Below are 64,905 nucleotides of genomic sequence, written 5' to 3' on the forward strand. Positions count from 1 at the left end.
GATACATAGGTTTTGTTTCTATTTTCACCTTGAGTTGCTGAGTACATTGACTGTTACTTGAACCAGCACAGATGAGAAATTTCTAGGATCATCATCTGAAAAGATAAAAGCTATAAGATTATTTCAATAAATCGTTCACAATTACTTGATATAAGCAGAGGTATTCAATTAAGTATGACTATTTTATCAAGTTATTTACAATTGAAGCCCCAGTGAATGTGTAATGCAAAACAACCTGCAACCTGTAAATGAAATGCATATAGGCTATTGCCACAAGTAGCTCTGTTCATTCCCAGTGAATGAACTAAGGTGTACCCACATGGTGTGATATGAAGTGGTATTCATCATGCAGTACAATACGATTGTTAATAACAAAAGCATGTAGATACAGCGGTAGTAGAGTGAAAAGAAAAAGGCAATAGATGACAAGTGCCAGAAAACCCCTCACGATTGAGAGCAGTTAGATTCAAAAATAAGTGTTTGAGGCACATATTAGTACTGGCTTTTTCCATGTTCAAATTTATGTCAATAAAGAATAGGTATAATGAATTGAGAGACAAATCACAACAGCAAATTGCAATTAAAAATCTACATGATTGAATTTATGTAAAAAGGTGACATTTAAATTGCACAGAAATCCAATTGTGAATACTGATAAAGGGCTGTATCAATCCCAGTTAATTGCAAATAGCAATAAAGTCCTCACAGAGGGCTTAGACTGTTTGCAGAGTGAATGATCAAACACGTTTCTGGCCTCACACCATGTAGAAAATTATTACGAGATTAAATATTTTGTCTTTACCTCTGGACTCCACTGAGGTTAGGAAAAGGGGGAAAGACATGGGTTCATGGCAGCCAAACAGTCTCTGAGAGTGCAGAAATTAAACAGAGGGTGTCAGAGAAGCAGTGATAGAGTGGTGGAGGGTTGGCAGGCACACTGTCGCAGAGTGGCAGAGAACCAGCTCAGGGGTGGCAGTTTGGACGCCGCTTTCATTTTGAAAAAAAGGTGCTCTACAAAACATGCCTCCCAGTTGACTGTGTTTTTCTGTATTGTGCTGTGACGTCTGGCTTTGTAGTATTTTATTTATTTATTTAAATACATTTATCTAATAAGGAGACACATGCAACATTACAAATAGGTTTTCCATGTTTGTTTTTATTAGGCAGTGTTTCATTATATTACATTGTGAAAGAAAGAAAAAGTTGGCAGTGTATGAAAAGGTTGCTTTAATCCTTAGTAATTTTTTCTATTTTTTCAAGAAACTTTTTGAGGTAATAGTTTTATGGGGATATTCTCATTGTATCTGCTTTGGCAAGCAAAAAGTAATGCAAAAAGGTAATTACTACTCCTTTTATAAAAGACAAAAGGGACATGCTAAGAAATTAAGAAATGCGCAAGTGCAGTGAAGTCAATGAAGTTCATAACCATCTGAGGTCTTCCGGTTCTGGTCTGCTCTGCATCCCCAGAACCAGAACCAAACGAGGAGAAGCGGCATTCAGCATCTTTGCACCACAAATTTGGAACAAACTTCCAGAAAATCGTAAAACAGCTGAAACACTGACTTCCTTTAAATCTCGACTAAAACCCCACCTGTTTAGGATTGTATTTGAAATGTAGTCAATTACAAATTTAATGATGGAAATTGACTTACTGTCATGTTTTGGTTGTTGATTCTATGTTGTAATTGCACAAAAAATCCGTAAGGGACGGTGGAGTCCCAGAGCAAAATTCGGTGAAAGAGGCGTTCTGAGCCTCTTGTCGGAAGCGAATGACTGATGGTCATTGCGCGTAACACAAACCCTGTACATTCTAGACACTAACAGGTACAATAGAATTAAACAAAAATCTGTGAGGGACGGCAGAGTCCCTGCTTGAAATTCCGTGACAGAGGTGTACGGCGCCTCGTGCCGGAAGAAAAACAATGAGTGACGGAGGGTCATTGCACATGACGGAAACCCTGTAAATTCTAGACACTAAGAGGTATCATAGAACTGCACAAAAATCCGTGAGGGGCGGCGGAGTCCGTGCTCGAAATTCTGTGAAAGAGGTGTACGAAGCCTCGTGCCGGAAGCACGTTGAAAAGCTGTTTACATTGTTTTAATTGTGTGATTGTGAGCGTGAGTGGGAACAAAAATAGCAATACACACTTACTGTACCAAATTTCATTCCAAAAAAATTAAGCATAGACATTTTTGAAAGGTATTGGTTGATAAAATTCCAGGCTAATATTCCAAATGCGCCATTTTTGGACATTTGGCACCATGTATGCAATTACAAATTTCTCACTCTTTTTAGTTTATTTTTGTTTCCCCCAACTTATATCTTGCTACAAATATTCTTTGTAATTAATAACAATGGTTTTTGAAACAATATAAGCGTAAAGTACTACTAAGAAGTACTGCCCTGGGCGCTCTGGTTATAGAAGCATTGAGCATTTGAGTCATAAAACCAAACCTTCTGGGTAGATTATCTGCAACCCATTGGTTGAGTTGGGTGATTGACAGATCCAATAGGCAATAGTATCAGGGGGTATTACAAAATACTAAAGAAATATCATTCACCAATCACAAGTGAAAATGCATTTCCGTAAACGAGGGAAAGCTGCAGCTGCGCGCAAGAGCAGGAAGGACCCTTTGAGTTTATTGGCGGTATCCAAGGAGATAGAAAAGTTGAAAATAGTGAGGAATCACATCTGTGTTACAAAAGGACAATGGATTACAGGATTTACAGTTGAAATATTTGCTCTAACACATGGATTATGACCGTGACACAACAAAGGTAGGACTAAATTTATGTTTTTAGCTTTGTGAAATTGGCTATATATTTTTTGTCTTCTGTGGCTGCTGGTTCAGTGAGTTTTTACACATAGCATGGTAATTCTGGTATTATTAGGTTTTAATCTGATCGGTAGTTTGTGTGGGTAGGACCGTGTTGCGCCGTCGCTGCTGCATGTTTACCAGGTGTGAGTAGTTAGTATCTAATTAGCGTCTAATGGTTTTTTTGTTTGTTTGTTTGTTTTTTCCATAAAGCTGCTAAGTGTTTGAGCTGGGTTTTGTTGAGGTAGAAAATACTGTTGTTATCATTTAGATGAGCTATTGCCCATTACATAAGTATGCAATATGCCTATATTGGTTACTGTATAGCATGTGCTAAGATTGATCTTGTTGGCAGAAGTTCTGCGGGACCCAAACTTGGGGCTGCTTCAGCCGACCTTTTGCAATAAAGAGAAAGCAAATTTTGTAGGTAAGATAACAACTCACACAGTGGTTCTTAGGTAAAAATTAGGTTTATGTTGTACTCTTGCAATTTTATTTTGTTACAATTCATGTACATTTTTAGCATAATGTGGACCATTGTACAAATGCATATGAGTATTTTCTGAATTAGCAAGATGTGTATACTCACAAACTGGTTATAACGGTGCTAAAAGTTTTTTTTGTTTTTTTCTTTTTTTTTTCTTTTTACTTGTCATTAGCTCATAACCTTTTGTTAGTCATCACAATTGACAGTGCCTGCTGCGGTAGCTTTACCAGACTGACATAAAAAGGCTGTTTGACAGCACTGGGTGCTCTGACAACCAAAAAGAGTCCAAAGAGCTCAAAGGGGATCTGCGAAAAATAATCCACACAGGTTGAAAAGGTTTGCCTTGGTGCTTTTATCAAAAACTCTGTCAAAAACATACAAAGTTAGGCTCAAGTGTCATTTTTCAACTGGCCTTTTGAACATTTTTTTTTCTGAACCAATATTTGACAACATTTTAAAGATTTGTCTCAATGCATGTATTTGATATTCATGTAACAAGAAAATATTTAAGTGAATCATTAAAATAGTCAGTGATTGACAAATTGGAATAAAAAAAGAGCAAACTTTCAGAAGTGCTGTTTAGCATTTAGTGTCCAGAACCTGTGACTTTCCATTCACTTTTTCTCCAGGCTCCTAATTAGACCTTGGTCTCTTATTAATAAATAAACACAGTAAAATATCATTTGTTTCCTTGGTGTTGGTGTCTAATTTTCCTTTGGCCAAACATTAGGATTCTAAGTACTCCAATGTGAATATCATGCTATAAGCTTTCAACAGTGCTACTTGAATATTGAGTATATGTCATACAACTGATGCATTAGCTGTACTTCAAAATATATGCTGCAATATCCAAGCCCTTTAAATAGATTCTTTTAATATTACCTTATTTTATTTTGTTAATTGATATACTGTATTTATGTAAACTTATTGGACAGTTTTTGATTTCAAATAAAGTAAACCCATGCTAGCGATTTTGTTCCCTGCAAAATGCCAGTTAGTTTTTCAGTTTGTTTTGCGGTCAAGGGAGGCAAGTGAGGGAGAGCCTCACCTGTCATCTTGGAAAAATAATATATATTGAGGTAATTTATATTGCTATTTTCACCTTTTGGTTTGTACTAAAAAGTATTTATTTTTCATTTAGATTTACCAGTTTTGATTTTTTTTTTTCTTCAAAATCGCTAATTTTCACAATTTCCATTCAAATATTCGAAAGCGAAGCTGGTGAGGCAGCAGCAAGCTGAGACTCACCTGGGATTGCGCAACATTTCGCTAACTACGCTGGCTGCCATTTGATGGCAGCACGTTCCTCCTGTCTGTACCTCACCAATAAAATGGTTAAACATTTAATATAGGAAATGATTTTCCATAATTTTGCTCATGTACATAATGTGATGCCCACGGGTGTGTGCCCACAATAGAAAAAAAGGAGTATGCATTTCTTTAAATGTTCATGGGGTTAATGACGATTGGTGTAGTAACAGTGTTTCACCAGTGGGTGGCGCAGGGAGACTCAGAGCTGCCTGTTGCTCTGCCGTTTCTCATAAGCTGAGATAAATTGGAGTAACACAGACTGCGTCTCCGTGTGCTCATTTATATGCTGTTTTTCAGGTGAGGGAAACCTTCAAGTTTATTTTAACAAAGTATTTTTTTTATTATTTGGTACTGTTCGAGAAACGTTTAAGGAAATGCGTCAATGTGTGAAAGATATTGAAAGAGTTTTGTTGTGTTTCGGAGTCAGCAACGGTTAGAGGAAGTAGCTAACATGCCGTGGTGCCAGTTGGTTAGCACACTGTAACGTTGGATAATGGCGGGATATATCGGTGCAACCACTAACAGTAACCGCTCATAAAGGTAGTTGGGCTATATATATTCCATGGTATGAGTGTAAAATACTGTTATCAGGCTCTATGGTTTATCCGTGTTCTAAAACACAGTGGTGGAAAGTTAAACTGTGATTTAATGTATTCACTTAGTTAAAATACTTTGAATTCTAAGATAGTTATGCCAGTTACAATAACTCTAAGATACATGCTCATGAAATATGTCTCTGTGTGTGATTAAATGTGCAGTTAATTGAAGGTACAGGTTACCTGAGGGAATTGTGACAAAATATGATGTTCTGGGATTATTTCTGGTTTAAGGAAAGCTAATGCTGACGTCTATGTCTACTTAGATGGAATATACAGCAAGTTACTGAACTATAAAGTGGGCTGTATTGACAGTTAAATGAGCTGGTTTGTTCAATAAATAAGCTGAGAGAAATTGGAGTAACACAGACTGTGTCTCCGTGTGCTCATTTATATGCTGTTTTTCAGTTTCATCTGCTGACGGGTCCGGAACCCCGGTACCCGTTACAATAATGTACAGTGTTTTTGGTCACCAAAGTGCGTGTGTAATGCAATTCGTGCGCTGAGGAGCAGTCATAAATGGCTGAGAACAGATTTGAGGTGAGGTAGATGGGTTTTCTTACCTCATGGCAGGGGGTGCTTATGATCCCAGATATTGGTTTTGTAATTCCACAACTACATTTTTTAAATGAAATGTGCACGTTGTCAGTTGGAGTTTATATGTAAAGAATTCAGAAAAGAAAACTGCTGTTAGATTAGCAGCGGTAGCTAATCTACAACTGCAACAGACTGAATGTTCTGTACTTTGTCCAAAATATTTGTGTTTTTTTTGGTTTGAATCCTAAAACATTGTTGTCAGTTGCTATGGCAAAGAATCTGTGTGTAGCTTGGCTGATACAGAAAGCAAGAAACAAGTGGTTTTGAGTTACACTTCAGTTTTTCCAATTGCTGTGGAGCATAGCATGGGATTAATACCTACATTTCCCAGTTTTATTGAGTTAAGGGAATTGTAAAAATATAGTCTTTCTGTCCTCCAGTGTTGTGCACATGCGCAAAATTTCTGTACGTAAACAAACATGTTTATATTTATTGTTTTATATTTATGAATCTGATTAAGTGAATCCCTCACCAGCTGTGAACCTCATTGCACGTAACTGAACTCCATATATCATATCATATATCAAATCAACATCTGCAGTATGTACGTAACTGAGATTTGTTGTAGAAGGTGAATTTGCAGGACAGAGTATATGTTTTTATGTTTTTTCTAAAAGTTGTCATTCACATGTGTTCTTTATTGCTTTTGTACTTTGTTAAACTGCTAAAGTTTTAAATGACTCATTTATAACGCCATCTATGACATGGATGGTGACAAGGATGTTCTCAGTATCCAGAAATCGCCCTGGATAGATCATTTTTATTTTCAAAATTATTTGTATTTTGTTACTTTTTTCTACTGATCTCTTGCAGATTTACTTTTTTTTCTGAAGATAAAACAATATCAAAACTGTCAAGAAAATTACTCTGTATGAAGCTATCAAAGTTGTGTTTTTATTTTACATTTATCGATCCTATTTCTGAGTCTGTATGCCTGCATGTAATTGTTTGGAGCAGGTTTTGCTTCAATGTAGTTTCACACAAAAAACAGCAGCAGCACAATTTGCACCAAAAGATAAAGAAATGAATGAGTAGAAATGGGCAACTCACTATATCTGTGCAGTCCTATTTGTAAAATTTTGTGTAAAAAAGAAAAAAATGTTCTTCTGTCAATTCCAAACAACTTCCTGGTGTTAGATAAGTTTGGTAGGTGACAATGCAAATTAGTGGATAATTAGTTCGAACTAATTATCAGAATTTGCTTAATAGAAGATTTTTTAACTCCTATATTTAGGATCTTTTTTACTTTCTATATTTAGAAATATAGAAAGTTATTCTATACATACATGCACATTCAATACATATTATTATATTGTACATTTCATCGAACATATGTATGCACAGGATGATGGGTGATTCCACAAGGACCTACAATCTCATGGACTTTGTGGACTTCCAGAAAGTAAAGTTCCTCAAAGCATAGCTCAGTGCATGTGCTAGGTTCGACAGATGACATTTGCATCATTTTTGAAGAACTGAAAAATTTTAGTACTCTGCAGCATTTTTAGATGGTATTGGACCTGTTGAGGCACAAACGATGTGGTAAGACCAGTCGGCAAGATGAATTCTTGGTACAAGTGTCTTTTGATGGAGATATTAATGATTAAGTAAATACCAACACAAGATTAATCTTTGTAGGAGTCGGTCTACATATTTTAAGAAGTGCATGTAAAACAACGTCATTCACTAGTGAACGTTGCCAGCTTCATGACACGTGTCTTTGTTTACTTGTGAAATATTTCCACTTCAGTTTTTGTCTGTCTGATCTACTTTTCTGATGTGTTCTCTGTTCAATTTTTCAGTTGACTCTTCCTCACAATAATTGTTTCCTGTCCCTCACTGCTTTATTTCTCGTATCCTTTATTTTTTGTGAGCTTTCTTTTTTATCTTAGATCATTTACAGGGTGTCATCCTTGAACACAGACTCTTCCTTTTTTGCTTTTCTGTTTCTGGGCTAGTCTCAGAGTTTCCTCTTCTTGTGTTTAGCCCAAAGCTATCTAACCTAAGCTGTTCCTGCCCTCTGGTCTTTTCCATTTTTAACAACTTGAATTTTTTGACCCCCTCAGAACAAGAACTTCCATATTTTTAACCACATGGTGCAGGTGTTTGTGTGTGTTTATTTTCTTATGTCTCTTGACTCTAAATGAAAATTTCCCAAACCTGGGAGCAAGTGTAACCTGTGGATCTGGTTTTGTCCAGTGCCTCTCTTTGTCTCTTTAAGTCACTCAACAGTTCATTTTGGTTAAGGTAAAAGGGCAGGACATAATTTTGGTGCTTGTAACTTTTCACTTCTCCAAAAAAATGTAAGCAGCAAGTAAATCAGGCTTCCAGAGGATCCCAAAGTGCTTTACGTTATGCATTATCAAACGCATTTCTAACATTGATGATAAAAATAGATCTCGGGGTAAAGAAAATGTACAGTACAAAGAGTGAATTCCTGAGGTTATCCTATAATGATTGAAAGTGAATAATATTAAGAACACCAAATTTTGTAAACATTTCAGCATTGAGAATAAAACTTCTATAAATCTTAATCCAAAGCAGGAATGAAGGTATAATTTAGATTTACCCTTAGAGAATCATATAAGATGTATGTAAAAATATATATTTAAGAGGCTTTACTGTGACTTTGAAAGGGTTTTCTTTCTTTTTTTTTTTAAGGCTTCTTGATATACAGAAGAATATAAATGGAGCAGTGATTATCAACATGAGTGTTGGGTTACTTATTAAAATAGGCTTTACTTTTACACATTTTAAGTAACACGGGGATATGAATAAAATTGTAAGTGACATAATTATGTAAAGCTCAATGATTTTAGAGAGCTTAACACTGCAGGATAGAAGTTGGATCCAAGATGACATTAAAATGCACCTGATATTAGGTAGTCACCTCTTATGCAAAGGTTAAATCTGTAGAAGGAAATCCATCCAGCCATCCATTTTCTGTTCACCCTTGTCCCTAATGGGGTCGGGAGGGTTGCTGGTGTCTATCTCCAGCTATGTTCCGGGCGAGAGGCGGGGTCACCCTGGACAGGTCGCCAGTCTGTTGCAGGGCAACAGACATACAGGACACACAATCATTCACACTCACACCTAGGGAGAATTTAGAGAAACCAATTAACCTGACAGTCGTGTTTTTGGACTGTGGGAGGAAGCCGGAGAACCCGGAGAGAACCCACGCATGCACAGGGAGAACATGCAAACTCCATGCAGAAAGACCCCGGGCCGGGAATCGAACCCAGGACCTTCTTGCTGCAAGGCAACAGCTCTACCAACTGCATCACTGTGCAGCTCTGTAGAAGGAAACCTTCGTCAAAAATTTGAAATGCAGATTAGAATTTGCTAACCAAAAAAATCAATTAAACAAAATAATAGAGAGATGGCTTTATTGAAAAGGCTGAGCGCTTCTCAAATTTTCTTTCCTGTCTAAAACTGGCAAATTGAAATATTGGATGGAACAACACAGATACTGATGCACCACTGCTGAAAATATTGATAGTACCACAAATAAAGAACATTTCTGAGCACTGAATTGTGATGGGTGACGGGCTATGACTATGCATAAGTTAGAATTATGTCATGTTCAAAACATCTGTGCTGTATAAACTCATACTGTTTAAAGCCATGTTGATTAATTGGATTGTTTAATCTTTTGAGAGTAAGCCAGAATTTTCAGCTACTTCTGACATTTTAATCATACACTTAGTTTTGAATCATTGGTGGTGTTCCATTTAGTTCTTCATTTTTAACTTTATATTTTCTGTTTTAACTCTAGGCATAGTGTTGGGAATTTTTAAGGTACAAAAACAAACTGTATTTTGACTGCTTGTTTTCTAATCTCAGATTTTTGCCAAGTTTTGACCTGTCAAATCTAATAAATATAGAAAACTGCATTGTAAAACTGATGTGAGCAATCGGGGGGGGGGGGTGCATGCGCGTTGTGAGGATCGTCGAACGGGGAGGGGGGTGCATGCGCGTTGTGAGGATCGTCGAACGGGGGTGCGCGCGTCAACCCTCGGCATCCGGTGTACGATTTTCAAAATAAAAGGTCCTCCAGACTCAATACATAGAACGGACATATTTTATTAGTTCTTGCGCGGCCCGGTACCAATTGGTCCACGGACCGGTCCGCGGCCCGGTGGTTGGGGACCACTGGTCTAGACCAGTGTTTCTCGATTATGACTCTCAGGCACTCCTGCCCTGCATGTTCTAGGCATTTCCCTTCTGCCACACACCTTGATCAAATCTATGTTATTAGCAGGCTTCTGCAGTACTTGATGGCTTCAGAAGAGGTCATGCAATCATTTGGATCTGCTGGAATAGAGGCTCATCTAAAACGGGCAGAGCAGGGGGGCCTCAGGACTGGAATTGAGAAGCACTGGTCTAGACCAATCTAGAGAATGATTGTCTGATTCCGACTGCCAGCTGATTTAGGGATGCATGTTAGTTCACTGGAAATCAAACAACATTTTCTTAGTGTATCATTGTGATGCTCAGTCTAAATTAAGGTCTTATAACTTGATATTAAAAATCTGCTCTGTTGCTCTTGCGTGAAATAAAGCAGGACATAGACGAAGACAACTCTTTTATAGGTAGTAATGACGACCCCACAGAAAATTTAATTCAAGGGCTTTAGATATTTTGATCCATACTTCTCATGCATTTAAATGTCAAGTTACATAAATATATTTTTCAGCAGTATTTCACTGTTGATAAAATCAAAATAGAATCTGAAGAACACAAACTTTGTTGAAGGACATGTTTGCAAAGCATCAGTCACAGCACAAGGTGAGAATAACAGAAGTTCCTGATATGGTTCGTTTCATTTATTTGTTGTGAGAAAATGTGACTAGTGGATTGTTGGAGTGGGGCTGCCCAGAAAGCAGTGTTCAGGATGAAGATAAAAGACTTCAGTTTGGAGATAAACATATGAAAGACTCATCAGTGTTAAATATTACACTGTAGTGTAATATTAAGCTACACTAGTAATATTAAACTACATTGATGATGCTGATTTTTGCCTTTGTTATTAATAGATGCTTACTCTATAAGAACTATATGATTACTGTCTGTTTTCAGCTAAATAAATGATCAAAGTTTACCAAACAATTATTTTGTGTAGAATAAAGGCAATTAAGACATGAGAATAAAACTAAAGTATTGCAGCTGCCACCAAATGACAAAATGTTTAATGAAAATAAGTGTTGGTACCATAGGTGGTATTTTGTTGACATTTTATGCAGATATTGCATAAAACAGTAAGGAGAACTGATATAGACAGAATTTCTTACTAACTTTCTAAATAAAAATATTGCTCATTTGTAAGTGATTTTGGCCAAAGTTTTAAAGGAACAATGTGATTAGTTCAGACATCAACATGCAGCTCTAGAGCCACAAGTTGCTGACACCTGACCTTTGGGAGGCCATGACTTCACTGCAACAATTTTGCAGATCATTTTGAACAGGATCAACAGTTTTTACAAGAGATAGTTTCTCATGGGTCCCACTTAATTTGAGATTTAATGAAACTGCTAATAAAGCCCTGTGTTGTTTGCTGTAAACATCAAAACCACCAGGCATTTTGTTTTGTGGCTTTAATGTCTTAGGATTTTATGGTTGCATAAAACCTGTGTATGAATGGCTTTTATTAGGAATTTTGAGGTACAAATGTTATCTGAATTTAGATTTTGCACTTTAAATGATAAAACAAGGACATGTTTTGGCATCTAGTATGTGTCTAAATACTAAAGGGAGCAGCGATTTACTGCTTTAATCACCTTTCTATTGGTTTTTCATTCATTTTTACAGCCGCCATCAACCACCAAAGGCATGGTGTATGTTCAAATAGTCTTTTTCTGTGTACGTTTTAGAACAAATGGCTGGCTCACATCCTCAGAGGATCAGTCAATGACTTAAAGAGCTGTCCATAGTTTTGCTCCATCCAAGAAACAGTCAACAAGATTATATAGACAATTTTTTTTCCATCTAATCATTCTAGGTAGTTCAGTCCAGGGTATCACATTTCAACTATTGGCCTAAATAATGGCCTAGCTGCTCAAAGTGTTTTCTCTGAGAAATTAAGTTAGCAGTCATCAGTTATCAATTCTTTGTAGCGTCTCATTATTTAGCTGTAAGCTGATTTGTCCAGACACTTTGTGTAAGCGTCAGCGGAAAGCCTAGTGAATGCTCCTGCAAAAAACGCCTACGTTGAAAACACTTGGAACTGTGACAAACAACGCTGGTCAAGGACCAAGTTTATTTTGGCAGCATCACAGTGATCCGGGTTGTATTGGAAGTTACAGAAGAAAAAATATGGGAGTACTGGCATCAGTATTCCCATATAGGTCTTAATAGCCATAAATTAAATAATGTGTATTTAATAACTCTTCCCAAAGAACCTGTTTGGAACTCATGCTAGGAAAAAGCCTTTTCTGTTCACCAGACACTATTAGGACATGAACTGGACCTGTGGTCAGAGAATATTAACATTCTGGCAATGAATACTACCGTATTTTCCGGACTAAAAGCCGCTACTTTTTTCCTACACTTTGAACCATGCGGCTTTTCTGTGGGGTTTTCTTCAACCGCCAGGGGGCTCTTTAGCAGGAAGGGAATCATTGGAAGTCAAAATTGGAATTCAAAGAAGAAAGTGTTAATGTTCAATTAGAACAAGCACATGCTAGCACTAGGTAAGACGGAGAAATTTCTTCAAATTCATATGATGCAGCTTTTAAGTTGAGGGCTATTGATCCGACAGTACAGGAATGGAAATGGAGCCGCTGCATGTAAGCGCAACACGACCAAAACCCTGGTTCGGCATTGCGGGCTGCACCTTAATAAATCTAGCAGATTTCTTAGAACGCTGCCCTCTGCTGCAGAAAACTGAAAGCGGCGGAGGTACCAGCGGCTTATAGCCCAGTGCGGTTTGTTTATTTATATATATATATATATATATATATACTTTTCCAGTTTTTATTTTAAAAAAAAGTTGTAGGTGCAGCTTGTAGTATGGTGTGCTCTATAGTCCGGAAAATATGGTACATGTGGGTAAAACTATTTAAAACATCTCATTCTCACAGTTGGGTATGGAGGAGAATCTGTAATGCTGTGGGCCTCTTTCAAATGCTCTGCCAGGAATATTGTTAGTGTATAGCATTATAGAATATGTGATACCAGTACATTGCATTTAAAAGTTGCTTTCCTTGACCAAATCCACTGAAAATGGGTTAACACAGACATGGTTCTGCAAAGACAAAACAGTTTGTCTTCAAAGGCCTTGAGAATCTATAAACGTAATACGCTCAACACACAGGGAATGACGTCATAACCTCTCCAATTTATTTCCCAGTGAACTTGTGCAAAGAGGTGACAGTTGCTTTCCCTCCAGCTGAGCGGCTGGCATAATTCATTCATGTTAACAAATTACGCCAGCCGTAATCTTTAACACTTAGACATGCACAAGCAAGCTGGCGGCGTAAAAGAACTAAGTTGAAAAGTGTTGAAATTTTTTTGCTGTCGCATGGCACTAAAACCAATTAGTGAGGCTTTTATTAACCCACCAATGAGTGGAGACTGCAACCACTTTCAATATGGAGGAAACCATCATTTTAGCTGTTTTTGACTTTCCTATATCACATGACGCATCACACAGTGAATATCAAGATACACATGAAAAGGCAGCTGTATGAGAACTTGTTGGTGCCAGGTTGAATTTGTCCAGTAAATTTTCTCTAGTTTAAGATTAGTGAAGTCTTATCTTAGCATGTGTATTTTAAATAACCTACTTTATCTAATATTATTTGCTATCACTGCTACAGAAGACTTACCAGAAAGATTTCTGTAAGATCCATACTTCTTAGTCTGTGACTGCTTCAAGAACCCCAGTGAGACTGGGTTAATAAGTTCACACAACATTTGTGACTATTTGAAATGTCTAATTAAAATAATGTGGAGTTTGCAGGTTTAGGAAACCTCACAGGATTGAAGACATTAATCTCAGTTAATAATTACCATCTGATAAATTTATTCTGCAGTAGGCACTCAGTGGTAAACCTGCTTGACCTTAGCCAGGCTTCAAATATTATTTATCATGTTAATATAATTGTTAGACTTGGGAATAAGGTTGATATTTCCAGAGCACCAACTGGCTGCATCGGCTCTCCCCTCCAGCATGAAAATGTTCAGTTTCCATTGGTGATTATGCATCGTCCTCCTCTACTCCATTTTAGTTAACCTTTGGCATCTGCTATTTGTCAGTGTTTGTAGTATTTTAACAATAAATCAATTTAAGCCACAAAAATCACCATAAGGAGTCAAGTAAAAATTATCACTGCATTCTTAAAAATATAAACAGCATGCATTTTTGACCAGTATCGTATATCATCATTCCCAAAGCTAGCAGGTCAGTTTTGCACATTATTTCAAAAATCTTTTGTAAAAGCTTTAAACCAGGCAGAGGTTTAATGCAGTGATAAGGTTAATCACATCTTTCAGCAGTAGCAGAAAGCTCATGCACCTACTTCGTCAGACAAGTCAAGAGTGACCTCTCATGTCTACATGGAGTCAAAGAGGTTGCTGCACACACACCGGCAGAACAGTGATAAAAAGGAAATGTCGCCTGTCCTTCATCAAGAGCTTATCAGTAGTCTGTCTGAACAGCTTGGAACATCACCGAACTCATTTAACAACAGGGGCAAGAGACATGGCACCCATTATATCCACGATCTCTGAAGCAGAAGATGAAGATAATGAACTACTCTTTGGAGGTAACATGCATCATGGATGTCTACTAAAAATACACTGTTGGGTCTGAAGGATGCAGCATCTATCTTTTCCAAAAGAAGTTATATTTTGATTTGACAGACCACAGGGTCATTTTTAGTTTTATTTTTTTTTTTTTTTTTTTTTTATGGATCTTCTCCAAATTTTACTTGTATTGGTGGGTGCAGTGGCAGACTGTGTTCCAAGGTTTCCCATCTTATTGCCATTGTTGATATAAAATGTATCTCTTCCTTCATTACCAGCCACTTCAAAGCACAAGGTTTACCACCATCAGGAGTGGGCTCGAGTGGAAAATCAGCCTGGGAGGTTGGCTTGAAGAGGCCTTTTATTGGATGGCACAATGGAACCATAATTTTAAAACAGTAGGGCACTATTTGCAGTATAAAAACAAATGTTTTTTTCAACAATTAAAACTACTGTGTATGCATTTAATGACAAAATAAAAATCTGTCAACAAGTTTATTAAATAAGCACCTAATAAAAATCTAAGCAAATATTAGGGAACAAAAAACAACCTTCAAAGTTATCTTTACTTATTACATCTTGCAGTGAAATGTTTTTTTTTTTCTTTTCAAATGACAAAAGGCTGAGGGTTGTTTCACAATCCTTAGATCTTAAATGGTTATTAAAAATAAAAAATGTTGAGTATTTATGAGAAAACAGATGAGAATAACTAGATATATAGCCTTTATCCAGAGTTTTTTTTCTTGGAACACTTACTAAAATGTTTTGTTTTACAATACATAAATGTTTTTTTTTTTTTTTTTTACTGGTCTGTCAGTATGAATCTTGTTTAACGGATTAAGCAGATTAATCATTTACACACCAATATTGTTGATCAGCCCCCTTTAATTTTCTGAACACATTCAAAAACACAGTGGCTACACAGTGGGGCGGTTGGTAGCACTGTTGCCCTGGACCAAGAAGGTCATGGGTTTGTTTCTGCACGGAGTTTGCATGTTCTCCCTGTGCATTTGTGGGTTTTCTCCAAGTTCTTTGCATATATCACATGCATGCAAAGCTAAAGGAAATTACTTCTTAGGAGTTGGTGCATTGTCATGTTAGGAGACCCCCAAGAGCTAAGATTAAAGGAAATGAGACTAGGGTGTGTCTTTTATAGGGCTAACAAAGGGAATTACAAACTGTTCCTTGATGTCATTTTGTCCTGCTAGCTCCTAAAGGTAGCATGAGAAATGGACCAGCTGTATTTTGGTATTAATAAATGGAATTTGTGAATTCAACTCACTGATTCTTCTTCAACTTCATATATCAAGAAATTATTATGGAGAAAGGATTTTTCTCCACATTGGGTAATTTAATATGTTCTTCTTTCTACCAGTCTTTTTCAAATTATGAGGGACTGCTTGTACCTCTCATTAGGATACAAAGTATCAGACTGACCCAGTCTGATGTTTGATTCCCTGTGAAGCAGCTGTCATGATGTGCTTTATGGGCTGAAAATAAAAATAAAAGCCAAAAACAAACACATTCCAACAGGTTTAACCTGGTACTAAACCTCCTGGTATCCAATCCATCCCATTTGACAACCATTCATCTTATTTTATTTTTTGCACAGATAAAATAAGATGGAAATCCTTAAAAAGCATTTATGTTTTTAGTACTTACAATAATGTGATAAATCCACAGTCTCTTTTTCCCTGACCAAATTTATTGAATTGTTTGTAGGCAGTCTTTTTCTTACAAAGGATGGTGAACCTCTACCCCTTTTCTGTTTACAACAGTCAATTTGTTTATTTATGAGAAAATTCAAATAAAAATTCTATAGCACTGAGTTTATCTTTTCATTTACATTTAAATGAGTAGCTGAAATTTAATATCTTAATGTCTGGTCTGTCGTGGAAAAAACATTTTAACGTAAGTGTGGATCAGAGAAGGTAACAAATTTAGCAAAACCTTGCAAAAATACAGAAGGATAGGAATCTGTCAAGTCTACTCTATTTAGCAGTTCATTCTGGCTGTCTTTTATAGGCTCTGGTCAGTAGATCTTGTTACAGCAGATTATCACTGTGTTTGTGGTTCTTTTCTAACAAAGGGAGGAGTTGACTAACCTATAGGTGTGAAGTTCTGGATTGTTATGCACCAAGGATATTGTGGAGATCTCACAGATGCTCTTGCCATTATCCTTAATGAATACAGAGGAGTTGTGTTTGAAGTTAAAGAGAATAGCTTTGATCCTGATTATGTTCTACACCGTGTGCCAAATTATTATGCAAGTGATATTTTCTCATTTTCTTAAATGGTCAATGCAAATGATGGTCAGTATAATTTTCCAAGTCATGAACTATCACAGAATAAATCAAATTTTACTGAACAAAGCTCCCCATGAGAACATTATTTATTTATTTATTTATTTTTTCAAAAATAAGAAATTCAAAATGCACTGTTCCAAATTATTATGCACAGCAGATTGTCTAAACATGTCATGGATTATAAAGAACTGCAAATGGTCATTCTTTGAATGTGCAGCATTAAGTGGTCACATGTACTAAAATCAAAAGCCATTTAAATCAAAAACGTTTCAGCAGACCGAGTTACATGTTAACATAGGACCCCTGCTTTGATATTACCTGTACAATTCTTGCATCCTTTGAACTTGAGTTTGTGGAAAGTTTTTGCTTAAATTTCTTTGCAGGATGTCAGAATAACTTCCCAGAGCTGCTGTTTTTCATATGAACTGCATTCCACCCTCAGATCTTCTGTTTGAGGAAACTCCAAAGATTCTCAATAGGGTTGAGGTCGGAGGTCAGAGGAGGATGGTGACCACACCATGAGTTTCTCCCCTTTTATGCCCATAGCTGCCAATGACACAGTTGTATTCCTTGCAGCATGAGTTGGTCTGTTGTCATGCATGAAGATAATTTTCCTACGGAAGGTACGGCTCTTCTTTTTGAACCATGAAAGAAAGTGATCAGTCAAAAAGTCCATATATTTTGCTGAGGTCATTTTCACACCTTCAGGGACTGTGAAGGGGCCGACCAGTGATTCTCTCCCCATGATTTCGGCTCAAAAAATGACTCCACCACCTCCTTGCTGACGTCTCAGCAGTGTTGGGATGTAGTGGCCATCCACCAGCAATCCACTACTGTGTCCATCTGGACCATCCAGGGTTGCACAGCAGTCTTCAGTGAACATGTCTGTTTGAATATTAATCTTCATGTACGGCCGGGCCCACTGGTTAGGGGTGGCCGAATAGTGGGTTCATACACCGCAAGCCTCTGGAGGATCCTCCACCTTGAGCTTCCAGAGGCACCAGCAGCTTCAAATAACTGTTTGCTGCTTTGAAAGGGCATTTTAGTAGCTGCTCTCTTAATCCGATGAATTTGTCTAACAAAAACCTTCCTCATTATGCCTTTGTCTGTACAAAACCATCTTTGTTCTGAATCAGCCACAAATCTTTTCACAATACGATAATGCTTTAGTTTTTGTTAAATATAAAATGTTTTCATACCTTGTCATATGGCACTACACTATCTGATGATTTTCGTCAGCAGAGAGATCCTTTCTCTTTCCCATATTGCTTGAAACCTGTGGCCTGCTTAATAATGTGGAACATCCTTCTTAAGTAGATTTCCTTTAATTGAACTCACCAGACAAACTAATCAACCCAGCTCTCTGAAATTAATTATAGTGATTCAAAGAGCCCTAACACACAATTCCAATTTTTAAATTTAAAATTGATCTTTATGACACTTAAATCCAATTTGCATAATAATTTGGAACACTGTGTAGTTTGGGTTAGTAACATAAATATTTGTCTTGAGAATCAAGGTCCAATCGCCTGCTTTTCTATAACAATAAGGTGCCATTTAAGCCAAACCAAGCATTCGACATGCTGAAGTGAATAAATCTTCATCAGTGTAAACAGAGTTTCAGTATAGAGTAACATAAAATCGAGTAATAGGGCTGAAACGATTCCTCCAGTGATTCGAGTACCTTGATTATTAAAATTCCTCAGGGAAAATTTATCTGCTTCGTTAATTTATGTTTGATTATTTAATCCACCGTGTTCTGGCCGGGTTATCACTTGCGTTGTGCAGCGCTCTCACTTCCGCCTGAGTTGTTGACGAAAGTGTAAGTGGCATCACGTCCAACTTTCAACTTCGGCCTGGGAGGATTTTATTGATTCATGATAATGTCCGGGTTTTTGTGGTTTTTCGGGGGACCAATAAGCGTCCTTTATAATGACGGGAAAGAGGCCTGGAGTACAGCAGCCTTTCTCCTCCGGGAGCTGCTGGTTCAGAGCGAACGGCGGGATTATTTATACAGATGAGCGGATAGACTGAACACTGCTGGCGGCTGTGCTTTAGATGCGTAACTTTACAAACGAGCCGGAAAATAAATTTCATATCATTCCAGTCGCCACTAATGGGTGGCGTTGCATACCTGGTAGATGTGTTTCTGTGTGTGACGAACGAAGGTGCCAAATCCCGTCGCTATTCTTGCTGAACACAAAGCTGTAAAGGTGAGAGTTCATCTATTAAACTCACTGAAGACGAATACATTACTGGTAAATTGCTGTCATGTCTTCCCTGACTTTACTTAGTTAGAAGTTGGAAGATCTCCTGGAAACCTGTTTCCACTCTTCACTGTGACATCCTTTTATCTCGGAAGAGCTTAGGCCATGCTCATTGATGCCAAATTCCTCACTCAGTCCATCCATATCAATGTGTTCCAGACAGTAAGCCTATGCTGCTTCACTGTTTTCTTCATAGGATGCCACAAATGTGAGGGTAAGTTTTAATTCAGTGATTCAGCTGGTTAAGGAAAACTTTTCCATCTGCCACACATTTCTTACCATGTTTACATATTTATTGCTCATTTTGTATTATATTGGAAAGACTGACAAAAATACAGTGATGAATTTAAAATGATTAGGTTTACAAGGCTTTCGACTGGTATGAAAACATCTTCAGTGAATACAGATGCTCTTGTGCCATTCTTTCCAAAGCATTTTCACAAAATATTTTTTCTCCCCAAGACTGAACATACTCCAGACTACTTTTAATTAATGTCAGGAGAGACAGTCACATTGTGACTTTCTGCCACAGTGGAGTGTGTCCTTCAGATCCAAAACTTCCAGAATTCCTTTAAGTGTTCTTCTGGAAGAGGTGCTAAAATAAAGAAGCAACCTTAAAAGAGTGGGGCTCTCAGGCAATTCACACATTTCTCATCCTTTCACACCTCATCTCCATCTTTTTCATGCATTTACAAAAAATTCACAGCAGATGACAGCATGCACTGCAGTGCCACAAAAGTGTTTTCAGGTTAATACTGAAGAATTTCTGATATAAATGACTTATAGTTCATTCGTGTACTGGGTCACATAAAAGTTATCTCAAAACTTGAAAGCTCGGATGAGGGCACCTGCAATGTCGAATACCTGCCACAGTTTTCACATTATAATATTTATGTATCTGAAAACAGGATTCTTGTTTCTTTCACGGGGCTTCAAACAAGAAGGTGTCCTAAACCTACCTAGTTCATTTTAGAGTATAAATTGCAACTAAATATTATGTGTAAGGGGCAGATATTCACAGGATGGATTTTAATAAGAATAATAATAATACAATTTTAAAAAACCATTTGATTCTCATTGTGTTTGAGGCATCTTATTTTAAACCTCTTTAATTGATGTTGGTCCACAAAGCCTAATGGACCTTACCACAGGTGCCGCTTTTCATTGGCTGATGCCCATTCTACGTGGTAGTGCAGCTACCATGTGCGCCGTCTCACAGACACGCTTCCCGTTAGCTAAGTACAGCATAAGGACAGTACTGATACAACTTCTACACTTTGAAGCATGTCTGCTACACAGTCTTACATTAGCTAAACAGATCAGTATGCAATGTGTACTGCATTTGACATACACTAAAGATTTTATTTTAGCAGAAAAGGCTTTGGACTAAACTATTACTTGTGTTAGCCACTCTAGCACCAAGTACAGTGTATCAGGCCTAGGCACACTCAAACATTTGCTAACAAACCACAGGAATCACCCATTGATTTCAAATGTAACCTACAAAACGATGAATGCCCGACTTACCCAGCCTTGCAGGAAAATAGGCATCAGTGATCTTGTCCACAGCTATATTGATGTAGAGGGTGTGTGGATCTGCCGTTTTCCTCATCGAGCAAAAGCATTTTGTTGTGATGTGCACAATGTTGGAGGCATCACGTGGCTCAAACACCTCATCCAAAAAAGATGACATGAGCATCATAGTTCCTCTGTCCATTGTGGTAACTGACATATTGTGAAAATCCAGTAGAAATGATGCACTAATCGAATCAGAAATACACTGCAGAGAATCGGTCGAAGTGGAAAACACCATGTTTACATAGAAACAACGCGCCACCAGGCTTTGTTTGTTAGACTTGCGGCCAAGTGGGATTTTCTAGGTCCATTGTGGGTGGAGCTTGGTAAGGTCCATGGGTAGACCAGTGCTGCCACTACCTTTGCACCTTAATTATTGCCTGTTTGCTCATTTGTGTTTGACTGCTTGCTGATTGTATCTTTTCTTCTTGAAGCCAATGTTTGCAATGCTACAGGACATATGGCAAAAATTCATTGTTGAATTTGTGTTCTTTTAACTTTTTGGCATTTTTTAATTCATATTTTTTCCTGCTACGGCCAGTTTGGTCAGACTCTTAGTCAATTCTAGCTTAACCTATAAATACTATTACTTGAAATTCCCCATGAAGGAAAGTGCATAATTACACACTTTTTGTTTTATTTACATTCTTTCCTTTCTTTCTTTCTTTCTTTCTTTTTTATTTGTATAGCACATTTCAGCAGCAAGGCATTTCAAAGTGCTTTACATCAAATCAAACGCACAAATACAATGCAACATTCACAATGCATACATTCATAATATTACTGAACTTTTCAATAAATACCAAAGTTTGATATATTTAGTTCAGCTCAGAAAGATGGCCACCATGATTGAAAAACCTGCAGCTCATGAAAGGTCTTTAGAATAATCATGATGTGGAAGATACATGTTTATTGAAGTGAACCTAATGTATGGCAACTAAAAATATTTCCCTGGCTGTCTTTATTACATATCAAGTGCTTTATGTTTTACTTATCCTGATGAATTGATGGACTGAAATGAAGCTGTCTCCACAATGACTAATCATTATGTCAAGGAATGCTCCTTGACTTGTCAGTCATCCAGACTTTGACACTTATTCTGTCAAGTGGATTGAAAAAATGATCAAGACTCTGTTTTTAAAAATTATGTAGGCTGGTAAGATATGATAGAACCCCCTGCCTAAAATCAGGAAATTTGATTTTTTAAAAATTTATTTTATATCACTTAAAGGTCTGGTTCCTTTTTTCACTCTCACTCCAGCATAGTTATCAAATATCTTTTAAGTATGCACAGCAGCATTATGTTGCATCATGACATTCTGATTTTGGTCAGCGTCTTATCCACAAAGCTAAAAGCCACCGTTTTCTGCAGAATGCATGCATTCCAATTCATTGGTGCACTGAAGGGTTAAACTGATACTAGCAGTTACATCCCTGGTCAGCTTTGCACAGCCTTGCTGCAGACCTACCCCGCCGTGCTCTATCAGCTGAACACACAAACATCGTCTGTTTCATGGATTTAGCTGCTCCTGTCAACAACATTAAACTAAACAGTTTTTATTGTAACATGGCATTTTAGGTAACCCTTTTTGCATGATTATTTGCTTAAAGATACACCCCAGTATTCCTGATTGCATTTTTACATAATAGCATGTGACTTCTCAAAACTTAACGAATTGCCGAAACTACCAAAGAAGACCTCATGGTGATTTAGTTATTTATTTATTTTATTTTATTTATTTATTTTTTTGATGTGCCATTTCTATGTGGCTGTTTAAACACCAGCATCCAGTTTGCTGTCTCTGTCACCTTTTAATGTTTGTCACTTCTTTTAACATCAAAAGAACAACTGCATTCCCTCCTGTAATAGATCAAAACCCAAAAATGATGTGGATTTTGGTCCCTTTCCTGTGTGACTCAATGTTTACAGATAAAGCAAGTTTTGTGACTGTCTAAAGAAAATATCACTGAAAAGTAAATAAAATACGATTGGAACACTGACAAGGAATGCTCCTTGACTTGACAAGGGGACAGTGAAAACGTTGTTTTAATCACACAACAGAAAAGAGATGTTACAAAATTTACTAATCTACTTTTATAACTTTGAGTAACTTTCCACTGACTGTCTAGCACACAATCGTGTTGTGAAGACAGCACAACACATAACTACTGTATGTTATCTGTGAGATTTGAATCAAACTCTTAAAATCTCACTGATAAAGAATCTCAATTTCTTCTATTTCATTTTATTCCTATAAAGATTGTTATTTTCTACTGAGGTCACTTTCAAATTATGATGAGTGAACATTTTTAGAAATTATTGTTCCATTATCATGAATTTAGTAGATTAGATTTAAGGCCTGCCGCTTTATGGAGGTCGCCACAAAAGGCTTGCTGTTCTTAATTGGATATATTTTATAAATGTATTCTTTGTAAAAAGACGGAATCTAAAGAACAAAGAAGATCAAATACATCCAGATTTTATATGACATGTTTATTTTCTCCAAACTGCCTTAATTCTTAACAAGGTTACCAGAGAAAAGTATGTCAAAGATAACTAAGAGCGCTAACTTGGACATGTTTCTGAACATACAATATGTCAAATATTGTTTGCAACACAGTTATGACGCTCTCATCAAATTTTAGATACAAATATTTTTAACCATTCTTGGCATGAATTTAGTCATGCAACGAGTTTAACTGTCAGCTTACTGTTGCTACTTATTTCCACTATCAACTAACGTACGGTATTTTACCAAATGACATCACAATAACTAACATCTTACACTTACATCTTTAAACAACTGAAAAACAGCAGTTTTGTATGTATTATATGTGAAAAATTATTCTGAATATTTTTATTCCTAATAATATTAGGAAAACGTATTCCTAATATTTTTAGTATTCCTAAAAATAAAGGGAAACTGAATATTCCTTTTTGATATATCAGTTTGTAGTACAGTCAAGTAACCCTGTCATAAATGTAATCATGTGCATGACAGACAGAATGATAGAATTTTGCTTTTGTTTTACACCTTATGTAAAAGAGTTGCCAAGACAACAGCTTGATGGTGAAAACTGCTGTATTCTAAGACTAAAAAGTCTGCATGTTTTTTGCTTCTAACGTTGCCACTGAGTAGGGAAAACATTCAAAGTCCTTTGTAAGCCTCAGATAATTAGTCCAATGTTATTTGAGATTCCAGAGGTTACATCAGGACTTCTGGGGATTTTCATATTAGCTGCCTCACTAAAATAATCAATTTTTGCAAAGATTTACACTCTGAGTTTGTGCTTTCTGGTATGTCTGCATGCTTGGCAGTGTGCCCAGATGACTGCTTTTAAAACATTTGGGCACTTTTATCAAATACCACTGCTTTGTGTTGCTCCATCATGTCTCATTTTACAGTAACATCAGCATAACATTTAATCAGTGTAATATCACTTCTTTTTGTTATTTTATTGCAGTTGAACATGTGGTAAAGCATGAGCTATAACTTTATTGCTTCATACTGGCAGACCATAATGATGTGCTCTAAGTTAAATGGACTGGTACCTTTGGGATATGTTCTTTATCTGCAACTAAACCAAATGGTTCTGCATTGCAATGCATCTTACAAATTAAGGATTTTAGGCTAAATTATATTAATAATTTGGATTCACAGTTCTGTCTGTTGCATACAAAAAATATCCATGATATTTTTGTTAAGCCTGCATTCAAACAATTAAAATCCTTAATCTCAACCATGATTGTCAAAAGGACAGTTTTATTTTATTCAGAGTGTAGCAACATCAGACATACATTTTTGTTATGAAAAGGAAAAAGTGTTCCCAGTTTTTTTCTTTTCTGTTTTTTTAATAACCACATGATGCAAGAATCTTATACTGTGACATAACCAAACAGTAATAACACATTCTTCTTGTCCTGCACAACATGTTAACCCAAAAACATGAGAGCAATATATAAGATGAATCTGGTCAATTCTTAAGAAATAAAAATAAATTCACTGTGGTTTTCTCCACAGCTCAGCCCTTTGGGAATTTTTTTTTTCTTAATTTAGTGCAATTTTCTTCTCTTTACCAGAAACACAATATTTTAATTTCTTTGATGCTGATGACACCTAGTTATATCTATTTGTCTGTCTGTCCAGATAAATAATTTATTTTCTTAAAATCTCTCTAAGCTCACAGTAAAAAAAAAGAACGTATTATTGTTAGCTCCAAATCCAGTCTTACCAAATGTCCTTGTTTCTCACTGATATTTCTAGAGTACATCCTGTCTCGCATATAAAGAGCGTTGTTATTCATACTTCATAGCAATTTTCTTTTGAGACACATTGAAATTGTTTTTTATTTACACACAGTCTTCTTTAGAACTAATTCTGGTCAACACCACAGCTATTTCATTCCACAATCTTGTTGCTTGTCATATTTATTAGAAATTTCCCTTCTTTTATCTACCACACAGAGAATTTTGCTGCTCGTGTTTTCATCAGAACTCCATCTAATGAACACATCTCTATGATCCTCAAACAACTCCCCTGGCTCCCTGGTAAATAGCAATTCTTCTCCTAGCTTTGACAGCTTTCCACTCTTACTCTTCCATAACTTCTTGAAATGTTCTGGCCTCACCCCCCACCTCGAAAACGTAGGCCCTCTTCTATTTTCCAGGTTTCTGTTTCATTTGACAACATAGTGGACCTAAGAACCATCACCAATTTGAGCCCCATCTCTGGAACTCTACCTAAGAATACCATATGAAGTCTTTTACCACATTTAAAACATAACTCAACATGCATTTGTTCCATGTGACTTTTTGTACCGAAGTGTTTACTTCTGCTTGACTTATTTACATATTTTTTCTTGTTTGCTTGTTCTATTTGCTTGTATTGACTGCACATCAATTACATTCATTTGATTATTTTTTGAAGGTGCTCATAAACAAATATTATTCTTATCGATAAGAATATCATCATTACTAAATAAACCTTATGATAAAGGGTTATTGATCGTCTGTCAAATGAGGCACAAGGCTTACATTTGATCATGTAAAGGTCAGGAGCCAAGTTCATAATAGTATAAAATGACATTGAAAATATGTCAAAAAGCTGGTGTAAAAGGTTGTTGGAAATGGATGAAGACTGATTCAAGAAAATATATATATGTATATATATGTATATATATATATATATATATATATATATATATATATATATATATATATGTATATATATATATGAATGAAACAAGGGAAGATGATGCAATTTAGCAGTGATGCTGAATAATAAACTTTAACAAAGAAGCTCTTCTGCTGATCTTTAAACACTAATGTGTAAGGAGAAAAATCAAGGAGATAAACTTGCTAGTGCCTCTAACACAAAAACCACCATAAAATAAGTTTAGCTAAAAACTAATTTTTGTTGTATTCCACTTTCACTTACATATGATTTATGGTAATGACCATAAAACGTGTTACAGTTGAGTGACAGTTTCCTGATTAAAAAGCAACAATTACCTGAGATTTTTTTCAAAAATGAATCCTGAATAAAGATCATCCAGTGTGCTACCCAGAGAAGCTAGCTAATAACAACTAGATATGCATCATTAATTCATGAGGGGTGGGAGAGGCAGTTGAGATGTGCTGATGCCTCAGAGGAGGGTAATTAAACAGATAGAGCTGTTTCTCTGTAGAGCAGTTCGCTGGCACAGCAGTGCCTTGGGAAGCTAGCTGTGTCTGTTGATGCTCATGGGTACCCAAGGATACACCATAACCCTGAAACTCACATGTATGTTAACTCTGTGTTCTCTGAGCTTCAAAGAGGATATTTACCAGTGGGGCTAGGATTCCTCATATGTATTTCTCCTTGTGTTTTTACAGTAAAACCTGCAGTTTGTGGTATCTTGGGATATTGCCTTGATGATCTACAGCTGAAGACCAAAATGGTACTTAATTACTTAATGTTTATGCTTGCTGATGAATCTAAAGATACTAAATCTTCTGATGAAATTATTTCATTGATGACATTGTGAAATAATGTCCTTATCCAAGTCTTGATACGGAAAGTATTTATCAAATATTTCTAGGTGAAAAATGTTCATTTGTATAGGGTTAAATTTGACAAAATTCCCCCATAGCTCATTGTCAGTTTTAAATACAGCAGTTCCAACTTAGGTTGGCAAAATCAGTTTAGGTTTGAAATGCTATTTATACACATGGTAAGCCAATAACAACAATAATGTACAGTAAACAGGCACACACAAACCCCCCCAAAATACCAACACCTCATGACCGTTTTAAGTTTCACACAGTCAACCTTTAGAATGAAAAATTAAAACTTGTACTTAAGAAGTAACCTTTGCAAGAGATTATTTGAATGAATGTTGAAGATGGATAGCTGCAGGCTTTCCATTCACTCAATTTGTGTATTCAATAATTTCATGATGATGAGTTCATGCCACCTGGAGTGATTTCTGAAATTATGCAGTCTTTAGCAGCTGAATTAAATAAAAAACATCTTCAGAAACTTCACGTGCACATAAAGTTTACACAGAACATGTTTTTTCTCTGTCTCAAATTTTGCATATAAGATCATTATTCTCTAAGTGCAAAATAGGCATTCAGAAACTTATTTCTTAGAACCTGTCTTAAGTTTACATAATGTATGACATATGGGTAGATTGGTTTACTACTTTTATAAATACTAAACAAAAAAAACTACTTGGCAGAACACCAGTTACAGTAAAGTGGTTAAAAATGAAGATAATACAAGATGTTCGAATACTTTTACATGGATGTAATGTCATCCATGTACAAGTTAAAGCAAAATAAGTATACCAAAACTGTCCTATGTCTACATTCCTTTATCGGGATCATTTTCTGTGGAGATGCTAATATAAATCAGAAAGTTAAAAACAAGTTTATTATTATCCAACTCAACTATATTTCTACCACTTTGCTTTGAAGCTTATATGCAATTCTCTTCCTGAAGCTATAAAGAACCAAATGAGCTTTTATTTATTTGGTATGATGCTTTGACTGTTTTACTTCATTCAGAAACCTTTACTGAGTTGAAAGATAAAATGGATCAAATTGCTATTCATTAAAGCAGGAAAAGATTTTAGTTTCATGTTGACTGATTCTTTTGAAGAAAACCAAGAAAAATGACATTAACACAGACTGGAGAAATAATGCATTATTTTATAAATCAGTGGCATCAGAAAGCAGTATGTACTTGGATGTGTTTCAAAGCAGTAGGTTCAGAGACATTTTGTCTTCACCATCTTGAAATCAAAGCATAGGAAACATTTCTATAATATATAACTCCTTTGTTTTTGTTGTGAATTAATGATGAATTCATTTTTGATGTTTTTCTTTTATTTATTTTTTTAGATGTGAGGCCTCTTAAAGCAATGTAAGCATAAAGCAAGGTCATCTAGCCCTGGTAAACAGGTACAATTTCTTTGAGACAGATTCAACAAACAATTGGTGTACTCAAATATGTTTCCTGTTTTTGCAAGTTAGCAAAGAACTAACAGGTTAAATAGAAAATGATTGTCTTCTCCACATACATGCAACTCATCATCTTGTGGATGTTTTCCTATGTAAGGTTCTTTTTCTGAACTATGTAAATGTGGTGATGTAGAAATATGATTTTTATGTTGGATGTTTCTGAAGTTTGTGTCTGACAGCGTGGGTGTGCCCCTTCACTGTTAATTAAGGCTGGCCTTTTCATTAGCCGCAATCAACTATGACCTTTTCTAAACCAAGAGATTAACTATAAGAGACACTTGTAAAATGCTGATCAAAAGTGAAAATGTTTCCCAGGTGTTTGGACCTGTTCTTTTTGTCTGACACAGGTGGCTTTCAATTGTTTTATTTTCTTTGGTACTCTGAAACTGCATGAAAGACAAGACTAAAGAAATTGAGAGAGGTCTTAGAAGATTTTGAACTTACCTGTTTCTCTACATTGAATGTAATTGATCAGTGGAGGACATTCAAATAAACAGCCAGCATTCCCAGATCTGGTGAATTTTTCTCTAGATTAAATTTTTTTGTCAAGAGAAATTTTAGTGAAGTGTCCAGTTCATAAAACTTCCATGAGCTGGAAGTGTCATGGTTTGAGAATGTTTGCGACAAAATGATCTAGCCAATTTCTTGTCAATGAAAACGACACTGAGGTGCTTGAACAAAATTTTATTCAATTTCCCTTTGGAAAGAAAGAAAAGGTAAAATTTTCATAAGTTTAGGTAGAATTTCAGAGCTGCACTTTGATTTTTCATTCCCAGTGAATGAACCTTGCTTACAACAATGCTGTGGCTCAGCAAGTCATATCATGTAACCTTTCCCTTTCTTATCTTAGAAGTCCCCAAAGACCTTCTAATTGTCAACGAGATGAGAAGAAAATCCCTCTTGCCTTCACTGGGGATTGCTGTCGGAAGAGCAGATAATTTTGCCTGGTGAATGCGATCTACAGCGCAGCCTGTTATTTAGTCATTAGGAGATTTTTTTTATGCATAAATAAGATTGCTAGAAATATATTTCTGTTCATAACAGAGAAAAGGTTGTACTAGCAATCCCAGACCATTGTGGTAAATTAAAACCTAGCCATTGCAGTGAGCGGGCTGCCAAAGAGCAAAGTGCCTTTTCCCCTTGTGGATCTCCATTACATCATTTTCTAATCTTTGTTCCATCAGACATGAAACTTTCTTAATGGACTGAGCTGTGCAGTGAGAGCCAAACTGTAGGTAACATACACTCTTTGAGTCTGATCTAATTCATCAAAGATGAATATTGATGGGGGGCAGCAAATGGAGCACAGCAAACTAAATTATATGGCATTAATGGCCTTTTAATTTAAGTCTTGGTTTATAAGAGGTCAAAGACAAAAGAACTGAATAGGCTTAAGAAATAAACTAGGTTAACCTGCTGTAAGGCAAGTTTGACATCTGCTCCGATGTTATCAAGTGGGTTGTTGCAGATAATAAGAACTTACACTCTGAACAAAAGATACACAAAGCTGGAGCACCTCCCTATCTTCCTGAACAGATTGTGTGCCAGTGCTGAAGTACCTGCAGCAGCTGACACTGATTTGACTCAAATGGAGCTCTTTGAGTAATTTCTCTTCTTTCTCTTTTACTTTCCTGCCGGAGCTCTCTGACTGCAGTAAAAAGGAGAACAGGAAAGAGGGGAAATTAATACAAATCTTGTACAAGAAAAAAATCGCACATTGTTTCTGCAATAAATTTGAGCAGTGTTGCGTGAGTAATTTCTCTTTGATACTGCAAAGTCCTTAACCATTAAAGCTGAAGGCTGATCAGGTCACAGCACTTCAAATAACGTCTGATATTCTGTACTGCAGCTCTTGAAAGGAAACGGCATAAACTCAATTTAACGGCATAATAGGATAACTAGTATTTAACGTGCATATGAAAGACAGAGAGACTGACCTTTTCAGCGTCTGACATGCAAAGTTACAGTGTTAATACAATATTGAGTTGTTTATATCCCTTTAAAGAATGCACTTAGTTTGTAGCAATTATATAAATAATATACTGTATTTATTTTATTCCTCTGAATATCATTTCAATGGTTTGTGCTTTTTGCCTATGATCCCAGTGGGGTCACCACCCTATTTCTGAGACCTCCATGTCAGACAATGTCACGCCATCCTGACAAGGAATGAGACGACTGGGAAAAAGCCTGTCTGATGGCAGTCATGCAGAAGTAAGGTGTGTGTCTATGTGTGCATGTCAGACAGAGAGCATAAGAGAGTAGGGAAGCAGAGACACAAACTTTGAAACAGAATGAGTGATGAACAGGTTGCCCTCCTGCCTGCCTACTTCCCTCCTCAGGAACACAGATGTACTGCATTTGTCTGCACTAATGTGTTAATAAAATAATAATGTAGTTAAACTGCAGTCATCAAAGACAATTAGAAATCACATTAAAGCAGTGTAATGAAGGCAAATTTGCATCTTTTCAACAGGTTATCATATTAGAAGAATGCTAATGTAAATTATTTGTAGGAACCTGAATATAAAATGTTCTTCATAATTGTAAAGGGGCTTGCATTGTCATTTTGCATATGTCATTTTTTCAGTTGTGTTCAAATAGTGTAATCTATATTCAGAAAACTTAAGCATGCATCAAAAATCATGAGTGATTACATTCAAAAACATAAAAAAAGATACTGTCATGGATTAGCAGTTTATTTTTTTAGCAATCATGGAGAATTTCATTTTGAAGTCCTTTTCAATTTGAAACTACTCATTATTTCAGTGTTTCTGGTCTGTGTGCGTCATGCCTGTTTTATTTTTTTCTTCTTTTCCATGGCTTATTTTTCAAGTAGTTCCACAGCTGATCACTTGGAATGAGAGAAAAATGTCCTGATGAATAAAATATACTTGGGTCACAACTAGTAGACTGGCAAATACAACAAAACAACCACGCAATCAAAGGCAAAACCGAGCCCATCATCTTGTGATCTGGAAAGTCATTCTGGGGAGAAGATCAATTTTCTTGTTGATACTAGTAAAGAAAAATCCTCCTCAGAAAATCCTCTTCCTATGATCAGAGAAAACAAAAATACATTTTTACAACAGTAATTGTGTAGTTTTCTCCAAACTGTGATCATCAGAACTGATCAGAGATGATGATCTGAACAGTGATTGGGTGCTTGAGAAATAAACCGTGCTAATTCATTAAATTAAAATCACATGAAGTGTGCACATAATGAACTGTAAACAGTTAATTTGAGAAATTGTTAAACATTATCCAACTGCAAATCATTATGATCCTCTGCATGCAAGTTAGGGTGACTACGTGGAAACAAGACTAATATCAGTAAACATAATTTTCAATAGCACACTGGGAAGAAAACAAAAGATTACTATGAAAACTGAAAATATTGAAACTTCTATATTTTCATTGAAGAATAATTACACTGTAGAGTTTAGGTTATACAGTCTTTAAAATTAGGTTAAACTAAAAGTTTGATAGCGATAGGCTCCACTGATTTAAATATTAACTATGATAATTCAAAATTAGATTTCTCTATGCTTATATTTGTGAACATTTACTCAAAACAACTGTCTCTAAAAATTCTAATTTGACGCGCGAAGATAAAACAGACGGGAATACTTCATAGGAACAACATCATGAGTATTTGCAATAAAAAAAAACACTGCCTTTTTATTTGCCATTTAGCACAATTAAGGAATATGTGGTTAAAAAATTTTCCACTGTCAGTTTTATTGTCGCCTAATAACTGCATGGTGTTGGCATAATGGAGAACAAAGAAAAATGGGTTAAAAAATAATATTTAGATATACTATTATTTAGTATATGTATAAAGTCATGACACATTCAAACAAATGTTGAATTCTAATTGTATTTTATCGAGGGGGCAAATCACCTGTTTTTGAGGTTTGCCACCATTGACTGCCACAATAAGCTGCTTACAGCTCTATTAAAAATGTGAAGTGTAGGGACCCTCTTGGCTTGGCTTTGAAAATGAAAACAACTTTGCAGGCACAACAGTCCTTGACTCGCTGCACAGCATTGTTCGTGAGAAGGAAAAAACACCACTACACATTCTCATGAGGCTTGGACATTGAAGCTAACTCTAACCCTCTCATGAAGCACACGTTTGGTTAAAACATTTATCAAGCACACGTTTGGTAAATGTTTTGGATAAAATCATCAGTTAAGTGATTCCCATCAGTCAGATGAGGATGTGAAAGACCTCCAACCAAACAATCAAAGTCTCTGCATTTCTCTGGATTCCTTTATGCTTCATACTAAGCATGTAATAAAAGTAGTGCGTTTTTCCTTTGGAATGCAATCTTACTGCTGAAAAATAAATGACATTTTCAAGCTTTACTTGATCTTTGTTGGGGTTTTTTCAGCTTCTTGCGAATTTCAGACAAGTTGTATGTCTTTGTAATCTTAATCGGGAAAAAGAACCATCAAAATATTTGACCTAAATTAGGGATTCCTAGATCCCCTTATTTTTTCTTGAGTTTATTGTCAAAAATGTTAAATACTGGATTTGAGTTGGAACATTAAAATGTTTTACCAACAAATCAGTGAGTTAGTCATTTCAATCTGTAGAGACTCAGACAGACAAAGGGGTAACCATTAGAAAAGTTTAATGACACTATGATTTAAATCTTTGGCGCTCGGGCCCCGGCTAAGGACATTGATCATCGCAAACTTTGCGATGGGCTTGGATGAGCATTCCATATGCTGAGGAACGTCATCCCCGGGACCCGGCACTGGTGGTGGAGGCGATGAAGGATGTGGCCTGATGCTGAGCGAGTGGAGGTGAAGGGGTGGAGGTGGGTTGAGCTCAGCTGGAAGCGCGCAGACGCCATGGATGGCGGTCCTTATCAGCTGGGGCTTGGACGGTGATTGGACGTAACGAGTCTTGGTCCGGCGTTGAGCAATCAACGGTGATGAGCCGGAAGTTCCGGCTGGATGATGCAGGTGGGGCTAAAAGAGTCTTCCAGCTTGAATTTACGCCTAGGCTTCATTTCAATCTGTAGAGACTCAGACAGACAAAGGGGTAACCATTAGAAAAGTTTAATGACACTATGATTTAAATCTTTGGCGCTCGGGCCCCGGCTAAGGACATTGATCATCGCAAACTTTGCGATGGGCTTGGATGAGCATTCCATATGCTGAGAGGAACGTCATCCCCCCAAAAAGAGGACGAGGCCGGGGCCGAGGCCGGAGAGTCGAGGCAAGGAGTGGAGGTGCGCTTGCTTAGCTTGCGAAGTTAGGACTGAAGGAGGTTACGTGACATTGATGGGCTCATTCTAATTGCTGCTAGGAATGACATCCCCCCAAAATGAGGCTGAGGCCAGGCCGAAGCCGGAGGACAGGTGATGTGGGCGTAACGAGGAGAGGAGTCGCTCTCACTTAGCTAGAATCGGACAGAAGGAGGAGGCTTTACAGTGACGGGAGGGAAGAGTGGGAAAGGGAGGCAAAGATCGGCGGAGACGTAGCGGGCCAAGGGAAGGTAGGATGCGCAGAGCGCATGGCAGAGGGTGCACAAAACTCGGGGCCAGCGGGGCACAAAACTCGGGGCCAGCGGGGCACAAAACTCGGGGCCAGCGGGGCACAAAACTCGGGGCCAGCGGGGCACAAAACTCGGGGCCAGCGGGGCACAAAACTCGGGGCCAGGGGGGCACAAAACTCGGGGCCAGGGGGGCACAAAACTCGGGGCCAGGGGGGCACAAAACTCGGGGCCAGGCGAGCACGAAACTCGGGGCCAGGCGAGCACGAAACTCGGGGCCAGGCGAGCACGAAACTCGGGTCCAGGCGAGCACCCAACTCGGGGCCAGGCGAGCACGAAACTCGGGGCCAGGCGAGCACGAAACTCGGGGCCAGGCGAGCACGAAACTCGGGGCCAGGCGAGCACGAAACTCGGGGCCAGGCGAGCACGAAACTCGGGGCCAGGCGAGCACGAAACTCGGGGCCAGGCGAGCACGAAACTCGGGGCCAGGCGAGCACGAAACTCGGGGCCAGGCGAGCACAATACTCGGGGCCTGGCGAGCACAAAACTCAGGGCCAGGCGAAAGCACGAACTCAGGGCCGGCGAAAGCACGAAACTCAGGGCCGGGCGACAAAACTCAGGGCCGGCGCAAAACTCAGGGCCGGGCGAAAGAAAACTCAGGGCCGGCGAAGCGCAAAACTCAGGGCAAGGCGCGAAAAAACTCAGGGCCGGCGAAAGAAAACTCAGGGCAGCGCAAAACTCAGGGCAAGGGCGAGCGCAAAACTCAGGGCAAAAAACTCTGGGCAAGGGGAGCGCAAAACTCAGGGCAAGGCGAGCACAAAACTCAGGGCAAAGGGAGCACAAAACTCAGGGCAAAGGGAGCACAAAACTCAGGGCAAAGGGAGCACAAAACTCAGGGCAAAGGGAGCACAAAACTCAGGGCAAGGGGAGCACAAAACTCAGGGCAAGGGGAGCACAAAACTCAGGGCAAGGGGAGCACAAAACTCAGGGCAAGGGGAGCACAAAACTCAGGGCCAGGCGAGCACAAAACTCAGGGCCGGCGAACACAAAACTCAGGGCCGGCGAGCACAAAACTCAGGGCAAGGGGAGCACAAAACTCAGGGCCAGGCAAGAACAAAACTCAGGGCAAGGGGAGCACAAAACTCAGGGCATGGGGAGCACAGAACGCTGGATAAAAGCCAGCGGAGAGGGGCGAGGTGGTGAAATGCTCTGATACAGGGTATCGGGGCAAGGGGATATGGCTGCCAAAATAAGTGCTAACAAGGGATGTGGAGGGAAGAGGAGGACAGGGCAGCTGGTGAAAAGGCCAGCTGAAGACAGGGCAGGGCGTGATAAGAAGGGATGAACGTGTCGAGGGTTACAGGATTCGGGCTAATAATTACGAGCAGGAGATGCTGAGGGATCGGGATTAAAGTACGGCTGGTTTAAAGGCCAGCTAAGAGCTCAGGATGATCTGGGCATGAGGTGGTGAGCTGCCAAAGAAGGGCTAGTAGGAGCTGGAGAGTAGTAAAGTGGTGAAAGGGAGAGAAGAATTAAGTATTATTAGGTTAAATAAGATAGAGAAAGGAAATTAGAGAGGAGAGGAATGGGCCACTTCTTCTGAAACGAGATGCTGGCGTAGGGATTGGACCTATGATGATGGGTTGAAATACGGGTGTCAAATGAAATACTCCTATGAAAATAAATACGTGGAGTGGGCAAAAAGTGAGGACATGGCATGGGGCAGGAGCACTAGCTTCTATAAAGTAGACCAACCACCACCAGTGAATTGAGCAGTGCTTATTAGGCACTGAAGGAGCTTGAATACAGGTTAAACGTGATCTAAAAAGTTAAATGATATATATAGATTCTAGTATCAAATTTGCGAGAATGCAGGGCCTTTGAGTAAAGGATGAGCGTAAAGAGAAAGCTAAGACTGGAAATGAGGATGAGAAACTGAGGAACTATAGGGAAAAAGATTAAGGTGCAGGACGTGGAGAAAAGGATGATTTGTCTAGAAGCTGGAATGGACTGAACGAAGGCTGGGAGAGACAGCTTATCAGCGAGGGTGTTAGAATGACCAGATCTTTATTAAGCAGAGGTGATTAAATTGATTAAAGGCTATCTAGCACTTGTTGAAACGTGCCATGCAAACTAACTTGGCTTGAATCTGGCATTGATGTTGGAGGTTCTGTTCCTCCGGACGGGGCCGTGGCTTCAGTACAGCTTGGGAGTACTGGTAGTTTGGCTGACAGACCTGTAATGATGGCTTGCAGGTGCTTTATAGCAATGCCTCAGAAGTGGGACTGGAACGAATGCGCTTAAGCATGAAACCTGGGAAGTTAACAGATAGGCAGCATAAACTTAGAAGTGACTGGATGGCCTGGGAAATGATGGCGTGCGAATTTGGACAAACTTGGATGAGAGATTAAGCCTAGAAGTGCTAGATGGGACATGAGCTTGAAATGTAAAAATATGGGACAGTTCGCTGTTGGTGATGAACAGCCCCGGATATAGCAAGTTCCCGGGGGCATAGACTTACTCAGGGGGCAAAAATGAATATATCAAGCTGAATGTAGGTAGCGACTCAGTAACCACGGGTTTCTTATTAACAGACTTAAGGTGCTGTAAATTAGCTGGGCATCTTTTAGCTGACGTTACCTGCAGCCGACAGCATTACTCTACTCAGTCAGTTACTTTGGGGGAAAACACAGCGAAGTTCTGTGTTGCTGGCATGATTATGCAGGTACGCCGCTCTGCGTAGCAGGGGCGATCTCCTTCACTGCTGGATGAGGTGACCCAGCAAGCGTCTCGCGTTCGAGTTGCGTTTGGGGCAGCTCAGGTACACGTTTTAACAGATTAGTCAGCTGAACGTGATGGAGACATAGCTTTGTGCAGTGCGGGAGCCCCTATAGTACCAAATCAATAAAAGAATAACAGAAAATGGCCGTTCTAAGATGGAAACTGACAGGTTCCGGTTCAAAGGGTGTGGAGGGGCGCTGCTGACTCTGGGCAGGCAATACCCTTCGGAGCTCAACGAAACTCTTGGGTTGTGTTTAAAGGAAGGGAGAAGGCGCAGACTCATCAGGACAAACCAAAACTCGCAACCACACTAATTCTGGGAATTCTACGGTGTTGTCCTTTAATAAATGCTCTCTTAACCAACCTTACGAAGCCCAGTTGAACGGCTGCTAAATATCAGACATGACAATGAGCAGAATCCAAACAACCTGTAACATTAGAAAAAAAAAAAGAAGTTAGGGAGCAAACATGCCCGTCTCGGTTCATGTGTCGATCTGTAGCTCTTTTCTCACAACAGTGGCACATAGTTGTGACGTCATTAGCGATACTAGAGTATCTTAAAGAGACGCGTGCAATTACAGCTGATGCATTACCCATCCCGCCGGGCCTGGCGGGGAAGCAGGTAAACTTCTGAGACCAAGGATATAACCAGAAACGACTTAGACAATTCTTAAACTTAAGCTAAGAAAATAGGTCTTAAAATAGGTGTTAAAGGTCTGGCGAGAAACCGCCGCCACATCACTGAGGTCTTTTAGTTTACTTGGTATTGCACATCTGGGATGAAACAGCAATCAGCCTTTGCGTGAAAAAACGGGGAAAATTACTGGAGGTCAAACGCCAAACGCTTATCTTTTTTAAATTGACGCTATATCCCCTTCTATGTAAAGTTACCTTAGATGGGTAGTGAATGGGACACCAACTGAATTTGATGAGAAATGAGGATGGGATGATAGCCCTGGCATAATGATTTGGTTACCAATAGGTGAAAGCACGGAGCTGACTTGACCGGTGTGACCTGGGGGGATTATTAGCCAGCTTCACGTTCTATGGCACATGTCGGTTAACTACTGGGACTGGGGGCACAATTAGGCAGGAGATGTACTTTACTGCTCGAGTCAATACGGTCGCCTCTCTTTAACCAGTCGGCTGCCATGAACTGCAGAGGTGGTTGATGAGGCAGGCAGATGGAACCAAGTAGCAGTGAAAATGATTTTATTTAAAGATGAATAACAGTATGATAATCCAACACGATCCCAGGCAGCAATGCTGAGTGGAAACCAGGGCTCAACGTGGGTAGCAGCAGGGTGACGAATGGACCAAGAATGCATAATTAGTGACTACTTAACAGAGGACAAGAACCTGACAGGGACCTGAAACGCAGGTAGCATTAAATGCATAGGAGGTATTCGGGGAAGGAGATGCTCCTGGGGCTAATCAAGAGGAGAGAGACATGTTGAATCAGAGAAATGAATACGATAACCATGACGACCCATGAACTGGACTACGTAGCTGGGTATGCATCTGCCGTTTTTTCCATGGATGAAAAACCCTCAGTGGGAATACAAACATACTGGCGGAAGTGCGGTGCGGACATGATAAAGTTTAAGGAGTAATATATGGGGCTTGATAAAGGTGAATGACAGAAGCTGCTACTGGGTGCGAGACGCTGTAGAAAAGAGGTCGGTGATCTACTTTGGGTCACCGCTGGGAGGGATGCTACTATTTTTCATTTATTTATGCATTCATTCAGTTGAAAGCTCTTAAGCATTTAAAACGCAGCCTGGGTGGCGCGTGCTAATAGGCCTGCATGTTTGGAAAGGGGATGGACTAAGATAAGGTTCTACTTTCCTAGCATTGCTAAACATGAATGAGACATGTGAGGCTACGTCTTACCCCGAAAGCCCGAGGCGGGCGTGGCGTGGAAAATCCGACAGGAGGAGCTGATGACCGGGCAGACAGCGGCTAGGCGGAAGTGAGTGAAGCTGTTTGTGTAGCTGGACCAGAACGGGACTGATGGAAAGGTGATTTGGTAATCGGCGGTGGAGAGATGATTGGACGACCAGCTGGGAGGGCGACAGACATCGGTGCGGCGAGACCTTGGCGGCCGGCCAGGGTCTGAGTCGGAGAAAGACGGCCCAGATGAAGACAGTGGGATTATGTTACCGCCACAAAGACAGGCCATGGAGTGGGTAGCGCAGGAGCGAGGAACGGTGGATCCCAGTCAGGCAAGAGAGCGGCGGGAGAAGCTGCTTGGAATGAATGCGGGCGGGGCAGGAAGTCTTTTTTTTTTTTTTTCATCTGGGGAGCGTCTGAGGGAGAGAAGCGGCCGAGCACACGGCTAATCGTCTATAATGGTGGACATTAGCGGTGGAAGGGCGAGCGATCGCAAAGAAAGGATCTGGTGGGATAGCTGACTGAGATCTGAGGCATGCGGCTGAACAGGTTGAGCTCAGCTGGAAAGCGCACGACGCCATGGATGGCGGTCCTTATCAGCTGGGGCTTGGACGGTGATTGGACGTAACGAGTCTTGGTCCGGCGTTGAGCAATCAACGGTGATGAGCCGGAAGTTCCGGCTGGATGATGCAGGTGGGGCTAAAAGAGTCTTCCAGCTTGAATTTACGCCTAGGCTTCATGTCTAGGGCCATCATTAAATCTTTGGGTCTAAAAATTCACAAGATAAATTCTCACTGAAAATACTATTAAATATAAATACACACACTTAAAGCTTTCTCAGCAGGAAATGTAGAAAATATTGCAAATATTTCTTTTTCCAATGCAATATAATATTGTAATATCAAATTACTAATGTGAATGGAGAGTCCATCCTTGACAAAACATTTGGTGTTGAAATACAGAAAAAAAGAAAAAAAAAACTGCATTGACATGGTGTTTTTTTCTAGTCTTACCCAACACTTAAAGCATGACTTCTGAACACTTCAAGGATTCTGTAATTGAAATCAGCTAGCAAGCATCTGTATATACAAGTCACATTATCTTTTTCAATTCTGCTAACTGCATGGCTTTACCAACCAAATGTTATAGCCAACATTGCTCTTTGGAGTGGGCATTTCTATGGTGGATGGGCCAACATCTTACTTCTGATTAAATTTTGACTTGTAGGCATGCTTCAGTTGGCTTCAGGAAACTAATAGAAAAATTATGCAAACACCCAAAGATACCGACATCTAATGTGAAAAAAGCGTTGTTTATTCTCAATCAGATTCAAATTTTGAGGTGTGGTCAAATTTGGTGGTGAAATATTAAAGGATTTCTGAGGTCTCATGTATTAAGTTCCATTTTGAGGCTTTAAATTGGTATGTGTAGTTTAATTACTAACATAGTATTGTTAACTGTTACAACCCCCCCCAAGACCACCAAGGGTAAATACTGGCACTGGATGTAACACAAAATAAAATATCTGGAGCAGTTGGCTTCAGTAGAAAAAATATAGTTTAATTGACAGTTCAACATAAAATCTAAGTCACAATAAACACGCACAGGGAAGCTTTTAGCTTCAGGGTCTCCAAGGCCAAAACAACAAACAAAACATCCCCCTTTTAATTATAAAATAAAAACACTTCCTAGAAGAGAACTGAAAACAAAGTACAAAACCTGAACTCCCTGGCTAACCAAGAAACAGGAGAAAAATAGTTAAACAAAATGGCAGAGAACCCCTACCAGCTTCCACTGTGAAGAAAAACAAAATTATAACCACTTTAAGCTTCACACAAATGCTCACAGCAAAGTTATCCAAAGTCTCAAACAAAAGTCAGTTCACAGACATGATCACACCAGATCAAGGCCCAGGGAAAAAGGGATCTGACATCTCAGGTTTGGAGCTCTTTATGGGGTGGCTGATGAGCTCCAACACATTTCACCTGTGGCAGCCAGGTGGAACTGAAACACAAAGAAGAAGCTCTCTCATAAAGAGAGCCCCTAGAGGTCAGTGACCGTAACACCCTCCCCCATAAAATCCTTCATGAAATAAGAATATTTCATCATCAGTTGTACTACAGTGAGGTAAGCAACATTATATCCTGGAAAGTACATCAGCTATCACATTTTCAGCCCCTGATGTCCAAATTATATTCTTGGGCCAGTAAAGCCCATCGCATTAACCTCTGGTTGTGGTTGTACATACGATTTAGAAAGACTAATGGGTTATGGTCTGTATAGACGATAACAGGACTTGTTGAAAACACATAAACTTCAAAATGCTGCAAAGCCAGTAGCATGGCTAATGTTTCCTTCTCAATTGTAGAATAGTTTAATTGATGAGGCTTGAACTTAGCTGAGTAGTAGGAAACTGGGTGACTGATGTCATCTGTGCCATCTTGGAGCAACACTGCTCCAGCTCCAGTGGCGCTTGCATCTACCTCCAGCTTGAAGGTCTTGTTGAAATCTGGAGCCGCCAATACAGGAGCGCTGCATAGAAAGGACTTTGCACAGTCAAATGCATGTTGACATTCAGTAGTCCACATGAATTGTACCTTCGGACTACACAAACTTTGTCAGAGGAGCCACCACCATGGAGAAGTTCCTGCAAAAACATCTGTAGTAGCCAACCAAACCCAAGAATCGTCGGAGCTCACGTCTTGTGGTGGGTACTGGGTAGCTTAGAATAGCCTCCACCTTTGCATTCACCGGACGTACTTGACCATGGCCCACTTCCTTTCCAAGGTAGGTCACTACTGCTTTGGCAAACTCACATTTTGCCAGATTCAAGGTGAGGGATGCTTGAGCTAGACAAGCGAACACAGTTTTCAGAGTGTCAATGTGATCAGTCCATGATGATGAATAAATTACAATGTCATCCAAGTAGACATTACAGTTCTTAATATTTCCTAATACAGTGTTCATCAGTCGCTGAAAGGTAGCTGGGGCATTTCGCATTCCAAATGCCATCACTGTATATTGTAGGAAGTGGTCTGGTGTGACAAAAGCTGAAATATCAGAAGCTCTGGCAGTCAGGGGAACTTGCCAGTACCCCTTCAGCAGATCTAATTTGGTTATATAGGTGGCTGGCCCAATGCTGTCTATGCAGTCTTCCATGCGAGGCAATGGATGTGAATCAGGAACTGTAACTGCATTTACTCTTCGAAAGTCTGTACAGAAACGTTGTGAACCATCTGACTTTGGTGTCAGAAGACACGGAGAACTCCAGGAGCTACGACTCTGTATAGCCAAACCATTTTCCAGTAAATACTGAACCTCTGTCTTCATAATTTCCCTCTTGACTGGGGGACAACGATATGGATGTTGTTTGATGGGGGACGCATCGCCCACGTCAATGTCATGCTCCAGTACCGAGGTCCTAGAGGGCACATCTCCAAAAAGCGCAGGGTACAGCTGGATCAGTCCTGTCACATCCTCCTTCTCAGCACTGGGAAGATAGGACAGATATGCATCCAAAGAATCAAGAACAACAGAGTTTGAAAGCCTACCACAATGGCCTTCATCACACTTTTTCAAACCATCCTGAGGAGTATCTCCAGACACAAGAGAAATTGATGTAGGTTTTGGAGAGTCCTCACATGTGTCCTTGTGGTCATTTTCTCTGGAATGAAACAGACATATTGATATGACACAGACGCTGCTTACGCCTCCTATCAGGAGTATGAACAATGTAGTCTGTGTCATTGACTCTGCTTTTCACCACATATGGGCCTGCAAATTGGGCTGAAAGAGATGGGCCTGGTGTGGGCACCAGCATAAGCACTTTATCACCTGGTTCGAATGACCGCTGTACAGTCTTTTTGTCATATAGCCATTTCATTTTCCCTTGGGCAGCAGACAAAGACTTTCTTGCTATTGAGCAAGCATGATATAGACGTTCCCGACATTGTGTGACAAACTCAAGGACATTAGATTGTGGCTGGGTGTCAGCTGACAGGAGCTGTTCCTTTAGAACCTTCAGTGGTCCTCTTACACCATGCCCAAAAACCAGTTCAGCAGGGCTGAAACCAAGTGACTCCTGTTTAGCTTCTCGGGCTGCAAACAGCAGAAAAGGAAGTCCTTCATCCCAGTTTTTGTTTGTCTCATGACAATATTTGCGCATCATGGCCTTGACAGTCTGATGCCATCTTTCTAGAGCGCCTTGTGACTGGGGATGGTAAGGACTGGAGGGAATATGTTTAATGCCAAAAGACTGTAGTGTCTGCTTGAAGATTTTGGACTGAAAATTGCTGCCTTGATCAGTTTGAATAACTCTAGGCAGACCAAAAGTAGCAAAAAACTTTAGAAGAGCTTTAGTTATGGTGGGTGATTTTCCTTAGTGGAATGGCTTCAGGGAAACGGGTGGCAACACACATGACAGTCAAGAGAAATTGATTACCAGCTTTTGTTCTGGGCAGAGGACCCACACAGTCCACCAGAACACGCTCAAAAGGCTCACCAACTGCAGGAATGGGCTTAAGAGGGACAGGTGGTACCCTCTGATTAGGTTTACCCACTATTTGGCAAACGCTACATGTTCTGCAGAACCTGGCAACATCCTTTTTCAGGCCTGGCCAAAAGAAATGCTGCAAGATGCGGTCATGGGTTTTAGTGATTCCCAAATGACCTGACCATGAGTGGTCATGTGCCAGCTGCAGTATTTGTTCACGATAACCTTGAGGAATTACAATTTGATGTACTATTCCCCAATCCTCCTCAATACCCTTCTGTTGCAAGGCAGGCCTTGAGATCCATTTTCTCATGAGTAATCCATTCTCAACATAAAACCTGTGGGTTTTGTCATTTATTGAATCACTCACACTTTTAAAACATTTAGAGAGCGTCTCATCACTTTTCTGTGCTTGGCTCAAACTCTCATGTGACAGTGATAGCGGGAGAAAAACCTCAGTCTTTTGAGTGACGTCCTCCTTTTGGGGTGCTGATTCTGAAAGGTCGTCTGCTGGCAGCTTGTCCTCCATCAAGGCAGAGCCAAGAACCGAATCATTCAAGTTCACTTCTTTCAGCTTGCAAGCTTGGGACCTGGTAAGAGCACTGACAGCAAACACATCAGGATGGGATTCCAACATTTCATCTTTACCCATCATGCAACTGGGATTATCCACCACCTCAGGAATAGGAAATACCTTGCCTCCAGCAAGATCATTACCCATTATAAATTCAACCCCCTGAACAGGGAATGAGTTTCTCACCGCAACTTTGAAGAATCCAGAGGCCAACTTGGACTTTAGGTGAACATGATGTAAAGGTGCCGGTACATAGGCCATTCCAATTCCTTGCACTATTGTATTTGCATTACAGGAGGTATCAGCATTAAATTGCAGAAAACTGGACAGGATGAACGACTGGGAACCACCGGTGTCCCTCAGTATCCTCACTGACTTCTCATCCTCAGGACGTCCTGTTAGGGAGACAAGACCATCAAAAATGAAGGGCTTAAAACAGTCATCAGGTTCACTCATGTTTGAGAGTGGTGGGGAAAATCTCTGAGTCTTGACTAGGCCAACCCCTTTAGCTGGTTTTGGTGATTGAGGTGCTTGTTTACGTTTTAGGGCCAAACAGTCAGAAACAATATGCCCCATTTTATGACAATAAAAACATTGTCTCTCCCCTTTTGAAATTGGAGTGTTCTTAACTTGAGATTGTGGCACATCTTTCCATGTTTTGTCACGAGAAGGTTGGTCAGATTTACCCACAAAAACATTTTTGTGAGTAAGGGCAAATTCTTCAGCCAGTACAGCTGCCTCTTGTAAGGTGGATGCTTTCTGCTCATTCAAGTACAAAACTGTACGATCTGGAAGGCAGTTTTTGTACTCCTCCAATAATATCAACTCACGTAATGAAGTAAAATCAGAAGTTTTAGTTGCCTGGCACCATCTGTCAAATAACATTCCTTTTTCTCTTGCAAACTCAACAAATGTTTGTGCAGAGGATTTTCTTAAGGCTCTAAACCGCTGCCTGTATGCCTCAGGCACCAGCTCATATGCCCTAAGTATGGCAGCTTTAACTTTGTCATACACTAGACTGTCTTCAATGGAGAGTGCTGCACATACTTCCTGTGCCTTACCAGTAAGTTTGCACTGCAACAAAAGGGACCAGACATCTGTGGGCCAGTGAAGGGCAACAGCAATACGTTCAAATGCATTAAAATATGCCTCCACCTCCGTCTCCCGGAATGGTGGGACCAGGGCAATATTTTTGCTGATGTCAAACGTAAAAGGTGCTGGAGAAGAGGAAGGTTTATTTGAGGGAATACTGATGTTGTCGTCTTCTTCTTCACCAGAATCTGTGGTAACAGTAGTCAGTTTATGAGACTGTAGCTCCAACTGACGCATTTTGATGGCAGTTTCAGCTTCAAGTCTTCTGCATTTAAGCTGGAACTCAAATTCATCCTTCCGTTCCCTTTCTTTAGCTTCAAGTTCTAGACGAACTAGACGTACCTTTAGACGTGCCTCAACACTAGGATTTGAGGATTCAACAGAGAAAGGCTCAAACCGTGGGAGAGATGCTGGTGGTTTTTCCCCCTCTGGTTTGGCAGCAAAAGGTGGTGTCTTCACTCCCTCCTCAGCATAGACCTCAGGCTGATCAGCAGATTCAGAACAGGTGGTGTCCTTTTTATCCATTTCCACGGATAGAACTCCTTTTTCAACCAAGCTACTAATGATAAGAGATTTTAGTTCACGTTTGAGCAAAGACTTTGAAACATTGATACCAAAATATGAAGCAATTTCAAATAAATCATCTTTTCTACAAACATCCAACTGTTGTACGGTAGGATTACCTAAAAACTCCTCCAAATTAAACTGTGCCATTTTCAAAAATAATCCCGGACGAGCCCCCACTTATGTTACAACCCCCCCCAAGACCACCAAGGGTAAATACTGGCACTGGATGTAACACAAAATAAAATATCTGGAGCAGTTGGCTTCAGTAGAAAAAATATAGTTTAATTGACAGTTCAACATAAAATCTAAGTCACAATAAACACGCACAGGGAAGCTTTTAGCTTCAGGGTCTCCAAGGCCAAAACAACAAACAAAACATCCCCCTTTTAATTATAAAATAAAAACACTTCCTAGAAGAGAACTGAAAACAAAGTACAAAACCTGAACGCCCTGGCTAACCAAGAAACAGGAGAAAAATAGTTAAACAAAATGGCAGAGAACCCCTACCAGCTTCCACTGTGAAGAAAAACAAAATTATAACCACTTTAAGCTTCACACAAATGCTCACAGCAAAGTTATCCAAAGTCTCAAACAAAGTCAGTTCACAGACATGATCACACCAGATCAAGGCCCAGGGAAAAAGGGATCTGACATCTCAGGTTTGGAGCTCTTTATGGGGTGGCTGATGAGCTCCAACACATTTCACCTGTGGCAGCCAGGTGGAACTGAAACACAAAGAAGAAGCTCTCTCATAAAGAGAGCCCCTAGAGGTCAGTGACCGTAACATTAACATTTGACATCTGACGAATTGTCATAAAGTATGATGTTTACCTACAGGTCTCTCTTATGTTGTCTCATCTGAACTGGCAAATAATGCCATCTCAGTTGCCAAGTGCTTGCTCAGAGGGAGTTGCTGCATTACTGGGTATGTTAAGTGATCGAAGATTTTGTTGCCAGTTGGCACTGCATTAATAACTGGATCAAACCGTGTAAATGTTTGAACGAAGGCAGCATTTAACTGATTAGAGCTTCTTTAAGTATCTTTTAGCAACTTCAGAAAGTAACATTTAACGATGTGTTTTTTAGCTCGCATAAAAAGATTCATGGTCACTCTATGTAACAGTCCATTAACGGCAATGACTGATGGTGAAGTGTCACACATGCACATATATCTAGATGAACAGGAGCCTCAACTGTTTTCATCACATTTCCCTGAGGATTGTGTTCAATGTGCAAAGCTGACAACTACAATTTCCAGAAATTTCTTCTTTCAAACTCAAAGACATTCTGCACACTGTGGGTCACAGCCACCACCGCTATTATGACAAGCTGTGTTTGATTAGATTTCAGATATTTCTGGAGAGAAGAAAAGCATTTTCTTCTGTGGATGACACTTGTTTGTGTCCTTTACAGAAGCAGGAGACTGAAAGTTCTTTTGATCTATTTTTTTATAGTCCATTTGAATATTCATTACCACTATAATTAAATTCACACTGAACCTGGAAAAAAGCAAAGAAATCTTCAGCAGATTCAGGCAATTAACCCAAAAGCTAATTATGCTAAGGTCTCTTCTCAGTGTTTGTTTGTCAGGTGAAGACACTTTATTTTTCCTACAATGGAAAGTTTTATTTCTTTCATATTCCATCATTTGAATATGATTAAATGATGGAATATGAATCAGCCAGGGTTTTTAAAATGTATTTTTTAGACAAATAAAATTTCCTTTTACATTTTGATCTGATTATCATTGCACAATCCCATTTACATTTCCAGTGCGTAAATACAAGAACCTAGGTAAGTCTAGTTAAGCCCAAACAGCAATAAATGTATACAGTGTGATATACAGTGATATGATTACATGATTCTTCATATTGACATAATACAATTTTTGGACGTTTACAATGTTTTTGAAAATTTCTTTTACCAGGTTGATCATACAGCAAACATCTCTGATGCAGCTCTGTGTTTAAATTCAATCAATTTAAATACAGGTGTACAAGTTTAAATTGATTGAAAATCATGGTCAAAATTATAAATTCAAAATTAAATATTATAATACACTCCAATGTATATTTGTTAAAATGTCTCTCAAATAGCTAAACCTTAAGCTCATGCATTTTGTACCATTCAAACAATTTGTGATATTATTCTGGCTTCCAGACAGATTTGTTAACTTTTATTTTAATGTGTTAAACTACTGAGACTGACCATGGTTTTGAGCAATCCACACTTTTTCAATAGGATAAGATTTTGGAAGCTCATTCCAGAAGCCAGATTTGTTATTCTGCAGCTTGTTTTGTTGTGTAATTGGAACTGTTGTAGGACATACTTTTTTTTCTAACTTTCAAAAGGAAATTGGTGAGGACATTTAAAAACCATGAAGGACTAAGCCTCACATGAACCTGAAACTAGAGAAACACCACTCTCACTGTTCAGTATAAAGTTAATTTACATCATTACTGACTGACAGGGCATTGAGCCAGACAGAAGCTGCTGCTCCAAGACACTTTCAAGCTTGACCTAAATTTGCATTTGCCTACATGGTTTTATGGTCAAATGGGGACAAGACTGAACTACTCTGAGAAAATGCAAAGACATGTTTGAGGATAGTAATGTGATGATTTCAGTCGTTTGAACAGTGTACCAAATGTAAAATGTGGTGAGGGCAGCATCATACTCAGTGAAGACGAACTAGTCCTAAATTAAACTTCATCCAAGATCACTAGATAAAAGGTTAAAACCTAGAAATAATTAGGAGCTTTATTAAAGTAATGATTAATGTATTCTCTGGACAATGTATGATATGAAATAATTCAGCAATACATTCAGAAGTTTTGTTGTTTTTTAATTCTTCAAAATTGATTGAAGTTGTTTGTTACATGGTCAAAATAAGAAGAAAGATAATCCTATGCACTTTTAACAATCTAAAATTGATTTACCATCATTTCCAATAGTGCATAAATTTTTTAACTCATGCTAAATATGTTGAATCTCTGCAATGAGCTTTCTTTTCCCACTTACTTCCCACTCATATTTCACAATGTTCACATTACACAACCAAAGCATTTTAAAAAATTAGAAGAAATATAATTGAAGTAAAAACAGAGAACACATTTACAATACATCAAAAAACATGGACAGTGAATGAGTTTTTCTTCTTTTACAGTGCTAATGGAGGTCGTCTGAATGGAGAAAACAAAGAAGGAAGTCTAGCTATCTCGGAGAAGAAATAAGAGGCAAGGATCAGTGAGAGTTTTGGCTGTTGAAACATAAAATGTTGACGTGTAGGAGGAGGTTCGACTATTGAGGGCACTGTGAGTGATGAGAGCGAGCTTAAATTGGATCTGTTGTGGGACAGGGTGCCAGAGAAGGTTCTCGAGGGCAGCTGTGGTCAGAAGAGCGGGCATGAGCAGTCAGGTGGGCAGCAGAGTTCTGCATGTGCTGGAGTTAATGAGTTACTGAAGGTTGGATGAGATTTCATAAAGTGCTTTGGAGCAGACTTCTCACTTGAATTTATTATTGGTATAGATGAAGACTTCATCCAGCAAGGAGTGGAGAGAGGTGAACTGCAAGTTTAGCAATCTCATGTAAGATGTATTTATTGTTCCTGTACATCAGTCAGTTTAACAAAATATAAACAAAATAAATTGTCAAGGTGAAGTAGACATAAATGATGAAAAATGAAAGTATCCAATAACTCATAAATAACACAAAAGTGCTAAAGAGGGGGTTATGACAAGTTTTATATAAATTATACTGCGAGAAAACTGTAAATAATCGGGAAAAGAGCAAAAAAGTGAAAAGACATATACTGAGAGTCTGGGGACAGACTAAGTAGGTGGATGGCAACACATCCAAGTGTGAAGACAAAGACAAACAATAAACAGAGCATTATAGTTGGAATAACATGATAAAAAAGTAAAAACATTTAAAGAAAATTTTATGGTAAACAAACAAAATCTGATATCAATTAAGATAATTGTATCAATTCTTAGAAGTATTTTGAGGGTGTTTTTCTTTTTACAAGATTAACTTTTAAGTTAACCCTGAGCTTTAAAAAAAGCTTCTTTAATAACATACAAAACATGTACGTCTCTCACCATGATTGTCTCAATCCAGACTTTTCATCTTTTTGAAAGGATTGCTAAGGCATTTTTTTCCCACATTTGTGTTTGTTTATTTTTTCATATTGGTGCTTTACAAATGAAAGTCTAAGAAAAACTAATTGAAAGACTAAACTTACATTAGGGAAGATGTAATTTCTTATGAATGTACCACTTCATGCCTCAGGCTCATATTGAGTTATCATATGCCCCCCATCTGACTCACATCAGTGGTGTGTTTGCCTCTTTTTCTGACTCAACACCTGCAGCATGATAACATAATCAGTTCAGCTAAACTGTTTTCTCTGAGCACGAGTTGACCCAAGATTCAAATGTTTTCTTTAAAACTTCAAGCACTTTAAATTTCAACTTTTCATTTCCTGGCTCAATTTAAGTTACACAATCAACTTTCTGAGAAATCCACATGCAATCGTCATGCAAGTTATATTTTTATACAGTTAGAGATATTGCAAAACAACAATTAAGGTAACACACCTAAATCAACTTTTTCTTGAGTTTAGGTTAATGCCAAAAACCTCTATGATGCAACAGAATATCTGTCTACTGGTTCTGCAGGCATGGAAAGAATCAGGTCATTAAGTAAATGATACTTCAGCAACGCGTTCTCAAACATTTGACAGATGGGTTTGATCAAAAAGGACCAAAACAACAATCTCTATATGATGCTAAACATTTTCAACTCACCAGAAAGAATACACATTTCTCACAACTGTGTCTTGTCAAATTACTGATTTTGTTTATATTTTTTGATTTTTTTTAAATATTTTTTTTTATGTTTATGTATGTAAAAGGAGGATTACTTCTGTCAGCATACTTACTGTTGCAGCTTTGGTTCCTTTAAAGCCTCTTAGGATGGCAGTGGATGTTTTGTTAAATAAATCTGTGTACCTTCCTGCTGTGAATAATCAGTTCACATCAAAGGTTCAACAGCCTTGTATTAAGTTAATCTTAAAAGCAGCTGTGAGCTTCCTGTCCTAATATATGTCGGTTCAGATCCAGAGGTAATTCTAACGTCATCATACCGTAAGGCTATAAGAAAAAAATACAAATCTATTTCAAGTTTTTATCTTGTTTGTTGATTGATGGACACAAAACATTTAGAACTAGCTAGTGGCTCATTTCTATGTATCTTTGTATTTAGTGTTCTCTCTAAGCATTGTTTCCCTGATTCCTGGATTCTCTTGACTCTTTCTGTGATTCTCCCTTACTGGTCTTCCTCAGTTGCCTCTGGTGTTTTCACTCAAACCTGCTAATCACCTACCCATCTGACTGTTGACCAAATGCATTGTCATGTATGTCTTTGGCCTGTCTGCTACATACAGCTGGGCTTAGTCCAGCTCTCCAGAGAAATTGAGGCTTAAATATAAGTGTATGTTAAACTCATCCCAATGATCACATAAAACATATAAAAAAAAAAAAAAAAATCCTAATCCAAGTCCTGATTAGTCAAGGAACATGTAGAAATTGTGATTCATTAACAGCAGCATGAGACTGTACGGGAAGTAGAGAGAATATTTGTGTTTGTATCATGAAACATAAATTGCCAATGATATTTTATTTAGTTTATTGTGATGATCAATCTTCTGTATTTATCTCGCTGAGTGGAACAGCCAAATTTTCAAAGTTGAAAAAGTCAACAAGGAAAGATTTGCAACTTAACACTTTCACAGTTTTTAAAGACGAGGATTTTTGCTTCTGTACCAGTCAAATCATGGCAGAACTGTCTTGCTTAAAAAAAGTTGATCTTATGGCTAACATCAGCTTAGTTTTCAATAGGAGACTTAAATCCTTTTTCTAGCTCTAGGGCACTGTTTTATATGTTGTCTATTCTTTATACAGACTATAATATGCTGTCCAAAGAGTCAGATAGTTAACTGATGGGCAAAGGAGTAAGAATGTAAATTAGGTGTTTTGCAGAATAAATACAATTTTCTTAGACTTGTAGTTCCTCAGTGTTTAGCAAACATAGTGAAAATTTAACAAGAAATACACTTGAAAAACCAAAGCCAATTAAAAGGAGTGTTATCCAAATTCATGTATATCAGTAACAAATTTACACAGAATGATTGTTTCCACTAGTCCACATTTGCTAAACTTAGGTATGTCACTGTTCAAGTTTACAATGTGAAATTAGTTTTTCAAGCTACTGACAATATTTTTTTTCTTTAGATGAAATGAAAAGCTGCCTCAATTGACTTGAAGATGTACTGGCCACTTTATTAGGAACATCTATTTAGTTGATTTTAACAACCTGGTTTGGAGTGCAAGTGTGTTGGGAAAGCTGGGTGTGCCATTGTTTTGCCTCTACTTCAAGTGACAGGTGGTCATTACTGAGGCAGCTGGTTGCTCTCACATCTGAAAGCATTTTTCTGATACCTTGCCTGAGTTACTAAAGGAACTGCTCAATGCCTGATGATGAACATATAATGATAAAATTAAGCCAAGTGCTCAGCGTCAAAGTTTAATTCAAGTTATCTCATCTGTTTCTGTCCTATAAATAGTAACTATTTACCAACTCCCCCACTCATGTCAGCTAAGAATAAGATTATTGAAGGCTCAACAAGAAAGGAAAATAAAAGTTTCCTTATTGGTAAGAATGTCTGCTCAGATGGTAAGGGCAGAAAGCTGGTGGTCTAATGGTGTGGGGAACTTTAATATCAACTGAGCATTGTTGAAATGTTTAAACATATCTGAGTATTTTTGCGTAGCATCCCTTTCCAACCACAGTGCAACCATCTTCTGATGACTTTCCCTAGCAGGATAATGCAGCATGATAATCAATAACCTCTCAAGGGTTTCTTGAAAATGAAAAGAAGTTTACTCCACTGCAATGACTTCCATAATTGCCAGATTTCAATCAAATAGAATATCTTTTTGATGTGACGAAGTGGGAGATTCACACCAGAAACTGAAATCTATGAGGAATGTTTCCATGACTTTGCTATTCCAAAATTGACCCCATTTGGTACTAGCGAACTGTATCAAAAAATTTCCTGAATTTAAAAGTCAGATGAGTTGCCTAAGCTACAGTGAAGCTGCCATTTCAGCTTCACTGTAGCTTAGACAATTTCTCATGCAATATTTTTTTCAGGTACACAGTTGTTTAAAATAATTATCGGTTATCAATTAACTTGACAAAAAGTGGTTATGTGACTCAAAAAACTATTGTTTAAAAGTGATAAATTGCTTGGAGTTAACTTAGTTTGATCAGACTGCTAGGATCTTGGGTTTGAGTTTGTTTTGTGTTCCTTAGTTCTTATCTCTATTAATTATGCCTTGTTTCTACCATCACTTAAGTTCCTTCTCAGTGATTCCATTTGCTTATTTCTTGTGTCTAGTCCTTTCTCAGTTACTCTAGCTCATTTATGTTTATCTATTTATTTTTGTTAAATTAATTTCTCCATCCCCCGTGTATTCTTTCATCCTCATGCCACTTTTCTCTCTCCTCACACCTGCAATCAATTAGCCAATCAACCTAAATCTACTGTTTCAGTGTCTACTCTCCCAGTAATTAGTATTTACACCTCGTTCATTCACTTCTCCTGTTTCCTTGCTGGTATTTCCCCTTGAATTAGGTTTTTGTTCTGCTCTGGTTCCCTGCGTTCCCTGTGATTTTTGTAAGTTCTCAGTTTTGTCATTAAAAACATTCAACATGATTTATGCTCCCAGCTCCTGTCTACATTTTTGGGTCCACAAGTTCACTCATCATGATACATAGGTCATAATTTGTCATTGGCTTAACAATGGAGAGTAACATAAAATCCTTATAAAATATATATTTAAAATCAACTTCACATAAAAAACTAATTGACCCACATTAGTTTAAGTCTACAGATAGGAAATGTGGAGGTGGGGTAAGAGAAAATGGCCACAAACGGAAAAGAAGACTCGATGTGCCTGGAAGTGCTTTTCGACGTGTATGATTCATATGTTTCACAGTTCACAAGATGCACAATTAATCAGTGATGTAAAAATATTTCACGTTTCCACACAGACGATTATAGTAGATTGGAAAGATTGGAGCAATTATTTTATGTTTCCCACGTTTGCTGACGCTGACACATGGAATAACAAATCCTTAAGAAATCAGCTCAGCTCCCACTCTGCTGAATCAGCAAAGGAAATCAGTCATTTCACTCTCAGAGAATCTCTTTACCTTCTGCAGCATAGATTTTCTTCCTATCATTCAGAGTATATCATATGGAATTAGAAGAAGACTTTCATTTGAAAATGACATAATTTAGGTGAATTTTTCATTAAACCAGAAATGGATCCAATACTCCAGTGTCCCCTCATGGTTATTAAATCAGCACCGTTTGAGATAATGGATCTTTAAAATTCTACAAGCAGCTCTCACAATCTTTTTTTTTTTTTTCAACCTGGTTTCATTTCTCCCACTGGACTCTGTTTTCTCACAGTTAATTCATTACAGGATAACTGTAGTTTGGGGAAAGAGAGCGTGTAAAAGAGATTTCCAACTGATATCATGCTCATAATTTTACTAAAGTGCCAAAGAAAGAGAACTACAGGTGTAACAGAAGTTGATAATCTGCAAGAGGGACGGAGAATGTGGTACTGGGAAAGAATAGCAATTCCAGTTCAACATGAGTCAAGACAGTCAATACTGTCTCTCTAGGCTAAGGCACAAAAGAGGAAAGTTCAGCAGCAACACAGAAATCAACTTTGTTCTCTTAAGATCCAGGCGAAGTTGTTAAATCTATAGCTGTCACATTTGATGTTAGAATTGATTCATAGAGCAGGGACACTGAAAAGACTGGCAGCTTCGAGGGATCTCACTGTTTAGTTATGCAAAGCTTGCTTTTAATCCCACAGCAGGTTTAGGCTCTTCATGCTTTGTGTGGAATCCTGACTCTGCACAGCAGAGCAGCATAATGTCTAATGATTAGAATATTGAGCTACACATGACTAGAAATAACAAGAAAGTTTCTCTCTCTAAAAGAGACTCCCCAGGGCTGTGCTTTGTCACGTGCATAGAGAATAAAATATGCCCTAGCAAGTGGGAAATCACACTACTATTTGTCGTTCAAGTGATTGGTTTTCAAAGAAGCAGAATGAAAAATAAATGAATAAAGGTGGAAGGAATGAATGTAATGTTTACTTGAAGAAAAATACTGAGTATAGAAGCTTTAATAAAGAAAATAAAAGTAAACATTTACAAGAGCGTGACTGCTTCAAGGTTATTTCTTCTCGTTTAGGTATGCATGTTCGCAAATCATCTCCAAAAGAGGCCACAAGCTCTTTTTTATACAGATACACCCCCATCAATATCTGTTCATTATCATCTCCTTACAACGCAGGATCTTTGTCCTGTGTTGTTTCAATGAGGGAGCCTCCAAGTCAAAACGTATACTCACTGGAGAAAGTGCCTACAGGCCAAAATTATGTGCAGTCTTGTGTGGAAAAACTCCCACTTATACCCAGTAGCATTATTTTACCTTTGCAACAGAGAACATGCTGCTCTTATTGTCTTCAGAAAAGCTCTGCACATTAACACTTTATTCCTATGAACAAGACTTATGGTGGTTTAGATATCTGGAATGTTGACCTTAAAACAAGCAAGCAATCAAAGTCTTTTTTAGATGAAGTTTTATAATTTTACTCCACTTTCATGTGGCTGTTTTCAGAGTCTTCTGGAATTTTTTTTTGAACTAGTGGGATGCTGTCGGAAGGTCAATGGCCTGTTGAAGGTCTTTAATAGGCCAGTCCCAATTCAGCATTGGTCTATTAAAGGCCACCAATAGAATAGAAATGTGCTAATTATATTTCTTTTCTATTTCTATAACAGAATGTTACAACAGAAATTAAGAGACTCTCTAATTGAAGTCCTATCTAACTTTTGTAACAAAGTGCCAAATAAGCATCTCCGAATTTTTAATATGAAGAACTCATTAACTTTTAATCTGTTTCCATCACTATTAAAACTTAAACTGAAAAGATAACCTCCCATGGGGCATGTTATATTTTCCAGATTAAAGATAACCACAAATGAAAGACTTATGCTAATGAAACCACCACCTCCAAATCGATAAATACATTTAGAAAATGAAAACATGAACTGACCAGCTGTGCCTCCACAGGATGTTGTAGCTGTCCTCTGTAAGTTACACCTTATCTGACATTCACTGAGGAATATGTTCTTCAAAGACCATTAAAGATAACTAACTGATGCATAATAAACCAAATGATAAAGTTTTTAAGACTTGCGAGTTAGAAACTAATAATTACTCTTCCTTGTTAAAAATATCTGCCCAATAAACGCTTTCCTTACCATTTATTGATTGTAAACTGTAGGTATATATGCTCAGAGGGGGCTGTCTTTGTCAACACACTTCATATTCTGTCTGCACATGTTCAGATTAATTTCCATAATAACCTTATAAAACAATTTAAAAGGCTGTTTAAAATCCAGTCCCAACCATAACATGTTGAATGATAGAAAAGGAACTTAAATTTTTACAGTATAGTTCATTTTTCTAATACCAAACTTCCTAGCTTTTTTATGCAAAGAGTATTTAAAACAGTTGGAATTATTTGAGATGAATAATAGTAATGTTAAATTTTTGTACTTGTTTCAAACAGATCTGTTTGAGTCTTAATTTAACAAAAACGAAACCTTAATTGTTAGGGTTAGCTGATCTCTGTATCAAACCATGTGTACAAAGAACCTATTTTGTTATACAATGGCTGAGAGCAAGATTTTTTTGTGAGAGCAGTAATGGAAAGGGATCAGCAGAAATCCCCCTCCTTGACTTGTCTTTTAAAAATGCACACTCTCCACCATTTTTGTGTAGAAATAACATCTTACTGGGGTGAAATCAACTGGATAGCTAGGCAGGGGTCCAATCACAGAAAGCATGGCTCTAAAAAGGATCCCCGGATTGTGATTCTGTTCAGCAATCAAATTCTAAACGTATGCGTTGATTCTAACTGCAAATAAAAAAGGAATATTTGTAGGCACACATTATATCCTGTTTTCTTTTCCATCAAAGCTCAGCCTTCTAACAACAACTTCAAATTTGACATATTAGCTCTGACATTATATAGGCCAGTGTTTATTGTTTCAGCAAGAAAAATCTGTGCTGTTGATCTATGTTGTTCTGTGAAGGCTTATTTGGTCGACAGATATTGATTTAAATGATCAACATAAAACTGTTTTGCTCTGAAAGTAAATCTATAGTTACTAAACAGTCTTAAGAAACAGCCAACGCACACATTTGCAGCTTGGAAAACACAATAAGTTTCTCACTGAATACATAAACAAATATTAATGATCCAACATCAGTCAATTAAATATTAGACACACCAGCAAATTAAGAATGACATTTAAAGTTCAAAGCTGAGATGGTAAATTGTTTTCACGTTACATTTGCCTATCTATCATATAAAAAGCTCAAAAACAACCAAAGTCTTTGTGGTGTTAAACATTACAGGAAATGTGTTCTGCATCTAAGTCAAACTTTGACAATATAAAACTGCTAAGCTGAAAGAGCTTTAAAACTGTAGGAAAAAGAAATATTAACATTTCATTTAGATAAGCTGTAAATATTCCACCTTTACTAAATAAAAACTGAAAAACTAAATGCAGAAGTGCATGTGACCTTTACAATTTCAGAAAGCAGAAAGTTATCATCTTGTTGCTTGGATTTAATAGCTGCACTTGTATTGCAATTTTAATGCAAATTCAAGAACCAGTTTTGTCATTTGACAAATGCAAATGGGTTCTGCTGTGCTTGCTACTTGGAAGTCCATCACAAGTCAGGGCCAAATAGATTTAAGATAATGGTTTAAACAGAATGCTTCCACGCTGCAGGATCAGCTTTGTGATGGGTGCACAAAGCTGATCCACTGCAGGATTATTAAACAGGCCAAAATCTTTACCAGCAAGATGAATGTGATCAATGGATCATTAACTGCAACGCCTTTATGTTGTTTACCGCTTGGAATCCACCTCTGGATGTTTTTCATGTTGACAGGACTAGTTGGAATTTAGAGGAGAAAATTGCTGAACCTAACTAAGTATCCCTAATTCTTTTCAGATCGATTGGCATAAGATTATTCTGTGGGGCAAGAGGAGTTGGAGATGTTTTCTGCATCAACCAGTTTTGTATTCAAAAAATTAATTGAGAGGCACTTAGTATTTTTATAAGGATTTTTCTTGAGAGCTTTAAATTGCTCCGTAATTCTTCAAACGTAAATACAGAAGAAGTTGGTTTTTCAAAGTGCATCCTTGTTTGTCTTCTACTGACACAAAGTCTAAAATATGTTTTATGTCAGCAGTGACATATGAAATCTAGGCAATATAAGGCATTCTGCTTATCTCTAATATTGTCATATATGGATGGATTATGATGGTCTTTTAAAGTAATAGCATTTTTTATAGGTTTTGACAATTTTTTACAGAAAATGGTTTTATAAATAGTTCCACGTTTGAAAACATCCATCTTAATTTTTCCATTCTTATGCTGGTTAAATGTCAAGATAAAAAGATAATGCTTAACATGAATAATCAGTTCAGGATTTTTTAAAAGTCTCACTGCTTTTTTGTTCACTGGGCTTGGTGCAGCAGATATGTGATGAACAATAATATGTTTGGTTGGACAAATGGTCCCAGTCAGAAGACTATATACACCTATGACCAGCATAAATTTCATGGTTGTTTTGGGCTTTTTGAAAATGCATTTAGATGGTCTTTTGTAGTTTGTTTTTTTTTCTTTTTGAGGGTGAAACGATGATTAAAATTGATTGGTTCCCTGGAACTGAACCTAACTTGTAAGTACAATCTATAAATTTTCAATAGGATATAAGTCAAGACCATTCCAGAAGATTAATGTTTGCAAACATCAACGTTTTAAACAATTTGAACCAAACTCTCACCTTCAGATGAAAAGAAATTCATTATGGTGTTCAAGACGAACCTATAAATTGCCATGGCTTATGTCTACAATAAACTGGAAGAACATCTTTGGGGGGTTGGAGAAGTGTTAAAGTGACAATCAAACATGATGGTGTACAGGGGTACTTTTGCTGCCAAGTCGCGAAATGGTCCCAATGTCATTGTGTGCTCCAGAAGGGCAACGATGCCAAACACAGAAAACAAATCTGTAACATATAAAACAGGTAAGCATTAGAGTCCTGAAGCACTTTGCATTTAAAAACATTAGATTTCTTAAAGTAGAATGGATTATTCAGTTGTTGCAGTAACTTCTGTTGGTCAGGAGGCTGACGTTTACAAATGTACAAACAAAATGCAATGCAAATCGCAGGCCTTGAAGCCGAGGTGTAAAAATTACAAATCTATAGACCACAGATTGTTTTAGAAAGAGGACAGCATTGATGTAAAAAAATATCTGACTAGTTGTAAACTGGCTAAAACAAGCAAAAAGATAATTCTACTTAAAAGAATGGGAAAACATCCCTACACAATTTGCAACAAGGGACTCTGTAGTGGAATATGACAATTATCAATGGAGGCTGATGTACATTTATCATTCTTGAGCGAAATCAGAGGATTTAATGGAACAATATACCTCACCTTATGTTGCAATGACATTCACAACAAATTCTGTGATGATAAAGTTAATCATTTGCTTGAACATCAGCCAGTTTTTTGGGTTTTTTTTTTACAATGCAGAAAGACTACTATAAGAATCAATTAACTAACAATAAGCTGCAAAAAGCATCCTAATTAAAAAGAATCACCCTGGAAACTGCAAAATCTAAACTGGGAAAAACATGGAAGGAGCAGAATATGGAGCAATCTCAAGAAGCAAAGACAGTGGTTCTGTCGTAATTGAAACAATAAACTTTGAAATGCATGGCATTACATCAGAGGACGCAATATTAACTTATCGTAGCTGCCTTCTTTCAGTCTCCACATGAACTGTCTGTTGGCTCTGCAGGTGTGTGTAGGTTAAGCAAACACAAACACTAAATCATTACTTCAGCTATTTTAATCAGCTCCCAGTTATCAGCTGTTGGCTCACTGTTTGTCCTCTTTCAAACAGGTCACTGAGGTATCCTCTGCATTGTAGAAATAAAGATGCTTTAATACACACTTTACAATACACAGGTAATTTAAAGAGTGTCTCGTCATGAGCTTGTAAATGGTTTGTGACTTTTTTTGCTATAAATGTTACATTTGAATCCAAACAGTTCTAAATCTTGAACTTTTTCAGGTTGTTTGGGCTATAAGTACATACTACCTTTTCAATAACTTATTGAAAAGTTAGCTTCCTTTTCAATAAGGCATTGAAACTACTTTATTGTTTCTGATGTTTTTAATGCTTTTCATTAAAACCCCAAACAGATTTTGATCAGTTGTTCTTTTGAAACTTTAATTCTGGGCTATTATGACTTCCCACATTTGTATTTTATTTCTTAGAAGATATAACATAAAATCAGTAAAAAAAATACATAAAACAAAGTTATATGAAAATGTGAGCGTAATGAAAAGCATGTCTAATACTTGCTCAAAGGTTATACTTTTCAGCTGTTTTTATCTGACAAACAAGCCTCATATACTTATATTCCATATTTTGCATGCAAAAGTAGTGCATAACTGTGTGAAAGGAAAATTAAATTTTTTCTCTTTTTTACAAATAAACATGAAACATTTATTTAGCATGGTTAAATTATCCTTAGTAAGTTGATTATAAAATTTTTTTAAGTTTTGCATCAGAGTAAGAAACATACTACCTTTATGTAATTTCTGCTAGTGAAATATCTGGAAGCACATACTGTACTTTGTGGTCTTATAGGAAATTGTTAATTTGTTGCATTGATGCACTGTGCCTCCAGTGTGTTAAAAATTTATATTTTTATGTTAATGCCTGAGGGGGGATTTGCCCATACGGCGGGTGTTTGAGACTACTCAATTTGATTTCATTTTCCGTAGAAAACATGACCTTACGTCCCTTCAGGACTTCCTCCTCATCCAAGACAGAAAAACATTTCAATAATTATAAGCAGAGAATGCTTTCAGAAACTGGCATGGCTAAAACTTGTCTTGAAGCAATTATTATATGATTCTGTCTCAAGAATGCAACAGCACATGCAGGCCAGGGGGGCAAATATGGTTAAGTCCCAATAAAATGGCTCCCTCAGCCAGCTGGCATGTCTTGCTGTTTTGATGTTCTGGTTGCAAAGATAAACTAATGGGATCTGAATGGAGGCAACGCATTCATTTAGGTGGATCATAAACATACTGACAAACATACAAACAAGTGTAATAGCAGTAGAATGGGCATTCTCTTAACTTGTAAAACATTTTTTACATGACTGCCATATTTCCATCCATCCATTTCTAACACCCTTGTCCCTAACGGGGTCGGGAAGGGTGCTGGTGTCTATCTCCAGCTAACATTCTGGGCGAGAGGCGGAGTACACCCTGGACAAGTCGCCAGTCTGTTGCAGGGCGACTGTCATATTTATCTATGCTGAAGTCACTGTATTCATTGAAATATGTTAATTAAGAATCTTCTTGAACACAATTAGTCATTTTGCAGTCATCTGACTGTTAAAGCGTTCAGCTGTATGACCATGTTAAAGGTGAATTATACAACAAGCTTTGAAGTAACCTATTACAATTTAATAATTTATTTTTGCAAGATATACCTTGAAGAGAACATTTTTATTTGGCCTGCGATTTCCATTTAAAAGAAAAAAATAGTTTAAATAAAATATCAAGTACATAAGCCCACTCAAATTCTGACACATATAGGCATCACCATCATTCATTTATGAATAAAAAATCTGTGTGTGGGAAGAAGGTGCCTGCACGAATCTGTTGTCACTCATACCCTGCTTGAGGTGCCTTCTCAAAAGAGCCATGTAGAGTTTTTGAACATCAGCAGTGAAGAGAGAGTGGCTTTTGATTAATAAAATACACATTGGGATATATTTCCATGATAATATGACAGCCATGGCCATCTGTTCTCCCCAATCCTGCTGGCTCTCTGTTCACTGGTATAGGTGCTCTGATTCCCCACTTGCTGGGTTTGCCTGCTGCCCTTTTACTTTTTGCCTTACTAAGCTGGCTTCCTGTTAGGGAGGTGACTGTCCTTGAGTCATTAAAGGTTTGCAAATAAAATGAAAAGCATTAAAAGCCCAGGCTTCCTCAAAGTGTCATTGTTTCTCTCTGGACAAACAGGCTTTGGATATGCATATAAACAGTAGAGAAGAAAATAGCTGTAAACAATGCCTTGCTTAGAACATTACAATTTGCCTGACCTCATGTCATATGAAAATATGAATAATAAGTCAGTTCAGGCTTCAGGACATAAAAAAATTAATTAAATAAAAAAAAATTGTAAACACTCTAAGTTGCTTTAAATGCATAAACTAACATTGGACGAATGGGTTTGGTTGCTAATGTACCACCAGCCTCTGCTTCACAATGAGGCAATTTTTTTTTTCAATTATTTGCAATAGTAGTGTTGTTTTGAATAAATAATTTTTCCTGATTAAAGACTGTCAGGCACAAATCCAAATGCATACCTGAGTTTGCGTCCTTATTATTCCACAGCTTGGTGCAAACAGCAAATGTACTTCTAAAAGTAGTGCTATCAAGCAAACAGTTTCTCTGCATTTACATAGTTAACACATTCAAATGAAGTCAATTTTAGGTTGAGATATCATGTTTTTTTTCTTTTTATATGTACAAAAAAAATACAGTCAAAGTAAGCAGTTTTACATTTTCATAGATCAGAAATGTTTGTGTCACACATATTGCTTAAAAATATTATCTGCTAAAAGCTGATGATAGCTGTAGCACAGAAGATTAAAAAGGGAAAACAATCATATAAAGTATGTATAAAAGTTTTTATGTGCTAAATAATAATTCAAAAAAATCTGCATCCACTGAGTTTGTGGCTGAGGGGAGGACAGATGTAAACTGATGCAAAAATGGGTGCAAATTGCTCCCATCTCCTAAATGTGGTTGGACTGTTGGTGCTTCTATGCTTCTTTGTGCATAAATAAAGCAGATAGCACATGCAAAACATTTGCAACAAAAGGAAGGCATTGCTTTGTATTTGAGGGATTTTTTTTCTTCCACAATTGAAGCAGACAGTTTTTTCTTTACAAGCCCAATAGAATTGAAACACAATCCTTTATTGCCTTGATCTTTCTTAACTGAGAGTGCAGCTGACTTACAGCCCATACACTCTGCTGATATTCTGATGACCTGTTTAAAACTAGAGGGGGAAAAAAAAAAATCATGGGTCTGTGATGCAGTACGCACAATTTAGCAAGAGTCGGCTGTGCTTTAACAGAGTACCACTGGCTGCACACAGTGACCTGAAAACTGATTTCCATTACTGTGCAAATTCTTGAGTCACCCTCATTTTTTGTGTGGAGCCATGAAGTCAGAAAATACGTGTAGTAATTTACTGAAACATGGAAACACTGGAAGCACAGAGCAAAACTGGACAGTTTTGGAATCCTAACAAGCTCCAAAGTTGGTTTGGTATGTGACTACCTTACTTATTTTCAGCACATGCTCAACTCTCATAAGCACGTTTTCTAGTAATTTCCTATGCAAATCTTAGGGAATCATTCTCAAATCTTCTTGAGGAGGCAGGTTTGTCAGGATATTTGCTAGTGTTATTGTTTGTTTCCTATACAAATAATTGCATAGTAGTTCTAGAAAAGTTGTATTTCAATTTTGCTTCCTATGGCTACAGAATTTCTTTGGAAATTGCACAGTGACTCAATAGTTAAAAATGGTAAAGAGCCAATGTTTTTCAATATAGATATAAAACCAAATTCAGCTTTTACCAGTTTTTCCTTTTTTTTGTCATGGAATAATTCCATAGAATTCCCATAACAGAATGACATAAATAATGTTTATTACTAAACATTATTAAACTTATTTTCCAACAAGTTTTCTATAAAACTTGTTGGAAAACAGTTTTTTTTTACTGCAACTTCCCAGTTGCTGCATCTGCATCTTGAAAATTAATATGTTTAGGTGAAAAAGTGATTACGGTAATCAATCCCAAAACAAAAGGAGAAGACCTTGTGAAGATGTTGCATAAAGGTTCTCAGAATTTTTTAACACAATTTTCACACCTCTTGAACCTTCTAGTATTTTGTCATGTTACAAACCACAAACACCAATATATTTAAATTTTTGGCCGTTTAAGTGATGTAAAAACACAAAAAAATGTACAATTGTGAAGTTGAAAAAAAATATAGATTTTTTTAGAAATGTGTTAAAAGTGAGTCATGCATTCAGCATCCTTGAATTATGCCCAACTAATTGCTTATTTTCTACAGAAGACCCATGTGTGTTTATTTTTCTCCTGAAAACATACTTTTTTCCCTGCTATATTATTTATTCAGAAATACATCTCAATTTTATGATCCATTTCTCTTAATTCATGTGGACTTTTGGAACAGTCTATTGAACAAGTAATCTCATGACTTATAGATGAAAACTATATCTTCTGAGCCACAGCCACCCCAACACTAATGAAAGTGTACAGCAGTTATGAATAATTGATTGCATCGCTGTCAATTTATTGCTCTAAAGGTTTTGAAATGGACATAAAACAGAAATAAATTGTGAAAAAATTGCTGTATCAGTGCAAAAAACTTGAGGGTTGCTGTGGTTGATAGACAGCCCATAAATATGACTGTAGTAAAACTTTTCTGCAACAACCAAAAAAATCCTGTAGCTTTTTTGCAAGTTTCCAGGTTTTTGCACATCGAACTATCAAACATTACCTTGTTCATCAGTCTCAGAGTATCACGAATAGTCACATTTTAATTTAGCTCTGCTGAGAGGCATGCAATTAATTTGCCATAAGCAGTAATGACTTGCATTGTAATGTAGCATGTAATCACACACTGTCTCAAGAAATATCCCTCTGGTGGTAGCCTGTTTCTCCAGATATACCTGTCCTAAGACTATTTCGCTCTGAAGAAGCATTCAGCCTCTTTATCTTCCACTTTGAACTCCATGAAAGACATTTCATTTTTATTTTTTTGGGGGGTGGGGGTTAACAGACATATGAATACATTTAAGTTGGGCTTAGAAGGGAAGTAGCAGAGAAGCAAACAAGGTCAGTCAAGAGAAACTCAAAAAGTAATATCACCATCTTTATTGCAGGCCCCAAATAAGTGGCATCAGTGCAGTGGTCTGTGTCAGATTTTAATCAGCTCTTCACCTCAGCTACAGTATGATACGCGCCACGGGAGAAGTGCAACCCAATGACTCAGAAGCATCTCTTAATGGCACTGAAAGTGGCCAATAATGAGAGACGTAAATTATCAATAAGAGGCACAGTGTGAACATTGTTAACTATGTGTTACCTGAAATCACACGAGCATCTCAAAGTGACTGTTTACTTCCAGTCTAGCAGGGCAAATGATTACAAAGAAAACCGTTTTAGTGGTTGATGGCCACCTGCAGCAGACATCAAATTGCATCCTCGATTGGCATTGTTACAAATTAAAGCTCTATAGAGTTGACACGGCAGTAAGACTTTCAAAATAAAACAATCAGAAATCTAATATATCTGTCCCTGGTCTCGAGAAACTTGGCTGCACAAGGAGTCATCAAGCTTGTCTCATTGAGTCAGGTTCTGCTGCAGTGGCTGCTTTGCAGTCAGCTCAGAGTGCCATCCATACAACAGGGATTT

General features: G+C 38.0%; 1 long non-coding RNA gene across 1 annotated transcript; it reads left to right on the forward strand.

Annotated features, from left to right (window-relative positions):
- The first annotated feature begins 2,601 nt into the window (after window positions 1–2,601).
- On the forward strand, window positions 2,602–30,878 carry LOC122845806. The gene is made up of 6 exons (XR_006373138.1): window positions 2,602–2,779; window positions 3,173–3,244; window positions 25,167–25,250; window positions 26,577–26,641; window positions 28,089–28,110; window positions 29,059–30,878. It is a non-coding gene; the product is annotated as an uncharacterized LOC122845806 (long non-coding RNA).
- The last annotated feature ends 34,027 nt before the right edge of the window (window positions 30,879–64,905 follow it).

This window comes from Gambusia affinis, linkage group LG02, assembly GCF_019740435.1.
Source record: "Gambusia affinis linkage group LG02, SWU_Gaff_1.0, whole genome shotgun sequence".
Classification (NCBI taxonomy): Eukaryota; Metazoa; Chordata; class Actinopteri; order Cyprinodontiformes; family Poeciliidae; genus Gambusia; species Gambusia affinis.